This window comes from Aotus nancymaae, unplaced genomic scaffold (genome assembly GCF_030222135.1).
Source record: "Aotus nancymaae isolate 86718 unplaced genomic scaffold, 86718_ANA_hifiasm-v0.15.2.pri h1tg000003l, whole genome shotgun sequence".
Classification (NCBI taxonomy): domain Eukaryota; kingdom Metazoa; phylum Chordata; class Mammalia; order Primates; family Aotidae; genus Aotus; species Aotus nancymaae.
The window spans coordinates 71,267,740-71,339,828 of NW_026988414.1; the positions used below are offsets into that span (position 1 = coordinate 71,267,740).

Sequence of the window (72,089 nt, forward strand, 5' to 3'; positions counted from 1 at the left end):
GCATGTTGGCCAGGCTGGTCTTGAATTCCTGACCTCATGATCCACCCACCTTGGGCTCCCAAAGTGCTGGGATTACAGGCGTGAGCCACTGCGTCTGGCCATGACTCCATTTTTAAGTTGCATTCCAAAAACAGGCAACACTAATGGTGAAAAACAAAACTGCTTGTTCTGGGGCGTCAAGTGTGGGGTGGGGATGACATAAAGAACTACCTAGATTATTTTTGCTGCTCCTTGCAGATCAAGACTAACTCACAGGCGATGTGCTTGGGGTTGTCCATTTTGAATCTTTTTCTTTTTTTAGTTGGCTGTGTTGCTCAGGCAGGAGTGCAGTGGCATGATCTTGGCTCACTGCAACCTCCACCCCACGGGCTCAAGCAGTTTTCTGGTCTCAGCCTCCCTAGTAGCTGGGACTGTAGGTGCACACCACCACACCCGGCTGATTTTTGTATTTTTAGTAGAGACTGGGCCCGGCCCATTCTGAATCTTGATAGGTACTTGGGGTAGGTACATTTGTCAAAACTTACCTGGCCGGGTGTGGTGGCTCACGCTTGTAACCCCAGCACTTTGGGAGGCCAAGGTGGTCAGACCACCTGTGGTTAGGAGTTTGAGGCCAGCCTGGCCAGCAAAGTGAAACCCAGTCCCTACTAAAAAAAAAAAAAAAAAAAATTAGCTGGGCGTGGTGGCAGGCACTTGTAATCCCAGCTACTTGGGAGTCTGAGGCAGGAGAATGGCTTAAACCTGGTAGGTTCAAGTTACAATGAGCCAAGACTGAGCCATTGCACTCCAGCCTGGGTGACGGAGCAAGACTGTCTCAAAACAAAAAAAAACCTTGCCAAATGGCACACTTAAAATTTGTGCAGTTTCACTATATAAACATTTAAAAAATGTGTGGTTTCACTGTATAAATATTTTTACCTTAAAAAGACCAGAAAACAAAATGTTAAATTATTACAAGTCGCTTTTCAATGATTTAAAGTAGTTCTAAAGAGACCCAGGAAATTGTTCAGCTTAGTAATAAGTGACAATTATTTAACTCTTAAATATGTGCCCCATACTGTGCTAAATATTCCACATGGCAGTCTCCTTTAATCATCGACAGCCCTATGAAGGCAGATACCATCATTAACCCCATTTTACAGATGAGCAAAGTAAGGCTCAGTAAGGGCAACTCGTCCAACATCATATAATACTCACCGTCTCAAAACCTTGTGTAGAATTTGATTTCTTCTCAAGCCTGACAAAAGAGAATACAATGCAAACTGGTACTGATAAGGATGACTGATTTTGGGCTGTACTCTTACCTCTTGCTAGTGCTTTGTGCGGTGCTTTTCTTTTCCCCATATTTTAAATCGATTTCAAATGAAAGCCAGAGGGAGCGCACCAATGGTTTTTAGGAAGACTCACTTTTCACCAGGCATCCTTTTTAGGCCAGTGGATTTTCAAACGTTTCTTCACATAAAATCCTATGTAAAATACCTTTGAAAAATACCAAAGCAAAGCGTTGAGAAACCTGAAACCCCAGCCTGTTTAGCTTATCCTATACCCTTCCAACTCACCTATGCATAATGTGTCCTACGTGATAAACACCCGTCACACTCTCGCTTCTATTGCTTAGATACTTCACAGAAAAGATGGGACATTCTGCTGGGGGACGTACGTATGTTCAAATCTATATACACTCATTTGGACATACGGTCATTGGTATTTTACAAAAAACGCTTACTTATACTTACCCTAGTAACGTATGATGTGTTTTTATACTTTCTGTGTTAACTACCAAATGGATTTAGCAGCTATTAGTTCAAGATCCATTATTTGAAAAACACTGCTCTAGGGTATGTGCTGACTATACTCCCTAACTAGTCTTTATTGGCATCACCGATAAAAAAAAAATGGAGAACCTGTTCAGAATATACACTCAGGGCTAGAGCTGAGTAGTCAACTTAGACCCTAAGAAAAGATCATGTAGAGAACACTTAAGGACTCCTAGTCCTCTTCTTAGGCTTAGAATATAAATGTTTCAGTTCTTCTTGAGAAAACAGAAATCTCATAAAGCCTTTCTAATAAAAATAGGCTAGAAGGTTGATGATTTTTAACTTATCTGGGAGACAGAGAAGGATGAGGTAGCAGCCAGAGATTTCCTTAATTTAAGCGTAGAATGCAGCTTTGAGTTACAAGCTGCATTCTAGGCTTAAATTTTCTTTGATAAGAGTAATGAAGCTTTCTTACCCAAAGCAGGGAAAGGGAGGTCATAAAAGAAGAGCCTGAGGTAGCTTTGAGATTCCAGAAGCTGCTGTGAGCCTGGGGGGAATGAAGACCTCTGAACTAGGCAGGCCTGCCACCAACTGCCATCTGCATATTGTCCTTTGAACAAGCTGAAAAGGCTCACCATGCTCTCAAACTGCTATGCTCCAATTCAGCTTTAACTGGGCTACTTCACACTAGTACTTTGTGTCACTTTCAACCCCAGAGGACAGGCCTAGAGCTCAGGTGCAGTGTGACGGACTGCAAGCACCCCAAGAGCAAAGTAACACACACATCACGATGAAGATTAGAATGGTTATCATACCTGGTTCCAGAGTGGTGACAGAGACAAAAAACCAGTTACAGACAGGATTCCTGAAATGTCAATTGTTTTAATATATTTAAAAGCACAGAGAAGTCTTGATTTATAAAAAAATAAATATATAACATGACAAGTTTGTTAATGATCCTGGAGCTCTTATTAGGTCAAACTCTTTAATGCTCAATGAAAACATAAAACATACATGATCTGTTATACACACACAGGAGCATATTCCAGTTGTAAAAAGCAAATTCCTTGAAGGTTCAGAATCAACAAAAATCAGTCTTTATTGCAGAAAGCACATCCAAAGCTAGGCAGTGATGTTCAGCCCAGGCCTTGTGAGCCTTTTACCAGCCAGCCTACCAGCTTCATCTCACGACGCCACCCAGGCTTCCAGACAACTGCAGAATGAACGAGTCCCTCAGAGGCTGCCCAGCCCCTGCTGCCATCACAAGGCACAGGAGGGACTGTTTTGTCCTTAGTGGCTCTGTCCTAAATTTTGAGAGCAGAAAACTGAGAATCAGGTATGCTCATTAAATACTGTCATTGTAACGCTGAATGGAAATCATGATCCTTGCCCATGAGCACTGAGCTGAGACAGAGGAACCTCATACGAAGCTTTCCTAGAGACCAGGGTGCTGGGTGAGTGGGCGTGCACTTCTCAAGTGGGCAAGGAGGGAGCGCTTTTCTCCAGCTGATATGCTCTCAAGGGTGAAGAAGTTTGGCTTACGATACCTGATGGCGCTGCATAAACTGGGGATTTAGGAACTCAGTTTTTAGCCTTGTGACACACAACATAAAAAACAAAAATCCAGTCTCATAGCTAAATTCTGATTAAAACCTGAAATGTTTTTATGGAGTCGCCAACAGGCTGGAATGTATCTGATACAGTTTAATCTGCTTTTATTTCTTTGGCTGTCTTCCAGCTAGATTTACAAACAGTTCTGACACCTTCGATCCTATTTTCCACGCAACTTTCTCCCTGTAATTCTTAAGTTGGCTAGTTCTCCTTCCTCAGAAAAATTACCCTAACAATCTTCCTAATAGTGAGGGTGTACTTCTGAATAGAAGAGTCCTTCAGCTGAAATGGCATCTCCAAGGCCTACAGTTCGAATGGGGTCTTTACACACCAATACTGGTGTGAAGTAGAAGGATATTCCCTCTCTGTGCCATTCTACTACTGGCTTGTTTGGGTTTAATACAATTCTGGAGCCTCCCTCCGAATGGGAAGTCATGAACTCTTGGGGTGCCCTCAGAGATACTCGGCTGGTGTCTATGGTTTCTGTGGCACAGGCCTGTGTCCCAGCCACGCGAGCTCCTGCAGCTACGGCTGCCAGCTGGTTGGCCCAGTGTCCATCCACAGTTGCCAGGATGTGGTAGACCAGCGTGTGGAAATGGATCCTGGTAAGGTCCGAGGCTCTGCTTTTAATCTTCCCATGTTCCTTCAAGATCCAGAAGAGGATGTCACTGACCATGCCCACATCAGGAACACCGTTCCAAGAAGAGAGAGAGGAGTGAGGTCCAGATGCTGACTGGGTGAGAAATAACAGCTCCTGTTCATTCAGCCCAAGGGAAGTCACCGCAGGAAAGACCTGCTAACAAAAACAATGACAGGTCTCTTTCTGATGGAGATAACCTGGCTCCTAAGATGTCTTATGACATAGCCAGTGACTAAATGACAGAGAACACAGGCAGGTAGCCTTCTTCCTTGCCACAGGACTCCCTGGCCCTGAAGTCACTGTTTTAGCTATGACACCTCTGTCTCCACCTTCATTATCATTTGGGAGAAAGTGGAAAGTTACAGTAACACTGTTTCAGACACAGTCTCCCGTGATACGCCACTCTAAGGTAACAGGCAGAGGTGTCCACGTTTTGTGTTTCTTTCCGTGATCCCTAGCTGTTGCCTGTGCACACATAGGAGATACTCCTGCCACTGACGGGGCATGGCTTTCAGTTCCTGAATGTCAGCAGCATTACCAGTAAAACGGAGACCTCGAGCAACATACTGGTCAGGGTCGCGATGATTTTTTTGTACAAAACACCAAGAAGCAAAAAGAATACCGTTTCACGTTAGAGCTAAGGTTTTTAAGCAGGTGTGGGTTAGGAGGAATTGAGCAGTAACGCTGCATGGAAAAGATTACCACACAGGAGCCCCTGTTTTCTACCTGATGGGGAACCACTACATCTACCTCCCTTTCTTACTTAGCACTTCCCTCCTTAGAACCAGAGAACCACACATGCAAGAGGAGTCCTTGTACATATGTGCACATGTATAACATGGTTTTAAACATTTAATGCCCTACACCTTTGTTGGTGCAATAGCAGCTTTCATTTCCTGCATGTTGTTCTTAGGCACTGAGCTCAAGGCTTTATTTAATCCAATTCTAACTGTAACCTAGGAAGGAGGGACTGCCTCCATTGTACAGACTAAGGCTCAGAAGGGTTAAGTAGATAGTTACAGGGAAAATGAAATAGAAATGGCTCATTTTTTTTTAAGGTGAGAAGAAAAACGCAAACAAAAGCTATACTGAAAAACACCAAGAGTGAGCCCAACGTAAACTAACGGACTTCGGGTGCTGACAATGTGCCTGTGTAGGCTCACTAGCTATAACAAATGCACCGCTCTGGTGGAGGCTGCTGGTAGGGGGAGAGGCTGTGTGTGTGAGCGGACTGGGGACATATGGGAACTCTCTTGCATTCTGCTCTATTTTCCTGTGGACCTAGTATTACCGTAAAAAAAAAAAAGTCTATTAAAAAAACCCCAAACTACAGTCGGCCCTCCATATACGTGGGGGGTTCAACCAACCTCAGATGGAAAACAGTATTCAAGGATGTGGAACCTGAAGATAGGGAGGGCCAACTTGCCTTATCCACAGGGCCAATTGCAGGACTTAAACATCTGCAGATTTTGGTATCTGGGAGGGGTTCTGGAACACCCCCCCTCCCACCACCCCGATGACAAGGGATGACTGTATACTGAAATGCCATTTTTTCACCTGTCAGATATAAATGCAAATTTTAAATAACATTCTGGTAGCAAGGATATGAGGGAACAAGCATTTGTAATTATTGCCAGTGGGAAGTAAACTGGTATAATTCTCATGGACGGCAATCTGGCAATCTCAAAATTACGAATCCTTTCTTAGGATCCAATCCAGTTGTTCTACTTCTGAGAATTTCTCATACACATGGATTGCTCCCAGGCAAAATAAACTCATTTATAAAGTTGTTCACTGCAGCACTGTATTGAACAGCAAAGGGCAGTGAATAACCAGGATGTCCATCAAGAAGGTCCAGGCCAAGTAAACGGAGGTACAGCCACACATTCATTTTAACCACGTGGCTGTGAAAGGACGGAGGATACTCTCCATGTTAGTGATGCAGGAAGATCTCTAAGATATATTTAGTGAAAAAAAGAACGAGTACAGAATAGTATATTCAGTAGGCCATGCTCTCTTTTTGGGTGAAAGGGGATGAAAAAAATCAGAATATATTTCTTATTTTATTACACTTGTACAAAAGAACTCTGGAAAGAAACAGATGAAGGGTACAAGTAGGGAAGGGGAAGAAGTAGGAAGGAGATTTCACTGCATATCTTTTCATAGTTTTTGTGTGGTTTTTTTAACCAAATGAATATATTACCAATTAAGAAGGTTAACTAACAGTAGATTGCCAGGTGTTCATGAAGCCCGTGAGTGCAAGGCTGGCATGCCAACAGGTCTCCAGAGCTTGTGTTCTGAAGCCTCACCTGCTCAGATTTATTCTAATCGCTGCTGCTGCCCAGAAGCAGGCGGCGAATACCCAGAAGCCTGAGAAAGGAGTAAGGATCCCCCAAAGTTTCCTTTCTTTGAGCTTCCTGAAATTCAACTGAAAGCTGCTGAGCTGGGCTTTCAGTTTTCTCCATTCACTTTCAACCTTCCCATTCCAGAGGAGAAACATGATTGACAGATCTGTCAGTTACACTGCCATCATTCTAACCTGGTAGGAGATACTGTTTCAGAACAGTCCTAAATCCTTATTTGGATTTCCATGGACTTGGGTCTGAGTGACACAAACCTGCATGTCAGTGAGCCAGTCCCTGAGCCCAAACACAGTGCACAAAAAAGCTTCTCTGCAAGGCTTTGAGGGGACTGGGGTCAAACGATGGTCCCATGTGGTTACCTGATGCACAATGCTGCTCATGAGCTCCCTATTGGTCATACTGGCCAGCTCTAGGTGAACTGGAATACCAGTGGGGATATCAGAAATGGAGGTTACAACCTGCAAAGAGAAGAAGATAAGCACTGCCATTAGAAATAGAAGGAAGTCAGGAAAGAGGCAAGAAAAGATCAGATCCTGAGGCAGTTCCTCTTAGTAATGGCTTTCTTTGCATGCTCACGAGAGCTGCAAGCAATGTGGGTCCCCCACCCCCTGCGGACAAGGGACACTTTTCCCACCACGGAAGACTAGGCTGTGCAGAGCCATCAGGGATACAGATTTAGAGATGACAAAGAAATGTCCCTGTATATTCATGTGGCCAGTCTATTCCTGGGACCTAACAGAGCTGTTCACTTTGACTGCTGTACGAATCTGTAGGAGTCACAGCATAGCTGATGTGAAGTGAAATGATACAGATATAACACAAAGAACACAAACTACAAACCCTGCAGCTTGCAGCCATGGTTGGTTTAGCATAGGATGCAGAGGCTCAGGCATGAAGATGTTCTGACCTGTCCTACTCAAGCTGCTGCCCACGTCTGAAGGGATACAGTGAGGTGCCTCACTGTGGCAGGAGGGAAGCTCCACAGCCAGCTGCCAAGATATGTCCCTGGGAGGCCAGGACCTAAGGCAAGGCAGCAGACGCCAAGAGAGGCTGGAACCTGAAGAAAACCACCAGCTGAGATCTGTGAAATTCTGTAATGGTGCCATTACCTCCAAGAGTCTCTTCCTCTGGAACTCCTTGCTTTGTCCCTCCATCATGTGCAATCCAGAGAGAACCACCAGGTCTGGCTGAAACTCCTCCAGGCTAGACACAAACACCTCCAGTATATTCATGGCCCCGTTGGAGAGGTCGTGAGAGAAGATGAATCGGTTCGCATGGGGAGCTTTTAACTGGCCCCACTCCTCCCCTGGAAAAACCCAGTCAACACAATGGAAAGAAAAGGAAGAGGCTTTAGGTCTCCTAGCTGTGGGGGCACTTTCAGGGCCCTCACAGGAGCCTTGGCTCCAAGCAGGCTGGTTTCTGGCTGAGGAGACCCGGCAACAATGGTCTAAGGTCAGCATGGCACTGGAAGAAACAAACCAAATACCTACACCCAAACCCAACCAGGAAACACAAAGTATGGGTGCTATATGCCTCTTTTAAGGTAGTTCGCTCCCCGAGTTCCAGGAGAGCCCTACCGTCCACTGAGCTCTCAAACACAGGAGAGACAGTACACAACGGCAGCATGACTTCCAAACACCAGCGCACAGTGCGCAGCACGCACGCCCAGCTGATGGCACACGCTGTCATTGTAAGCACATTCTTCCTCACAGCAGTGCCCTGAGCATCTTTTATTTAGTTGGAACTTAAGCAGGCTGAATTCCTTCCCAACAGCCAAACTCACTGCATCTCCTCTTCCCTGCTGCCCACCAGTGGCGTCTGGGCACCTGATCCAAAGGGTCAGATTATCTGGCTGCTCCAGTTGCTTCTCTGTGAGTTGCTTTGGAGGAATGACTGGTTAAGACCAAGTTCAAGTGCTAGCTCTTCCCTAAATGTGAAGCCTTCCCTAACTCTACCACCCCTAAGCAGACTTGATTACCTCCTTTCCGGGGCCACCACTGTATCCTAATACAAGACTGAGCACATAATTTTGCAATTACTTTTTTTTTTTTTGAGAAGGAGTTTTCACTCTGTTGCCCAGGCTGGAGTGCAATGGCGCAAGTAGCTGGGATTACAGGTGCCCACCTCCACACCTATGTAATTTTTGTATTTTTAGTAGAGATGGGCTTTCACAATATTGGCCAGGCTGGTCTCAAACTCCTGACCTCGGGTGATCTGCCTGCCTCGGCCTCCCAAAGTGCCGGAATTACAGGCGTGAGCCACTGCACCTGGCCTGCATATACTTTTTCAGGTGTCAATCTCCGGCAGTAAACTGTGAGCTGAGGACAGGGCCTGTGTCATCTTCTATCATATTCCTTCGGCGTCATGCTGCGCCAGGCATACAGCCATGGGAATGAATTAACAAAAGAACAATAAGAGAACAGACTGATGACCTAAATGCCCATGACAAAAATTATGGGTATGAACTTCAAATCCAACATCTGCAAGTCAAGAAAGACTCTGTACAATGGAAAAAATACATTACACTGATATTCTCCAGAGAGGAAGACATGGACTCAACCCTTGAACAGTGACACTGCTAGGAAACACGACCTAACTTAACCCAGGAGAAGGGACAGAGGCAAACACAAACAGGCTTCCACAAGGCAAGGACGAGAAGGACTGTGCAGAGCTGCTTGCTGTTTACAAAGGACACAGGGCGGAGGGGTGGCCCGAGAAGCAAATGGGTGGAATTCTGCCTGGAATGGTAGTTAGCGCCCCTCTTTCCTCACAAGGTGTTGTATTCATTTCTGCAAGCAATCTCTTTTCTCAATGTATCATTCTGCCCTTAGCCAGTAAGTCAGCAAAACCTCTGTATAGAGACTCACTGGATTCCCAGCCCAAGCCTGAAAATGGGCTTCTCTGGGGAGGCCTGGTAAGAGAGAATGTGATTAAAAAAAAAAAAAAAAAGTGGACAAATCCTTTTGGAATTTCCCCATTGAGGTTACAGAGAAGCTGGGGATGGATTTCTGTTGAGAGTTGAACCCAGGGCTGCTGCCAGACTAGGCTCCCTCCTGGGGCCTAGGAAAATGTCACCTCACATAAAGTTTAACGGAAGTCTGCTGCTTTGTACCCAGAAAAATAAGGCATGGGAAAGAAAAACTGAAGTGTGGAGCTTATAAACCCAAGGATGGAGACACTCTCTTTGTGAGGTGAACTGTGTGGTCTCCTTAACTACACACAAGGCACAGGTGTCCAATACAACGCCAAAGTCTTGATGAAGACATAAGACTCTCTACTCTGTTGTCCCCAGGGAAAATGACAGAAACCAGGAATCACAAAGGTCCCCAGTTCATGCTGTGGGTGCCAAAAGAAGTGAGAGGAATCTGGAACTCATGGCAGCAGCTCCTCAGAGCTCATCTTTAGCTATTCCAGACCCTTCCAGTCCACAGGCAGGTCATTCTTTTCATCCAAGCTGTTCACAGAGTTTCCGCACACCAATCTACCTGTTAATCCTTACCGCAATGAAGGATTAATTCTTTAAAAACAATCACTCTTATTTCTCATTAGGGAAAAACTAAAGCTGAGAAATTCAAGACCTGTGTAGCATTAAGTATGAATTGCCTACATCAACAGTGTGTCCCTAATTTTCAGACCCTAACCTTCTTTAATTCCCAACTGATTCTAGTAAGCACCTGAAAGAGAGCCAGAACATGTTCTTTCTACCTGGAGAAAGGCATAATTCTTAAGAAACAACATAGTTCATGCCTTACGTTAGTTAGTTACTCTAGTAGAGAAGATTGTCTTAATTGACTTGAAAGTAGTTCACTGAAGAGTATCAATTAGTCTGTTTAGATGCTTGAGTCTTTAAAGTGAATTAATAATGTGTTGAATCAGAAACTCAAGAGTCTGAGTTCTGAGCAGAGGGAAAAATACAGCAGCATATACACAGAATCAAAGTATGTCCAAGTATTTAAGATTCTCTCAGAAACCAGATGCCTAATCCATGTAACACATAAAATCTGCTGGGAAGGGGCATCAGATGCCGTGGATGTGGATTCAGCAACATTAGAACATCTGATGGGAAACAATATAGTACTGTTAAATACAAAACACTTCCACTCACACCCCCAAGGAAAAATAAAATGCTGCAGAGAAACTTGCCAGAAACTTGGAATTAACCCCAAGCAGCTTGGACCAGCCAGTCAGAAAGGCCTAGAGCAGAATCCAGCACAGAGTTGAATGGATGCTACCTGCCTTTCTCTTCTTAGTAATAAAAGAAAACTTCATATATGTGTGTTTAGCACATTTTCATTTTTATTTGAGATGCTTGCTTTCCTACAGCCTGATTTCTCTTGGTTCAGAGCACTTCTGTTTGTAGACCTGGGAATTTTCTTCCATGTTGTAATACTCTATCAGTCTCCCTTGAGAGAATGGCCAGTAACAGTTCAGTAGGACCAATAGGTCAGGAAACCTTCAGTATGGCAAAAGCAGGATCCTACTAATTGACAAAGATAAATTTCTGGCATGGTCACACCCCAATCTGACAATACACAGTCGCCTGACTGGTCTTGCCACCATTACTTACTCATTTCCTTACCTGATTGATATTCTAAAATGAGGTGGAATTCATCCACTTCCTGCAGTGACTCTGGTGGAACAAAGACATTGTCATCAAGAAGCTCATGTAGCTTTGGACCAACTGGACCGCAAAGAAGAACCTGGAGACGAGCAACACAAAGTCTATTAGGAGACCTGTTCCTTTCCCCACAGAATCTCAACAGCACCCCGGGACGGTACATTCAGGCTGATTCTAATCATTTCAACAAACTATTGGAATCCAAATCTAATTCTGAAAGCTGTAGGTTTGGAGGTGTGCAGAAGGCATGTCACCAGGGCTAAGGCCTCTGGAGGGTATGGCCATAATGTACCCAGAACTGAGAAGCTAACAAAAGAGCTGTGTCATAGCCATCAGGCACCTATGCAGCTGCTGCATCTCATCTCCTCTGCTGCAGACTGCACGTTTGTGTCACCTCTCCAAATTCAGATGAAGCCCAAACCCCATGTGGCTTATCTGGAGATGGGGCTTTTAGAAGGTAATATTAAATGAGGTCATAAGGGTGAGGTCCTAATCAGATAGGACTGGTGGCCTCATAAGAAAAGAGAAATATCAATCTCTCTCCCCACACTGCATGCACCAAGGATGAGACATGTGGAAACACAGTGATAAGGTGGCCATCTGCAAGCCAGGAAGAGACCTCTCACCAGAAGCCATATCTTGCTAGAACCTTGATCTGGGGCTTTCCAGTCTCCACTGAGAGAAAATAAACTTTTGTGGCTTGAGCTATTTTGCTACCATGGCAGCCCAAGCAGACCCTATCCCCGCTTGCTTTCTTCACTCACACCTTGTGCAGGCAAACAGACATGGGATGTTGTCTGCCCAAAGCTGCCAGATGAAAACAAGTGTTCCAATATGAGATTTTTTTTTTTTTTTTTTGACAGAGTCTCGCTCTGTCTCCCAGGCTGGGATGCAGTGATGCGATCTTGGCTTGCTGCAACCTCTGCCTCCTGGGTTCAAGCAATTCTCTGCCTCAGCCTCCGAGTAGCTGGGATTACAGGTGTCCACCACCATGCTCGGCTAATTTTTGTATTTTTAGTAGAGATGGGGTTTCACCATCTTGGCCAGGCTGGTCTCGAACTCCTGACCTCGTGATCCACCTGCCTCGGCCTCCCAAAGTGCTGGGATTACAGGCATGAGCCACCGTGCCTGGCTGGGTGCCTGTAATCCCAGCCACTCAGGAGGCTGAGTGAGAGAACTGCTTGAACCCAGTAGGCGGAGGTTGCAGTGAGACAAGATTGTAGCACTGCATACTCCAACCTGGGTGACAGAATGAGACTCCATCTCAAAAAAAAAAAAAAAAAAAAAAAAAAAAAGAGCATCCCAACTGAGAGAGTTCAGGGGAAGGTGCTCTGCAACTTTTCCAAAACCTTTTTCTTCAACTCCAACTGGGGACTCCCTCTGGCCAGTCTTTCTAGAAGCCATTTCACATCTGTTCCTGTTCCTCAACGCCAATGAACTACTGTTTTTGCCACACCATTCAAGGCCAGGCTAGCAGACTCAAAACCACTCAACAATGAGGACTGCACTGAGATTTAAAGGAAAGTCCCCAGAGACTATCAGTACTTCTTCAAGGTTTTGTTTTGTTTCATTTTTCATTTTTTTGAGACAGAGTTTTGCTCTGTTGCCCAGGCTGGAGTGAGGTGGTGCAATCATAGCTCACCACAGCCTTGACCTCCCAGGCTCAAGCAATCCTCCTGCCTCAGCCTCTAGAGTAGCTGGGACTACAGGCAAGAGCCACCCCGCTTCCGGCTAATTTTTTATTTTCATTTTTAATAGAGACAAGGCCTCACTATGTTGCCTGGGCTGGTCTTGAACTCCTGAGCTCAAGAGATCCTCCCGACTCAGCCTCCCAAAGTGCTAGGATTACAGACATGAGTCAACAGACTTGGCCCGTTTCAGATTTAATATGTCCCACTCCGAAGCTTCAAAAGGCATTAACTTGCTAATTAACTGCTTGTTTATAGACTGCTTTGTACAGAGGTACTTTTGTGTTATCTAAGAAATCCCAGTTTCTGGATAAAAATATACTCTTCTCCCTTTTCTGCCTTAACACATGCCCATTACTTGCCAATTCTGAAAAAATCTTGCCCAACCACTTTACTCCCTTTCTCTAATTCTTGGCTAGTGCTTCACTTCCAAGATGACACAATAAGGGCCATGGGCCATATATACCCTCTTGCCTGAAACAACAAAAAAGACAAAATATATGAAAACAACGGTTTTCAAAAGATTGTGTGGATATTAGACAATAAAGGATGATCCCTAAGAAACAGGAATAAACTGGCCAGGCACGGTGGCTCATGCCTGTAATCCCAGCACTTTGAGAGGCTGAGATGGGCAGATCACTTGAGGTCAGGAGTTTGAGACCAGCCTGGCCAACATGGTGAAACCCCGTCTCTACCAAAAATACAAAAACTTTAGCTGGGCGTGGTGGTGCACACATGTAATCCCACCCACTCAGGAGGCTGAAGCAGGAGAATCGCTTGAACCTGGGAGACGGCGAGCGAAGATTGTGCCACTGCACTCTAGCCTGGGCGACAGAGTGAGATTTTGTCTCAAAAAAAAAAAAAAAAAAAAAAAAGGAATAAATTTAGTAAGCCCTACAAATGCCTCAGCATATTACCGTAAGAGAATTTCCAGATACACAAAACCTGAAGGTATTCATCACCAGCAGACCTGCGCCACAAGCAATGTTAAAAAGAAGTCCTTCTGGCAGAAGGGAGAATGACACAAGATAGAAATATGTTTTTGGTTTTTTCTGGGGATGGATCTTCGCTCTGTCGCTCAGGCTGGAGTGCAGTGGAGTGATCTCGTGTCACTACAACCTCCACCTCCTGGGTTCAAGCGACTCTCCTACCTCAGTCTGTGATTACAGATACACACCACCACGCCTGGCTGATTTTTTTCATTTTTGTATTTTTAGTAGAGATGGGGTTTCACCATGTTGGGTGAAACAAGCTGACCACACCAGGCTGCTCTCAAACTCCTGACCTCAAGTGATCTGCCTGCCTCAGCCTTCCAAAGTGCTGGGATTTCAGGTGTGAGCCACCACGATCAGCCAGAAATATGGATCTAAACAAAGAAATGAAGAGTAGAAATGGTAATGCTAAATAAGTACATAAGATTATTTTTCTTATTATTTAAATCTCTTTAGGAGATAACTGAAGAAAAGTACTAACAAATGTAGTGTGAGATTTATAGCGCGCAGAAGTAAAATATATCACAATAACAGCATAAAGATTGCAGGGGAGAAAGAAGTACAGGTACACCTCATTTTATTGTGCTTCACTTTACTGTGCTCTGCAGACATTGCAGTTTTTACAAATTGACAGTGTGTGGCAACCCCTGTGTTGAGCAAGTCTATGGGCACCATTTTTTCAACATGTGCTCACTTCATGAGTTCTCACATTTCAAAGTTTTTCATTGATTAAATCTGTTATGGTGATCTGTGATCAATGATCTTTGATGCTACTACTGTAACTGTTTTGGGGCACCACAAATCATTCCCACATAAGATGGTGAACTTAATTGATAAATATTTTATGTGTTTTGACTGCTCCATCGAGGCTGTTCCCACCTTTCTCCCTCTCCTTGAGCCTCACTAATTCCCTGAGAGATAACAATATTGAAATTAGGCCAGTTAAATACCCTACAATGGCCTCTGTGTGTTCAGATGAATGGAAGAATTGCACATCTCTCACTTTAAATCAAAAGCTAGAAATGATTAAGCTTAGTGAGGAAGGCAAGCAGAAAGCTGAGAAAAGCCTCTTATGCTGTTAGCCAAGTAATGAATGCAAAGAAAAGTCCTTGAAGGAAATTAAAAGTGCTACTCGGGTGAACACATGAATGTAAGAGAGCAAAACAAAACCAAAAACGACAACAAAAAAAGAAAGCGAAACAGCCTTATTGCTGATATGGAGAAAGTCTGAAAGGTCTGGATAGAAGATCAAACAAGCTACAACATTCCCTTAAGCCAAAGCCTAATGCAGAGCAATGCCCTAACTCTCTCCAATTCAATGAAGGCTCAGAGAGATGAGATAGCTTCAAAAGAAAAGCTGGAAGCTCGCAGAGGTTTATGAGGTTTAAGGAAAGAAGCTGTCTCCACAACATCAAAGTGCTAGGGGAGGCAGCAAGTTATCCAAAAGATCTAGCTAAGATCACTGATGAACATGGCTAAACAACAGATTATCGATGTAAACAAAACAGCCTTCTTTTGGAAGGTAATGCCAGATAAGTGCATAAGATTACAGTAAGAATATTCCATCGAGGACTTTCAGAGTTGGAGAGCAGAAGTCAATGCCTACCTTCAAAGTTTCAAAGAACAAGCTGACTCTTGTTAGGGGCCAACCTAGCTGGTGACTAAGTTAAAGCCAATGTTCACTGACCATTCTGAAAAATCCTAGGACCCTTAAGTGTTACGCTAAATATACTCTGCCTGTGTTCTATATATAAATGGAACAACGAAGCCTGAATGACAGCATACCTGTTTACAGCATGGTTTAATAGGTATTTTAAGCCCGCTCTTGAGACCTACTGCTCAGGAAAAAAAAAGATTTGTTTAAAAATATGACTGCTTGCCATAAAAAAGGGTAAGTTTGTGTCCTTTGCAGGGGCATGGGTGAAGCTGGAAACCATCATTTTCAGCAAACTAACACAGGAACAGAAAAACAAACACCGCACGTTCACTCATAAGTGGGAGTTGAACAATGAGAACACATGGAGACAGGGAGGGAAACATCACACACCAGGGCCTGTGGGCGGGGGAGCGGGGAGACTAGGGGAGGGACAGCATTAGGAGAAATACCTAATATAGATGACGAGTTGATGAGTGCAGCAAACCACCATGGCATGTACTGTATACCTATGTAACAAACCTGCACGTTCTCTACATATATCTCAGAACTTAACAGTATAATAATAAGAAAGAAAAAAAAAGCAGAAAAAAAGGGTGGTGTCTATTAATGAAAGTAAAACTGGGAGCCTTAGGAACCACCTATAGACTCATAATATATTCGTAGGTCATATTATCTGTTAGCAAATAATATCATAGGTTAAGGCACTAAGTAAACAATCATCTTATATTAAAAAAAAAATCACTGCACACTGACAGTTTACCTAGTCACCCAAGAGCTCTGATGGAAATGTATAGGGAGAAGGATGATGTTTTCATGCCGGCTAACACAACATCCATTCTGCAACCCATAAATTAAGGAGGAATTCTGACTTTTTTTTTTTTTTTTTTTTGAGACAGGGTCTGGCTCTGTTGCCCAGGCTGGAGTATAGTGGCTTGATCTCAGTCCACTGCAATCTCCGCCTCTTGGGTTCAAGTGATTCTCGTGCCTCTCGAGTAATTGAGATCACAGGTGTGGACAACCATGCCTGGATAATTTTTGTATTTTTAGTAGAGATGGGGTTTCACCATGTTGGGCTGGTCCCAAACTCCCAGCCTCAAGTGATCCACCCACCTCAGCCTCCCAAAGTGCTGGGATTACAGGCATGAGCCACTGCACCTGGCCGGAATTTTGACTTTCAAGTCTTATAATTTAAGAAATACATTTCATAAGGCTATAGCTGCCACAGATAATAATTCCTCTGATGGATTTGGGCAAAGTAAACCAAAAACCTCTGGAAAGAATTCACCATTCTAAATGCCATTAAGAACATTTATGATTTATAGGAGGAATTCAGCATATCAACATTAACAGCAATTTCAAAGAAGTTATTCTAACCCTTTTGGATGCCTTTGAGAAATTCAAGACTTCAGTAAAGAAAGTAACTGCAGATGTGGTGAAAATAGCAAGAGAACTAGAATGAGAAGTGGGGCCTGAAGATGTGACTGAATTACTATAATTTTCATGATAAAAATTTGAACAGATAAAGAGTTGCTTCTGATGGATGAGCAAAGAAACTGGTTTTTTGAGATGGAATCTACTACTGGTAAAGATGCTACGAATACTGTTAAAATGACAACAAAAGATTTAGAATATTACATATACTTAGTTGATAATGGCAAATAGCACAAGGGTTTGAGATGAGTGACTCTGTATTTTTTTTTAATGGGAGCTGACTCCAACTTTAAAAAATTTTAAAATTTGGATCCAAGATGGCCGGTTAGGAGGAACTCGGGATCACAGCTCCGAGAGAAGGCGCAGAGGGTGAGTGGACGCCGCATTTCCAGACGGATTCTTACTGCCCACAGACCAGGAGAGTCACAGGAGGAGGAGCCCCACGGGTCGCCAGCACCGCTGGTTTGAGCAGTGCGACCGCTCGGCCTACACCCTGGGGTGGGGGGCAGCGGCTCCTTCTGCAGAGCGAGAAAGACTGAGTCCCCTCTGAGCCAGCAAGGGGAGCTGAAGCAGGGAGTCAAGCCAGGAGACTCCCGGGCAAGGGCGCGCCACGAATCTCAGAGCCGCTGCTTCGGCTGACGCAGCGGCTCACAGGGCAGTGGATTTTTACTGCCCACAGACCAGGAGATTCACAGGTGGAGGAGCTCCACGGGTTGCCAGCGCCGCTGGTTGGACTGGCGTGGCCGCTCGGTCTGCACCTGGGGCAGGGAGCAGCGGCTCCTTGTGCAGAGTGAGCGAGACTGGGTCCCCTCTGAGCCAGCAAGGGGAGCTGAGGCAGGGAGTCAAGCCAAGAGATTCCTGGGCAAAGAGGGTGCCACTGGAAACACGGCTGAACTCGGGAAGGTCCAGCACTGTGGGGTAGGGGCGTCCCCCACCGGGAAACACCCTGCAGTTCCCAGGGCAATTTGCCATAACCAAGACAACCCGCCACTACAGAGATTACGTCACTACAGGGGCGGGCCAGCATAGCAGAAGCAGTTCTAACTACACCCATATAAACAGGACTGCAGGGAAGTTCACACGGAAGCTGGGCGGAGCCCACAGCAGCTCAGCGAAGCTTCTGCAGGCTGAGTGTGACTAGGCTGCCACCTTGTGGGCAGGGAAAACGGTAGCAAGACAGTGGAAAATCATAAAGCCCTAACTCCCTGGGACAGAACACCTGGAGGGAAGAAAAGGGGGTTTATGAGTTCAGCTACTGCAGACTTAAAATTACCAAAATTAGAAAGACAGCAACTACAAAGTCGATAGGTGGATAAATCCACAAAGATGGGAAGACACCAGCACAAAAAGGATGAAAACACCCAAAACCAGAACACCTCTCCTCCTACAAGGGAGCACAACTCCTCACCAGCAAGGGAACAAGACTGGATGGAGAATGAGTGTGATGAAATGACAGAATCAGCTTTCAGAAAGTGGATAATAAGAAACTTCCGTGAGCTAAAAGAACATGTTCTAACCCAATACAAAGAAACTAAGAACCTTGAAAAAAGACTTGACGAAATGTTAACGAGAATGGACAACTTAGAGAGGAATATGAGTGAATTAATGGAGCTGAAAAACACAACACGAGAACTTCATGAAGCATGCACAAGTTTCAACAGCCGAATTGACCAAGCAGAAGAAAGGATATCAGAGGTCCAAGATCAACTCAATGAAATAAAACGAGAAGGCAAGATTAGAGAAAACAGGGTAAAAAGGAATGAACAGAGTCAACAAGAAATATGGGACTATGTGAAAAGACCTAATCTACGTTTGATAGGTGTACCTGAATGTGACGAAGAGAATGCATCCAAGCTGGAAAATACTCTTCAGGATATTATCCAGGAAAACTTCCCCAACCTAGCAAGGCAGGCCAATATTCAAGTCCAGGAAATTCAGAGAACACCACAAAGATATTCCTCTAGAAGAGCAACCCCAAGGCACATAATCATCAGATTCACCAGGGTTGAAATGAAGGAGAAAATACTAAGGGCAGCCAGAGAGAAAGGTCGGGTTACCCATAAAGGGAAGCCCAACAGACTCACAGCAGATCTCTCAGCAGAAACCCTACAGGCCAGAAGAGAGCGGGGGCCGATATTCAACATCCTTAAAGAAAAGAACTTTCAACCCAGAATTTCATATCCAGCCAAACTAAGCTTCATAAGTGAAGGAAAAATAAAATCCTTTGTGAACAAGCAAGTACTCAGAGATTTCATCACCACCAGACCAGCTTTACAAGAGCTCCTGAAGGAGGCACTACACATAGAAAAGAACAACCAGTACCAGCCACTCCAAAAACGCACGAAATGGTGAAGAGCATCAACACAATGAAGAATCTGCATCAACCAATGGGCAAAACAGCCAGCTAGCATCAAAATGACAGGATCAAATTCACACATAACAATATTAACCCTAAATGTAAATGGACTAAGTGCCCCAATCAAAAGACACAGACTGGCAAATTGGATAAAAAGCCAAAACCCATCAGTGTGCTGTATCCAGGAAATCCACCTCACATGCAAGGATACACAAAGGATCAAAATAAAGGGATGGAGGAAGATTTACCAAGCAAATGGAGAGCAAAAAAAAGCAGGAGTTGCAATTCTCATCTCTGATAAAATAGACTTTAAAGCAACAAAGATCAAAAGAGACAAAGAAGGACATTACATAATGGTAAAGGGATCAATGCAACAAGAAGAGCTAACGATCCTAAATATATATGCACCTAATACAGGAGCACCCAGATACATAAGGCAAGTTCTTAAAGACTTACAAAGAGACCTAGACTCCCACACAATAATAGTGGGAGACTTTAACACCCCATTGTCAATATTAGACAGCTCAACGAGACAGAAAATTAACAAGGATATCCAGGATTTGAACTCAGACCTGGAACAAGCAAACCTAATAGACATTTACAAAACTCTGCACCCCAAATCCACAGAATATACATTCTTCTCAGCACCACATCACACCTACTCTAAAATTGACCACATAATTGGAAGTAAATCGCTCCTCAGCAAATGCAAAAGAATGGAAACCATAACAAACAGTCTCTCAGACCACAGTGCAATCAAGTTAGAACTCAGAATTCAGAAGCCAACCCAGAATCGCACAGCCTCATGGAAAATGAACAACTTTCTCCTGAATGTTGACTGGATAAACACTGAAATGAAGGCAGAAATAAAGATGTTCTTTGAAACCAACGAGAACGAAGACACCACATACCAGAATCTCTGGGACACATTTAAAGCAGTCTCTAGAGGAAAATATATAGCAATAAGTGCCCACATGAGAAGAAAGGAGAGATCTAAAATTGACACCCTATCATCAAAATTGAAAGAGTTAGAGGAGCAAGATCAAAAAAACTCAAAACCTAGCAGAAGACAAGAAATAACTAAGATCAAAGCAGAATTGAAGGAGATAGAGACATGAAAAACCCTACAAAAAAAATCAATAAATCCAGGAGCTGGTTTTTTGAAAAGATCAACAAAATAGACAGACCACTAGCCAGACTAATAAAAAAGAAAAGAGAGAATAACCAAATAGATGCAATAAAAAATGATAAAGGGGATATCACCACAGATGCCACAGAAATTCAAACCATCATCAGAGATTATTACAAACAACTCTATGCACATAAACTAGAAAACCTGGAAGAAATGGATAAATTCCTGGACAGCTGCCTCCTCCCAAGCCTAAACCAGGAAGAAGTCGAAACCCTGAATAGACCAATAACAAGGTCTGAAGTTGAGGCAGCAATTAAGAGCCTACCACCCAAAAAAAAGCCCAGGTCCAGATGGGTTCACAGTCGAATTCTACCAGACATACAAAGAGGAACTGGTACCATTCCTACTGAAACTCTTCCAAATAATCCAAAAAGAGGGAATCCTTCCCAAATCATTTATGAGACCAACATCATCCTAATACCAAAACCCGGCAGAGACTCAACAAGAAAAGAAAACTTCAGGCCAATAACCATGATGAACATAGATGCAAAAATCTTCAATAAAATATTGGCAAGCCGATTGCAACAGCACATCAAAAAGCTTATCCACCATGATCAAGTAGGATTCATCCCGGGGATGCAAGGCTGGTTCAATATATACAGGTCTATAAATGTAATTCACCACATAAACAGAACCAAAGACAAAAACCACATGATTATCTCAATTGATGCAGAGAAGGCCTTTGACAAAATTCAACAGCCCTTTATGCTAAAAACTCTCAATAAACTAGGTATCGACGGAACATATCTCAAAACAATAAAAGCTATTTATGACAAACTGACAGCCAATATCATACTGAATGGGCAAAAACTGGAAGCATTCCCTTTGAAATCGGGCACTAGACAAGGATGCCCTCTCTCACCACTCCTATTCAATATAGTACTGGAAGTTCTAGCCAGAGGAATCAGGCAAGAAAAAGAAATAAAGGGTATTCAATTAGGAAAGGAGGAAGTCAAATTGTCTCTATTTGCAGACGACATGATTGTATATCTAGAAGACCCCATCATCTCAGCCCAAAATCTCCTGAAACTGATAAGCAACTTCAGCAAAGTCTCAGAATACAAAATCAATGTGCAAAAATCACAAGCATTCCTATACACCAATAACAGACTTAAAGAGAGCCAAATCAAGAACGAACTGCCATTCACAATTGCTACAAAGAGAATAAAATACCTAGGAATACAACTAACAAGGAACGTAAAGGACCTCTTCAAGGAGAACTACAAACCACTGCTCAACAAAATAAGAGAGGACACAAACAGATGGAGAAACATTCCATGTTCATGGTTAGGAAGAATTAATATTGTGAAAATGGCCATACTGCCCAAAGTAATTTACAGATTCAACGCTATCCCCATCAAGCTACCAATGACCTTCTTCACAGAACTGGAAAAAACCACCTTAAACTTCATATGGAACCAAAAGAGAGCCCGCATAGCCAAGTCAATTCTAAGCAAAAAGAACAAAGCAGGAGGCATCAAACTACTGGACATCAAACTCTACTACAAGGCTACAGTAATCAAAACAGCATGGTACTGGTACCAAAACAGAGATATAGACCAATGGAACAGAACAGAGGTGTCGGAGGCGACACAACATATCTCCAACCACCCGATCTTTGACAAACCTGATAAAAACAAGCAATGGGGAAAGGATTCCCTGTTCAATAAGTGGTGTTGGGAAAACTGGCTAGCCATATGCAGAAAGCAGAAACTCGACCCCTTCCTGACACCTTACACTAAAATTGACTCCAGATGGATTAAAGACTTAAACATAAGACGTAACACCATAAAAACCCTAGAAGGAAACCTAGGCAAAACCATTCAGGACATAGGCGTAGGCAAGGACTTGATGACCAAAACACCAAAAGCACTGGCAACAAAAGCCAAAATAGACAAATGGGACCTAATCAAACTCCACAGCTTCTGCACGGCAAAAGAAACAATCAACAGAGTGAATCGGCAACCAACAGAATGGGAAAAAATTTTTGCAGCCTACCCGTCTGACAAAGGGCTAATATCCAGAATTTACAATGAGCTAAAACAGATATACAAGAAAAAAACAAATAAGCCCATTCAAAAATGGGCAAAGGATATGAACAGATACTTTACAAAAGAAGACATACATGAGGCCAACAAACATATGAAAAAATGCTCATCATCACTGGTCATTAGAGAAATGCAAATCAAAACTACATTGAGATACCATCTCACGCCAGTTAGAATGGCGATCATTAAAAAATCTGGAGACAACAGATGCTGGAGAGGATGTGGAGAAATAGGAACACTTTTACACTGTTGGTGGGAGTGTAAATTAGTTCAACCATTGTGGAAAACAGTGTGGCGATTCCTCAACGACCTAGAAATAGAAATTCCATTTGACCCAGCAATCCCATTACTGGGCATATATCCAAAGGATTATAAATCGTTCTACTATAAGAACACATGCACACAAATGTTCATTGCAGCACAGTTTACAATAGCAAAGACCTAGAACCAACCCAAATGCCCATCGATGATAGACTGGACAGGAAAAATGTGGCACACATACACCATGGAATATTATGCAGCCATTAAAAACGAGGAGTTTGCGTCCTTTGTAGGGACATGGATGAACCTGGAAACCATCATTCTCAGCAAACTGACACAAGAACACAAAATCAAACACCACATGTTCTCACTCATAGGCAGGTGTTGAACAAGGAGAACACATGGACACAGGGACGGGAGCACTATACACGGGGGTCTGTTGGGGGGGAGTCGGGGGGACAGCGGGGGAGTGGGGAGTTGGGGAGGGATAGCATGGGGAGAAATGCCAGATATAGGTGAAGGGGAGGAAGGCAGCAAATCACACTGCCACGTATGCACCTATGCAACAACCTTGTATGTTTTCACATGTACCCCAAAACCTAAAATGCAATAAAAAAAAATTTTTTTTTAAATTTTTCATTTTTAGAGATAGGAATTCACTCTATCACCTAAGCTGGAGTGCAGTGGTATCATAGCTCACAGTAGCCTCAAACTCCTAGGCTTAAGAGATCTTCCTGCCTCAGCTTCCCAAGTAGCTGAGACTATAAGGACAAGCTACCATGCCCAGCTAAATAAAAAAAAATTTCTTTTTTAAGAGATGGGGTCTTGCTATATTGGCCAGACTGGTCTCGAACTCCTGGCCTCAAGTGATCCTCCTGCCTCATTCTCCCAAAGTGCTGATTACAGGTGTGAGCCACTGTACCTGGCTTGATTCCAATTTTGAATGAAGTTCCACTATGGGTAAAATGCTATCAAACAGCATCACATGCTACAGAGAAATAGTTCGTGAAAGGAAGCGTTAACTGATGTGGCAAACTTCCTTGTTGTCGTATTTTTAGAAACTGCCACAGCCACCCCAACCTTCAGCCACCACCCTGATCAGCCATCAACATCAAGGCAAAACGCTCTGCCAGCAAAAAGATTACCACTGTCTGAGAGCTCAGATTGATTGTTAACATTTTTAGCAAGAAAGTACTCTAAAACTGTGTACACTGTTTTTTTAGACATAATAGGATTGCGCATACTTACTTGATTATAGTATAGTGTAAACGTAACTTTTATTGCATTGGGAAACAAAAAAAATTCATGTGATTCATTTCATTGCAGTATTTATTTTATTGCAGTGGTCCAGAACCAAACATGCAGTATCTCTGAGGTATGCCTGTACACAGTTATAAAGTTCTTACAGTATACATGGTGGTACATCAATTGAAAGTAGACTGTGAGCCGGGCGTGGTAGCTCACGCCTGTAATCCCAGCACTTTGGGAGGCCAGATCACAAGGTCAGGAGTTACAGACCAGCCTGGCCAATATAGTGAAATTCCATCTCTACTAAAAACACAAAAATTAACCAGGCATGGTGGCGTGTGCCTGTAATCCCAGCTACTCAGGAGGCTGAGGCAGGAGAATTGCTTGAATCTGGAAGACAGAGGTTGCAATGAGCCTAGATCACGCCACTGCACTCCAGCCTGGGTGACAGAGCAAGACACTGTCTCAAAGAATAAAAAAATAAAAAAAATTAAACTTTATCATAGGTATGTATGTAGAGGAAAAGGCATAGCATTTGTAGGGTTTGATACTATCTGCCATTTCAGACATCTACTGGGGGTCTTGGAATGCATGTTCTGTGGTTAAGAGGGGACGACTACTTTTTGGTGAAGAAATAAAAAAGACAGTTGTTAGATGTTTTGAGGAGGTCAGTTTTTACCCCAAAATGTTTGTTGTTCACTGGGACATGACAATTTGACTGTGCACCTGTGACGTACTCTAATTGCTTTTTAAATTTCAGACTACTGGGTTACAGCCCTGGTGGCAAATACTAGATTATGTTTTGATGAGCCAGACCTGGGCATTAAATCCTTTTTCGGACTCTGTCTTCATTTAGCAATGAGTTTTCTTCTTTTATTTTCAGTTTTATCTTTTATTTTACAATAAATGAGTAATGCCTGTAATGCCTATAATCCCATCTCCTTGGGAGGCCGAGACAGAAGAATCGCTTGAACCCAGGAAGTGGAGGTTGCAGTGAGCTGAGATTGTGCCACTGCACTGTAGGCTGGGTGACAGAGTGAGACTCCGTTTCAAAAAAAGAAAGAAAGACTGTGATAAGCTAAAGATGTACAGTACAAACCCTAATACAAGCACTAAACAAGAAAAAAAAAGAATTATAGCTAATAAGTCAGAGAAGGTAAAATGAAATTATAGAAAATAATCCAAAAAAGTACAGAAAAAGAGGAAAAAAGATAGAGATGGGATAAATAGCAAACAAATAGCAAGATGTCAGATTTAAACCTAACCTGATATATCAATAATTACATTAGATGTAAACGGTCCAGACAGTCCAATTAAAAGGCAGAGATTATAAAAGTGGATTAGAAACCCAACTACATGCTGTCTATAAAAAATACACTTTAGGCCCAGCACAATGGCTCATGCCTGTAACCCCAGCACTTTGGGAGGCTGGGGCAGGCAGATTACAAGGTCAAGAGATCGAGACCATCCTGGCCGACATGGTGAAACCCCGTCTCTACTAAAAATACAAAAATTAGTTGGGCATGGTGGCGCATGCCTGTAATCCCAGCTACTCAGGAGGCCAAGGCAGGAGAATTGCTTGAACCTGGGAGGCGGAGGTTGCAGTGAGCTGAGATTGTGCCACTGCACCCCAGCCTGGAGACAAGAGCGAGACTTGTCTCGCTCAAAAAAATAATAATTAAAAAATAAAAGATCCAAGATGGCCGATTAGACACAACTCCAGCGCACAACACCCAGCGAGAGAGACGCAGAAATCTAGAGATCTCCTAGCTCCAACCGAGGTACCAGGTACATTTCAACAGGTCTGGTCTGATGGTGAGCAAAACCCACTCAGGGCAGACCGAGGTGGGGAGGGGTGCTGCTTCACCCAGAAAGTGCATCTGACTGGCGAGTCAGAGGCTCCCCCTCTGGCACTCCGATCCAGATACAGTGCTTCCCCCAAAGCCTCAGCAATACACAGAACAGGGCACGTTTGCCAGTCAAGCACTGGGGAATTACAAGCGTGGAGTTGAATAAGAGCCGGCGGACCGAGCTATCGCCCCCTCCCACCTCCAGGAGAGAGAGACAGCTGTAAGCGGGAGTAGCTGGGCAGGCCCTTACCCCATGATGGGAGAGAAAGGAAGCTGAAAGGAGGAGACAGCCAGGTGTGGCTGGGTGGGTCCCTACCCTCCCCTACAAACCCCGGAGGGCTGAAGCTCTGACTCCAGTGGGTTGTGCAGCCAGTGCCACAGTCTGAGATGAACCCTGAATGATCCAGCCCAGTGGAGGAAGGGCACAACCCACCACTAGAGGGGTGGGACTGGGCTACACATTTTAAGAAAAAAACACAGCCGGGCACGGTGGCTCACGCCTGTAATCCCAGCACTTTGGGAGGCCGAGGCGGGTGGATCACGAGGTCAAGAGATTGAGACCATCCTGGTCAACATGGTGAAACCTTGTCTCTACTAAAAATACAAAAAATTAGCTGGGCATGGTGGCACATGCCTGTAATCCCAGCTACTCAGGAGGCTGAGGCAGGAGAATTGCCTGAACCCAGGAGGCAGAGGTTGCGGTGAGCAGAGATCGCGCCATTGCACTCCAGCCTGGGTAACAAGAGCGAAACTCCGTCTCAAAAAAAAAAGAAAAAACACAGGAAGCCTACGTAGCAACGGGACTGCGTTCTTGACATCCCGGCAGCCCCTACAGGTCAGTGGAAGAGGCGGGCCTAATCTCCCAGTATAAATAAAAAAGACACAGGAAGCTTCCCTAGTAACCTGAAGGAGTCCCTAGAAACCCAGTAGCGCCTCCACAGGCAGACAAGCGACCTCATCAAGCAGCTCTCTGACACCACAGCCAGGTAAATCTACAAAGATGAGAAAAAACCAGCACAAAAAAGATGAAACCAAAGACCAGAACACCTCTTCTCCTTCAAGAGATCACAACTCCTCAACAACACAGGATCACAACTTGACCGAGAAGGAGTGCGACGAATTGACAGAAACAGGCTTCAGAAGGTGGATAATAACAAACTTTTCTGAGCTAAAGGAACACGTTCTAACTCAATGCAAAGAAACCAAAAACCTTGAGAAAAGGTTAGACGAAATGCTAACTAGAATAATCAGCTTAGAGAACATAAACAACTTGATGGAGTTGAAAAAACACAGCACGAGAACTACACGAAGCAAACACGAGTTTTAATAGCCGAATTGAGGCCGGGCACGGTGGCTCACGCCTGTAATCCCAGCACTTTGGGAGGCTGAGGCAGGCGGATCACGAGGTCAAGAGATCGAGACCATCCTGGCCAACATGGTGAAACCCCGTCTCTACTAAAAATACAAAAAATAGCCGGGCATGGTGGCACGTGCCTGTGGTCCCAGCTACTCGGGAGGCTGAGGTGGAAGAATCGCTTGAATCCAGGAGGTGGAGGTTGCAGTGAGCCGAGATTGCGCCATTGCACTCCAGCCTGGCAACAGAGCAAGACTACGTCTCAAAAAAAAAAAAAAAATAGCTGAATTGATCAAGCAGAAGAAAGGATATCAGAGATTGAAGATCAACTCAATGAAATAAAAGAAGAAGGCAAGATGAGAAAAAAAGAGTAAAAAGAAATGAACAAAGCCTCCAAGAAATATGGAATTATGTGAAAAGACCTAACCTATACCTCCAAGAAATACAGGATTATGTGAAAAGACCTAACCTATGCTTGATCGGTGTACCTGAATATGATGGGGAGAATGAATCCAAGCTGGAAAAGACGCTCCAGGATATTATCCAGGAGAAATTCCCAAGCCTAGCAAGGCAGTCCAAAATTCAAATTCAAGAAATACAGAGAACTCCACAAAGATATTCCTCAAGAAGAGCAACCCCAAGGCACATAATTGTCAGATTCACCAGGGTTGAAATAAAGGGAAAAAATGCTAAGGGCAGCCAGAGAGAAAGGTCAGGTCACCCACAGAGGGAAGTCAATCAGACTCACAGCAGATCTCTTGGCAGAAACCTTAAAGCCAGAAGAGAGTGGGGGCCAATATTCAACATCCTTAAAGAAAAGAACTTTCAACCCAGAATCTCATATCCAGCCAAACTAAGCTTCATAAGTGAAGGAGAAATAAAATCCTTTACAGACAAGCAATTACTGAGAGATTCTGTCACCACCAGACCTGCCCTACAGGAGCTCCTGAAAGAAACTTATGAAAAGGAACAAGTACTAGTCACTGCAAAAGCAAACTAGTGGGGGGCAAAGACCAAAAATGCAATGAAGAAAATGAGTCAACGAATGGGAAAGAAAACCAGCCAGTAACAAAATGGCAGGATCAAATTCACACGTAACAATATTAACATTGAATGTAAACGGCCTAAATGCCCCAAAAGACACAGACTAGCAAACTGGATAAAAAGTGAAGACCCACTGGTGTGCTGTATTCAGGAAACCCATCTCACATACAAAGACACACATAGACTCAAAATAAAGGGATGGAAGAAGATTTACCAAGCAAATAGAGAACAAAAAAAAGCAGGGGTTGCAATCCTAGTCTCTGATAAAATGGACTTCAAACCAACAAAGATCAAAAGAGACAAAGAAGGACACTACATAATGGTAAAAAGATCAATCCGACAGGAAGAGCTAACTGTCCTAAATATATACACTCCCAACACAGGAGCACCCAGATATATAAAGCAAGTTCTTAACGACCTAAAACGAGATTTAGACTCCCACACAATAATAGTGGGAGACTTCAACACTCCACTGTCAATATTAGACAGATCAATGAGAAAGAAAGTTAACAAGGATATCCAAGACTTGAATGCAGAGCTGGACCAGGTGGACCTAACAGACATATACAGAACGCTCCACCCCAAATCCACAGAATATACATTTTTCTCAGCACCACATTGCACTTACTCTAAAATTGACCACATCATTGGAAGCAAATCACTCCTCAGCAAATGCAAAAGAACAGAAATCATAACAAACAGTCTATCAGACCACAGCGCAATGAGACTAGAACTCAGGATCAAGAAACACACTCAAACCGCACAACCACTTGGAAACTGAACAACTTGCTTCTGAGTGTCGACTGGATAAACAATGAAATGAAGGCAGAAATAAAGATGTTCTTCAAAACCAACCAGAATGAAGACACAACTTACCAGAATCTCTGGGACACCTTTAAAGCAGTGTCGAGAGGGAAATTTATAGAAATAAATGCCACCAGAGAAGAGAGGAAAGATCTAAAATCAACACCCTATCGTCAAAATTGAAAGAGCTAGAGAAGCAAGAGCAAAAAATCTCAAAAGCTAGCAGAAGACAAGAAATAACTAAGATCAGAGCAGAACTGGAGGAGACAGAGACACAAAAAACCCTTCAAAAAAAAAAAAAAAAATCAATAAATCCAGGAGCTGGTTTTCAAAAAGATCAACAAAATAGACAGACCACTAGCCAGATTAATAAAAAACATAAGGGAGAAGAATCAAATAGATGCAATAAAAAACGATAAAGGGGATATCACCACTGATCCCATAGAAATACAAACTACCATCAGAGATTACTACAAACAGCTCTACTCACATAAACCAGTAAACCAGGAAGAAATGGATAAATTCCTAGACACTTGTACTCTACCAAGACTAAACCAGGAGGAAGTTAAAACCCTGAATAGACCAATAACAAGGGCTGAAGTAGAGGCAGCAATCAATAGCCTACCAACCGAAAAAAGTCCAGGTCCAGATGGGTTCACAGCCGAATTCTACCAGATGTACAAAGAGGAGCTAGTTCCATTCCTTCTGAAACTGTATCAAACAATACAAAAGGAGGGAATCCTCCCTAACTCACTTTATGAGACCAACATCATCCTGATACCAAAACCAGGCAGAGACTCAACTAAAAAAGAAAACTTCAGGCCAATAACCATGATGAACATCGACGCAAAAATCTTCAATAAAATACTGGCAAAAAGACTGCAACAGCACATCAAGAAGCTTATCCATCATGACCAAGAAGGCTTCATCGTGGCGATGCAAGGCTGGTTCAACATACACAATCCATTAATGTAATCCATCACATAAATGGAACCAAAGCCAAAAACCACATGATTATCTCAATAGATGCAGAGAAGGCCTTTGACAAAATTCAACAGCCATTCATGCTAAAAACTCTCAATAAACTAGGTATTGACGGAACATATCATAAAATGATAAAAGCTATATATGACAAACCTACAGCCAATATCATACTGAACAGGCAAAAGCTGGAAGAATTCCCTTTGAAATCAGGCACTAGACAAGGATGCCCTGTCTCACCACACCTATTCAACATGGTATTGGAAGTTCCAGTCAGAGCAATCAGAAAAGAAAAAGAAATAAAGGATATTCAATTAGGAAAGGAGGAAGTCAAACTGTCTCTATTTGCAGATGACATGATTGTATATCTAGAAGACCCCATCATCTCAGCCCAAAATCTCAAACTGATAAGAAACTTCAGCAAAGTCTCAGGATACAAAATCAATGTGCGGAAATCACGAGCATTCCTATATACCAATAACAGACAAACAGAGAGCAAATCAAGAGCGAACTCCCATTCACAATTGCTACACAAGGAGAATAAAATACCTAGGAATACAACTAACAAAGGATGTAAAGGACCTCTGCAAGGAGAACCTACAAACCACTGCTCAATGAAATAAGAGAGGACACAAACAGATGGAAAAACATTCCATGCTCATGGTTAGGAAGAATCAATATCGTGAAAATGGCCATACTGCCCAAAGTAATCTACAGATTCAACGCTATCCCCATCAAGCTACCAATGATCTTCTTCACAAAACTGGAAAAAAACACTTTAAACTTCATATGGAATCACAAAAGACCCCGCGTAGCCAAGACAATCCTAAGCAAAAAGAACAAAGCCGAAGGCATCACACTGCCGGACTTCAAACTATACTACAAAGCTACAGTAATCAAAACAGCATGGTACTGGTATCAAAACAGAGACATAGACCAATGGAACAGAAGAGAGACCCCAGAAGAAACACCACACATCTACAACCATCTGATCTTTGACAAACCTGGCAAAAACAAGCAATGGGGAAAGGACTCCATGTTTAATAAATGTTGTTGGGAAAACTGCCTAGCAATGTGCAGAAAGCAGAAATTGGACCCCTACCTGTCACCTTACACTAAAATTAACTCCAGATGAATAAAAGATTTAAACATAAAACCTAACATCATAAAAATACTAGAAGAAAACGTAGGCAAAACCATCCAGGACATAGGCATAGGCAAGGACTTCATGACTAAAACACCAAAAGCAATGGCAATAAAGCCAAGATAGACAAATGAGATCTAATTAAACTCCAGAGCTTCTGTACAGCAAAAGAAACCATCATTAGAGTGAATTGGCAACCAAAAGAATGGGAAAAAATTTTTGCAATCTACCTGTCTGACAAAGGGCTAATATCCAGAATCTACAAAGAACTAAAACAGATATACAAGAAGAAAACAACCCCATGAAAAAGTGGGTGAAGGATCTGAACAGACACTTTTCAAAAGAAGACATATATGAGGCCAAGAAACATGAAAAAAATGCTCATCATCACTGGTCATTAGAGAAATGTAAATCAAAAACACACTGAGATATCTCATGCCAGTTAGAATGGTGATCATTAAAAAATCTGGAGACAACAGATGCTAGAGAGGATGTGGAGAAATAGGAACACTGTTACACAGTTGGTGGAGTGTAAATTAGTTCAACCATTGTGGAAGACAGTGTGGCAATTTCTCAAGGATCTAGATATAGAAATTCCATTTGACCCAGCAATCCCATTACTGGGTATATACCCAAAGAACTATAAATCCTTCTACTATAGACACATGCACACGTATGTTCATTGTGGCCCTGTGTACAATAGCAAAGACCTGGAACCAACCCAAATGCCCATCAATGACAGACTGGACAAAGAAAATGTGGTACATATACACCGTGGAATACTATGCAACCATAAAAAATGATGAGTTTGTGTCCTTCGTAGGGACTTTGATGAATCTGGAAACCATTATTCTCAGCAAACTGACACAAGAACAGAAAGCCAAACACTGAATGTTCTCACTCATAGGTGAGTGTTGAGCAACGAGAACATGTGGACTCTGGGAGAGGAGCATCACACACTGGGGGTAGTTGGTGGGGGTAGAGGAGAGACAGCAGGGGGTGGGGGGGTGGGGAGGGATAACATGGGGAGAAATGCCAGATATAGTATGCACCTAAAGTAAAGTAAATTTTAAAAAGTAAAGATAAAATAAAAAAATACACTTTAAGTAAAAAGATGCAAATAGATTAAAAGCACAAGGATGGAAAAAGATATACCATGCCTATACTAATCAAATAAAAGCTGGAAAGGCTATGTCAATCAAAATAGATTTCAGGGCAAAGAATATTATGAAATGATTTTAATTATTCCTAGTAATGATAAAGAAATTTTCATGAAAGAGATATAACAATCCTAAACTTTTATGTACCTAATAACATAGTTTCAAAATACATAAAGCAAAAACTTACAGAACTACAAGGGAAATAGACAAGTGTCCACAATTATAATTGGAGATGTCAACATCCCTCTTAATAATATTAATAGATCAGACACACAAAAATCAGTAAGAATACAGAAGACTTGAACAACACTATCAGCCAACTTTACCTAATTGACATTTATAGAACACTTCACCCAACAACAGAAAGGCTCATGTATATTCCTGAAGCTTTCAAGTATACACAGAACCTCACCAAGATAGACCATATTCTGGGGCATAAAAATATCTCAAAAACTTAGTAGAATTCATGTCATAGAAAGCATATTTTCTGACCATAGTGGAACTGAAATAGAAATCAGTAACATAGTATCACATTGGCCATGAAATAAAGAGAGAAAAGTAAAAAAAAAAAAAAAAAAATTTGAAATCAGTAACAGAAAGACATCTGGAAAATCCCCAAATATTTAGAAACTAAATAACATACCTCTAAATAGTCCATGAATAGCTATTAAATGGCACATCTCAATAAAACAAAGGGAAATGAGTAAGCATTCTGAACTGAATGAAAATAAAAATAATGTATCAAAATCTTTGGGATGTAGCTAAAGCAGTTCTTAAGAGGAAATTTATAGCACTAAATCCCTATATGAGAAAACAGGAAGATCTCAAATCAATGACTGTAGCTTCTTACCTTAAGAAATTAGAAAAAGAAGAGCAAGTTAAATCTGAAGCAAGCAAAATTCAATGAAATAGAAAACTAGAGAAAAATCAATTAACCAAAAGCTCATTACTTATTAAAAAGAGCAACAAAATTTATAAACCTCTAGCCAAACTGATCAGGAAAAAAAAAGATACAAATGACCAATATCAGGAATGAGAAGGAAAACATCATTACAGATTGTAGAGATCTTAAAGGAATCATAGAATACCATAATTAACTTTATGCCAATAAATCCAACAACTTAGCAGAAACGGACAAATTCCTAGAAAGATATAAACTACTAAATCTCATTTTAAAAAAAAGGAATCTGGTTTTTTGAATTTTCAGAAAAAAAGAAAAAAGGAAAATCTGGATTTCCCTATATCTATTAAAGATATCAAAGTTATTTAAAACCTTCCTACATAGAAAACCCTGGGCCTAGAAGGTTTCACTAGAAGGCTTAAATTCTATAAACATTTAAGGAAGGCACAGTACCAATTCGACACAAACTCTGTTTTAAAAATTAAAGAGAGGGCCAGGAGTGGTGGATGAATCCCAGCACTTTGGGAGGCTGAGGCAGGGGGATCACTTGAGGTCAGGAGTTCAAGATCAGCTTGGCCAACACAGTGAAACCCCTTCTCTACTAAAAAAATACAAACATTAGCTGGGCATGGTGGCGAATGCCTGTAGTCCCAGCTATTTGGAAGGCTGAGGCACAAGAATCACTTAAACCTGAGAGATGGACACTGCAGTGAACTGAGATCATGCCACTGCATTCCAGTCTGGGCAGAGCAAGACTCTGTCTCAAAAAAAAAAAAAAAAAAAATTGAGGAGAAGCCCACTGCAGTGGCTCACACCTGTAATCCCAGCACTTTGGGGAGGCTGAGGCAGACGGATTGCTTGAGCTCAAGAATTGAGACCAGCTTGGCCAACATGGTGAAACCCCAACTCTGCCAAAAATACAAAATAATTAGCTGGCTGTGGTGACATGTGTCTGTAGTCCTAGATACTCAGGACCTTGGCTGAGGTGGGAGGATGGCTTGAGCCCAGGAGGCAGAGGTTGCAGTGAGCCGAGATCATGCCACTGCACTCCAGCCTGGGTGACAAAGCCAGAACCTGTCTCAAAAAAAAAAAAAAAAAATTGAAGAAGAGGAAACACTTTCCAACTCATTCTATAAGGCCAGCATTGCCCTGACAGCAAAACCACAGACATTACAAGAAAAGAAAAATAAAGACCAATATTCTTCATGGACATTGATGTAAAAATTTTAAACAAAATTTTAGTATATTGAATATATGAAAACGATAATGAATATATCAGAACAAAGTAAGCTTTGTCCAGGAAAGGCAAGGTTGGTTTAATATGTGAAAGTTAATATAATTACCATACATCAAACTAAAAAACAAAAACCACACAATAACCTCAGTAAATGCAGAATTTAACAAAAGCAGCATTTGACAAAATAAAATAGCTATTCCTAATTCTTGGCTAAATTCCACAAGTATATTTTTTAAAGGCACGGTTCCTCTCCTGAAATTTGGCTTTTATTCTATCATTCCATTAAAACTGCCTTTACTATATTCACCAGCATCTATTTCTGAGATACAATATAGCATGGCTATTAGGAGAATGGACTCTGGAGCTTGACTACTTGGGTTCAATTCCCAGCTCTACCCATTACTAGGCATGTGATTTTCACCAGTTTTAACTTCTCCATGCCTCATTTTTCCTATCTGCAAAATGGGGATAATAAAAGGACTTCCCTTATAGGGCCCTGTGAAGATTTAAATAAGTTCATATATCTATAAAGCACCTAACTTAAAACACTGCCTGATATGTGGTTAAAAAAAAAAAAAAAACTGGGCCGGGCGCGGTGGCTCACGCCTATAATCCCAGCACTTTGGGAGGCCGAGGAGGGTGGATCACGAGGTCAAGAGATCGAGACCATTCTGGTCAACATGGTGAAACCCCGTCTCTACTAAAAATACAAAAAATTAGCTGGGCACGGTGGCGCATGTCTGTAATCCCAGCTACTCAGGAGGCTGAGGCAGGAGAATTGCCTGAACCCAGGAGGCGGAGGTTGCAGTGAGCGGAGATCGCGCCATTGCACTCTAGCCTGGGTAACAAGAGTGAAACTCCGTCTCAAAAAAAAAAAAAATGTAGAAGGAAGTGCTAGCTAAGATTACCACCTCTGGAAAATGCCTAGTTCTTAATCTCTGTAGTTCTCAGATGATCTCTCAGGCCACACTGAGAAGCATTTCAGCAAGTTAAACTGAGTCTCTTTGAGAGTGCATACTGAGTGGTGAAGCAAAGGCAGAGCCTGACACTTGAATCCTGGCTCCATCATTTATTAGCCAGGTGACCCTGGGCACCTCACTTAGCCTCTCTAGACCTCTTTATCTTTATCTTTGAAATCATAAGATTGTTGGGATGATTGAGTAATAGAATACTTTTCTTTCCTCAATCTCCTACCAAGGCTGGACTTGTTTTATTAAAATGCCTTCCAATCAGACTGGTACCAAGACCAGCTTCTCCAGAGACCAAGAGCAAATGCTGGTCCTAGGGGAGGTCAATACTGAAAGGTCAATCTTGTACTCAGCCATGACTTCCAGGGCATTGTCTTCCCAGAGGCCAGAATTATTTCTCAGGATCAGGAGGCTGGCCTCTTAGAAACCCATGAAAACTCCTGGGATTCTGATGGGAATAGCCTGGCCTCTCTCTAAAGGGCTTATGATCAATCTCCTTTTATTCTACCCATTAGCTGGTAATATTTCCCAAGGTCAGCCCTGGAATTTATAATCTTCTCTATTTGGGAGTTAATTACTATTTATAAACATAATGATTGCAAAAAGTCTATATTTTCTTATTCTTTCTTAAAAGTCTATTTTCTACTCTAATATTTCATGAGAACTTAATTCCTATTAAAATATGAATGTTCACATTTTAATATCCTCTCAAAATTGAAAGCACATCTACCACCAGGTAAATAGCATGGCTCCATATGAATTTTTCCCTGAAATTGCTGATGACCTATCCATATTACTGAGTTCATCTCTGGGTTTTGGTTCCACCACTTGGACCCACATTTCTATTTTTATACTGGTCCCGCAAAACCAGAAGACTGTTCATAGTCCATTCCCTACTGTTAGCAGTCACAACCATTCTGCACTGACCAAGATTTACTCAGGAATCATCTTCATTAAATCTCTTCTTTGTTCCCCACGTATGGTCTAGTCAAGCCACCGTGGTAGGTTTTAGATATATACCTGTCTCCTTTCTGGCTGCTCTAATCCAAACCTTAATCATTTTACAGCACAACAGTGATAACTTTCTTGCTGGCCTCCCCACTCAGGCCTATTGTACTCACAGCAGGAAAAACTTTTTATTCAGGTGTTATTGTGAACATGGCAATAATTTTAATTCTACTTACACCAAACAATTTAAGTCTTGAAGACACTCCCCTACAGACTGTCATCTAATGGCTTTTATTTTTTGGCACTCTGGATCCAGGCTCACCAACATGGCCAACTCTGTTTACTCTCACTGCTTGTATAACCATCAGTCTCAAGGCCCACATGCTCCTATTACATGATATGGTACCTAAGAACATGGGTTATTGGGTCAGACTGCCTGGGTTAAATTCCTCGTTCCATTACATCAGTTGTGAACCTCTCTCTTAATCAAGTTTCCTCAGGCAGAAAGGAAGAACAACGGCAGTACCAACTAGCCTGACAGGGTTGTTGCAAGGATTAGATAATCTATGCAAAGCACTAAAGACAATGTCAGGCACATAGTAAACACTCAGGAAGTATCAGTTACTACTGACCTCCTATTATTACTGCTTCCTAACAAAAGACCCAGGGTCTGGTACATAGCAGGTACATAGCAAGTTGAATCAAAGAACAGAAAACCATTCTTGCTCCTAAAATTATTCAAACACTAGTGAAAGGCACAGGTTTTTAATCTGAAATTTTGACCTACCTTTAAATCTGAGTTGGCTGCAAATTTCTGTCCAATTAAAGCTGCATTTCCTCCTACATAGTGCTGTAAGAGAGTTCAAGGCTTTTAGACAGTATTTTAATACAACCACATCACCCAAGTTTAATAATTATTTATTTTAAAAATTTACAGTCCATTTTTCCAAAAACATTTTGAGATGATTTTACATCAAAGGATACAAATTAAGTTAATGAAACACAGAAAGTGAGTTATAAGCTGAAGAAAATAAATACAACAACCATGAAAATTAGTCTGATTGCTTTAACTATAGATCAAATTCAGCTCTGAGCTTACAAGCAGCCAGAACAGACATAGGAAACATGAAGTGTGGACAGGGCTTGGCTTATCTTCTACATTGTAGTCTTCTAAAACGAAGAAAAATGTCACTATCCTGTGAAGAATCATTCACTAGATACTATAATGAACTAAAATCTAACTCGAGTGAGGCACATACGGGCTTTATCTAACCCATGCGTTCCTTACCACCTGCATCTCCTGCCCTTCCCTTCCACATCCTGCTGCTTACAGCTCTCCAAGTCAGCCTTCCTCTATCTCTCTGCCTTTGGCACATGCTGTTTCCTTCCATTAGGACACCCTCCCCTTCTCATATACTAGACAAACCCCTGATCACTTTCCAACAATCAGCTGCAGTGTCACCTCTTATGTAATGCCTTCTCTGTTACCCTTTCCCCACTGACAACTGAGTCTTCACACTGCCCTCACCAGGTAAGATTACAGATCTCTTCCTACCCCTTATAACTTGAACAAACCTCTAACATGGCTCTTGTCCCCTTGGGCTACTATCGTCTGGACACAAGACTAGCTCTTTCAGGGCAGGGACTGTTTTCTTAAGTGTTCAGTAGATGTTTGTTGCTAAATTTTGAGAAATGAAGAAACACACTGATGTGTTGGGAAATATAAAGGTTTTCCTGGGAGTAAATTCTAAAGATAATGGGCCCTAATATAGGACAGTATTTTCCCTTAAACACCACATCTCTCAGCTGAGGACCTGGAGAACAGATTCAGGGCTGGTGTTCCACGTTGCTGACTAAGGATGGATCCATGTGCCAGAAATCTGACACACAGGAGATAAGGTTACTGTTCTATTACAAAAGCTGAAAAGCCTCATCAATGGTGTTGCCTGGGTTGAATGCTACTATCCCACCTTCCTAGTCCTCAGCCCATGCAGAGGCATAGACTAAACCAGAGGTGTCCAATCTTTTGGCTGCCCTGGGCCACACTGGAAGAACTATATTGGATCACCCATAAGACACAACAATAACGATAGCTAATGAGCTATTAAAAAAAAGGAGGGAGGGATATAAATCTCATAATGTTTTAAGAAAGTTTATGAACTTGTGTGGGCCACATTCAAAGCTGTCCTGGGTTGCAGTTTGGACAAGCTTATAGTAAATAATTCTAGATGGCAGACATCACTCTCATCCCAATTTTGTGCTGACTAACCTCTGAATTCAGGTGGGACAGTAACAGCTTTCAGGAGACAAGTTTAAAACTTTTTGTGATATGCAGGCTGAAATCTGGCCTTTTAACAAGTCAGCCTTAATTAATGTTTTATTTAACCATGATAGCTAGAATTTACTAAAAAAAAATCTTGGGAAAATAAGATATCTACAAAGCGGATTTCAGAATTTTCATATAATGGTTATTAACTGTTGTTTATCAGTCAACCTGCCTTAAACTATAAAGAAGTACAAAAAGGCACTCCCTTAGTGAAAGGGGGTTTTACAATGTTAAGAAATAACTTGGACCATCACAAAGCTAAAGTTGCTGTAAAAGTTTTTTTCATCAAGAAACAAAGGCAGAATCAAGACAGAAGAGAAATTAAATAGTTTAAATTTAATTGTGGTTTAAATTCTATAATTATAAAGACTTTTGAGCAGTGGACTCATCTTCATATTAGAACCATGGAGATTCTCTCATAAGAGACAAGAATCTCACTACTGAGCTCAGCTGTCAAAATGGTAACTAAAATCTTGACTTGTTATCTCCTTTAGAAACTCAGCTAATGCCTATGCCCATTTCTAATGTTCAAATAGGCACCTTCAAGGACAAAAAACTTTTTATTTTTTAAATTTTTTGAGACAGGGTCACACTGTGGCCCAGACTGGAGTGCAGTGGCATGATCATGGTTCACTGCAGCCTTGACCTCCTGGCCTCAGGTAAGCCTCCCTCAGGCACATGTCACCATGCCCAGCTCATTGTTTCTATTTTTTGTAGAGACAGGGTTTCACCATGTTGCCCAGGCTGGTCTCAAATTCCTGGGCTCAAGCAATCTACTTGCCTCAGCCTCCCGAAGTGCTGGGATTACAGGCCTAAGTCACTGTGCCCAGCCTAAAATCTTAAGTCATCAAAATAAAAGCAGTCACAAAGGTTTGCCTGTGAAAGGTGCCAATTAAAAATGGCATTAAGAGCTTCCCTGGCTAGAACTACCAACCTAGATGGGGTGCCCAGCCAATGGCAGGTTTAAATGAGGAGGAAGAATGGGGTGGGGTGCAAGACATGGGAGATAAACAACCAAAACTCAGCCTCAAGGGGCATGGGGGTACAAGGAGCAGGCATACCGGGGTGAGGTAGGAAGAGCCATGGTTGGGTCTCCAGCCCCAGCACTGCCTCTTATTCCATGTGAGCATCCAGGAAGTGCCTGGACCATGCAGGGCTTTGTATAAAATCACCAGGTGAGCTTGGAAACTACTGAGGTTCTCTCTAACTAACAGGTTCTACCCTGCAGACCAGTAGTTCTCAAAATGAGGTTCTCAGACCTAGAAGATCAACCAGAAAACTCACGGAAAAGGTAAATTCCAGGGTCCCATCCCACATCTACTCAATCAGAACTCTGGGAGTAGGCCCAGAAATCTGTGTTTCAACAGCCTCTCCAAATGATTCTGATACATGCTCGAATCTGACAACCACCAACTAGACCAGCAGTTTCAATCAGGGGTGATTTTGCTCCTCTCCTTTTCAAACTGGAATGAAAAGTTGCTTGCTTGCTTCTAGGAACCACAGGAAAAAGGCATCTTTTCCCACCCTTAATTTACTATTGCTGAACCAAACAGACCTGGGCTCCTGGGAATTCTGACGCAACCTGAGCAATGTCATGAAAAGTTTCCTTATCACTGAAGAAGCGCTCAGCAGCTGCTCCCTTCCCCATGAAGTGAATGAAGGCTTCTTCCAGATCATTCCTTGAATGTAGAACGCTGTGATCTTTCCCATTCCCAGGACTAAGGCCAAGTGCCTGCAAGAGCTTCACCCCTGAGAGCACCACATCAACACATGCATTGACTCTGGAAAGAGGAAAAAAACTGTGTGAAAGAAAACAGCAGAAACACTGAGTAGCTATTTTGCATTTAACAAAAAAATGTTTCTCAGAACCGTATTCAACCAAAAAACAGGGGAAGTAGATCTGAAACCTGAATTGGAACTAGCACATGGCAGGAGGAAAATTACTTTAACTGGATGTATGTATTAGGATCAGAACACAGGATACTTCAATAGTCTGGCAAACTTTCACACTAGTTACAAAGTGAAAAGACAGGTGCTTACCATTTCAGAACAAAGCTACTGTAACAAAAATGTAACATTTCTGAGAAAACGCTGGCAGAGCCAAACTGGATTCATGCTGGCTGTGTGACTTGGGCAAATCACTAATTTTGCTGTGCCTCGTTTCCTCATACACAAAATGGCAATAATATGAGCACTTAACTCATAGAGCTATGGTTAAAAATTAAATAAGCGAACGTACACTTAGGAACAGTGATTGGTACAGAGCGATCAAAATACATGCTTCCGTCAAAGGCTAGGTATTAGACATTTTCCCTCCAAAGACAAATGAGGATGGTGGTAACACAGGATGAATTCCTAAACGCCGGAGTTCTCTCAGCTGAAACTCTGTCTCTTTGAGTTTAGTGGTGATTTACAGACTTAGGCACACTTGCAGCATTCTAACAACTCACCCCTTGGTCGGACTGACCCAGGAACGTTAAAGAGCTGCCACTTCTGGTTGTCTCGATGGAAATGATGAAGTATACAGGTTGAATCCCTTATCTGAAGTGCTTGAGATCAGAAGTATTTCTGATTTTGGATTTTGGAATATTTACATATACAAAATGAGGTATCTTGGGAACGGAACTCAAGTCCAAACACAAAATTCATTTACATTTCATATACACCTTATACATATAGCCTGAAGGTAACTTTATGTTTTAAATCATTTTGTGCATGAAATAAAATTTGTATTAAGTACTTCCGTGTGAGTGGAATTTTCACAAAGAAGTACTTAATATATAGTAGTGGCATCATGTCAGTGCCCCCAGAGTTCTAGATTTCAGAGCATTTTGGATTTTGGATGCTCAACTAGTCCTAAGGTTGTCTAGCATGGCCTCTCCTATGTGTGCATGGAGAAGATCTGGTTTATATTTTCAGGGGCTCTTTGCTAAAAGTCATCCCTCTTTTAAAGAGAAGGTTCAAATAATTAGGGTAGCTAGATGAAGTCTTCCTGCCCCTCCTCCTGTCACGGTCATCTTTATTTCTGCCTCTGCCTATTGGGATGTCATTCTGGCCAGTGAGGCTGGATTACCATACAGGCAGCTCCCAGCCGGCCAACTGAGATGGCCCCTAGTGACACGGGTGACTGGGCTTCAAATTTAATTCTGAGCAACTCTGAAACCAGAAGGTAAACTCATTAATAAAAATGTCCCAATAGATGAGATTTTGGTGTAAAATACATAGTTACATTTCCCATCTAGTTTCCTTCAAAAATGAAGAGGAATCAGACTGGGATGAAGAAGAGGAACAAACGGACTGTATCCTCATTATAAGGGTCCTTTTTATTAATTTTTCCCCTAGGGATTCATGTTTTGAAAGAAGTTTTGCCTACCAAACAGCATTTAAATACTCAGTTTCTTGTTCAGGACATACATAATGACTCTGGTCAACTGGAGAAGCATAACCTAAGAGTTACTATGCCTTTCAGTGCATAAAACATCTAGCTACTCTAATTATTTGGCCCTTCTCTTTAAAAGAGGGATGACTTACAGTAAAGAAAGACTGAAAATATAAGCCAGAACTTCTCTGACATACACAGGAGAGGCCATGCTGGACATGCACGTGGCAGGTGTTTAAAGATAAGTTTAAAATACCTTTCGTTTCACAGCCTTACAGGTTAAGAAACCAAACACAACTTACAAACTGGTCTCAATTCTACCTCAGATAGGGTGCCCCTTTATTTCTAATGAATGCAACATTAGATTGGTAGGCAGAATCAGGAATAGAAGTATCTCTAGCTCTCAATCCCAGTAGGCTCCTAAGTTTCAGACAGTGAGGGCTTAGATAAGGAGGGATACCATTCCTCCAGACAGACCAGTCTAAAAAAAATTGTATCCAAATGGATTTGGGTCCCGAGTCTCAAGAGTAAAAGTTCAAAAACAGAGGGAAACCTGTCTTTGAAAATAACTACTTCAAAAACTATAAACACCTCACCCTCCATATCTAGTCCTGCTGAGATTTTAAACACTCTGACTCCTTAAAGATGAGAATGGGGAAAGCTGTTTCCAAAAGTTATAAAAGAACAAAAAGAAAAGGAACAAAGTTCAGCATATTTTGTAACACAAGATAGCACTCAATCAGTTCCATAATTCCGAACTAATTTTGAGTTAAAAAATATCACTATCACGAAACATTTTCCATCCTTCACCTAATCACATAAGGAATATTAAGGGAAAATAACCAGTTTTTCAGACTGGTTCATGGTTTACTTAATGACTTCTTATAATTTAAAAAAAAAAAAAACAGGCAGAGCATGTTGGCTCATGCTTGTAACCCCAGCACTTTGAGAGGACAAAGAGTCCCTTGAGCCTAGGAGTTCCAGACTAGCCTGAGCAATATAGGAAGACCCCCATCTCTACAAAAAATACAAAAATTAGCCAGGTGTGGTGGTGCACACCTGTAGCCCCAGCTACTCAGGAAGCTGAGGCAGGAGGATTGCTTGAGCCTGGGAGGCAGAGGTTGCAGTGAGCCAAGATGGCACCACTGCTCTTCAGCCTGGGTGAGAGAGCAAGACCCTTTCTCAAAAAACACTGAACATCTACTACGTGTCAGATGCCAAACAAGTATTTCACATGTGCTTTCTATGTGATAATATTTAACCAGAGCAAGAACCTTTCTCTGCACTTACCTCAACTCAATAGCACCCCAAAATGTAAAAAGTGTATTACCTAAGGTGCTGTATTATCAAGGGGAAATAAAGGGACACATAAAGAATCAGAAGACTTTTCGGCCAGAACCACCATCTTCCAGTAATTTGCCAAAATGACAAACACAAAGGAAAAGAGGAGAGGCACCCGATGTATGTTCTCTAGACCTTTTAGAAAACATGGAACTGTCCTTTGGCCATGTATATGCGAATCTATAAGAAATGTGATATTGAAGAATCAAGGGAATGCGTACTGTTTAAAAAGGAATACCCCACAAGGGTTGTTACCATGGCAAAACTGGAAGAGTCTACAATGTTACCCAGCATGCTGTTGGCATTGTTGTAAATAAACAAGGGCAAGATTCTTGCCAAGAGAATTAATGTGCGTATTGAGCACATCAAGCACACTAAGAGCCAAGATTGCTTCCTGAAACGTGTGAAGGAAAATGATCAGAAAAAGGAAGCCAAAGAGAAAGGTACTTGGGTTCAGCTGAAGCGCCAGCCTGCTCCACCCAGAGCAGCACACTTTGTGAGAACCAATGGGAAGGAGCCTGAGCTGCTGGAACCTCTTCCCTATGAATTCATGGCATAATAGGTGTTAAAAAAAAATAAAAGACCTCTGGACTGTAAAAAAAAAAAAAAAAAAAAAAAAAACAGAAGACAAAATTATGCTCATCTGACATGCAAACAGAATCTCACACTTCATAATCTCCAGTATTTACAAAGATATGTGTATGTGTGTGTGTGTGTGTGTGAACTTGTACAAGAGTCTGGTTACTAGCTATAATCTCTCTCTACCTAAGGAAACGGGCTTAGAAGTACCACTTGAAATTTGAGCTTAATAAATGGGGAAATTTTCACTAAAATGATGGTTATTAGATACTGAAATGGTACACGAAGAAAGATTGTGTGTATTTTATAAGGAGAAAGTTAGACTACTGTAGGGATCTGTCATGCTTAGAGTCCATGGATTTTTTAATTATCTGGGCTTTAATCCTACACAAAGGAGGAAAGACCAAATAAATATTTTTTATTTGCTTTTAAAAAATGAATTCCTTTTGTTTATGCAATAAATCTTTATTGAATGATTAATGATTCAAATATTGAGTCTGAATACATGAACCAGACCAAGCACTGTGGCTCAAGCCTGTAATCCCAACACTTTGGGAGGCTGAGGCAGTGGAGATTGCTTGAGGTCAGGAGTTTGAGATCAGCCTGGGCAATATAGCAAGACGCCCTTCAACTCATCCTCCACCTCATCCCCCACCCCACACACACACAAAAATAATCTCACACTTCAGTAAAAAGTGTGTAAGGGATGACAGTGTGATTTTGGAGAAAACACAGACGAAACAATTGGAAGATAGGTCAAGACAATAGATGCTGGATGCCAAAAGGAGTTGGGGGGGCGCTGGCAAAGAGGGCATAGTTCTCCCTTCTAGACTGTAACTGTCTCTAAGGCAAGGACGATGTTTCCTATCTCCTCCCTTCTTTTTCATCACCTGTAAATGTTTTCTAAGATTTTCTCTAGCTTTACAGTATGTGCATCAGCTGTTTTAAGAGCGAATCATAATCGTTAAAACAGAACTGTAAAGCAGAGGTAAAGGCTGGGCAACTGTCCCTGGGCTGAACCTTAGCTCCTGCATCTAGGCAGAGAAAGGTGGCTGGTCTTTAAGAAGCACCCCATGCTAGGCAGGCATTTTCAGATACATCACACCTATTTGCAAAATGCTGTAAGATCGCTCATTAGTCATCACTGCTTTCAGCTGACAAAAGTGAGGCTGTGGATTAACTAACATTCCAAAGGCCACAGACAGGCGGAGCTGAAATCAAACCCAGATTTATCTGATACTGAAGCCCACATAGGAAGTATGTACAAAGTTGTACACAAAGGGACTACTTTGTGTTTGGACACAATAAGAATGATGTAGGTAGAATGGAGAATTCATACAGGGGAGAAGACCAAGATATGTTTCAAGGGTCAGAGTGAAGCCAGTTCCAGGGGCAATGAATATATTAACATGAGGGTTTCACCATTTTTTTTTTTTTTTTGAGGAGTTTTGCTCTTGTTGCCCAGGCTGGGGTGCAATGGCGCAGTCTTGGCTCACCGCAAACTCTGCCCCCCAGGTTCAAGTGATTCTCCTGCCTCAGCCTCTCGAGTAGCTGGGATTACAGAAATATACCACCGTGCCCGGCTAATTTTCTATTTTTAGTAGAGACAGGGTTTCTCCATGTTGGTCAGGCTGGTGTCAAACTCCCAGTCTCAGGTGATCCACCCGCCTCAGCCTTCCAAAGTCCTGGGATTACAAGCACGAGCCATCATGCCCGGCAGGTTTCATCGTTTTAAAACCAATGAACAATAGGCACCAGCGTCTGATTTAGAAGCAGGAGAAGTTTCCTAGAAGCTCCTTAAAATTCCTCCTATCCTTTACTTTTATGACCCCTTTCTGCCAGCCCCTTAAATACTGGTGCCTCCCAGAATTCCACACTTACCATTTTTACCTTCTCCTCCTCTTCTCTTTCTGGGTGATCCTATCCTGTCTCTGGCTTCAACCTAAGTGCCAGTGTCTGCAAAATTTGCAACTCTAGCTTATATTAAGCCCCTCCCACTGCTTACTTTTACACCCATTAAGTTAATGTAGCTTAATACTTAAAGCAAGACACTGAAAATGTCTAGACGGGTGAGCATCACCCCATAAACAGATAGGTTTGGTCCTAGCCTTTCTATTAGCTCTCAGTGAAATTACACGTTCTCAATATATTCCTAAAAACCAGCTTCTCATCATTTTCAGTAGCTGACAGAGAAGCTTCATTAGAAACCCCACAACAATGTATGTACATTTCTCTTCCTCTGAAATCCAATCTGTCTTCTTCCACAAACTTGACTCTTCTTACATCTCTCTTAATGGCAACAACACGGCATGAACATAGAACCAGAAATGGGAAAGACGAGGCTTCAACTGCCCCTCTGGCACTTGATGCTACAAAATCTTGGGCAAATCAATGTGTGAAGACTCGGTGACAATATATTTTATCTGCCTCCCTCATAAAGTTATATTAGTCCGTTTTCATAATGCTATAAACAATTGCCCAAGACTGGGTAATTTAAAAACCGTTTTCATAATGCTATAAAGAATTGCCCAAGACAGGGTAATTTAAAAAGGAAAGAAGTTTAACTGACTCACAGTTCAGCATGGCTGGAGAGGCCTCAGGAAACTTACAGTCATGATGGAAGGTGAAGGAGAAGCAAAGTACCTTCCTAAGGTGTCAGGAAGGGGACGCCAAGCAAACAGCAGGGAAGAGCCCCTTATAAAAACCAACAGATCTCGTGAGAATTCACTCACTATCAAAAGAACAGCACGGAGGTACCGCCCCCATGATTCAATTACCCCCACATGGTCTCTCCCTTGATTAGATTATCGGGATTACAATTCAAGATGAGATTTGGGTGGCGACACAAAGCCTAACCATATTAGTCGCTATAAGATATTTAATACTGGGCTGGATGAGGTGGCTCACACCTGTAATTCCAGCACTTTCAGAGGCCAAGATGGGAGGCCAAGGCCTGAGCTCAGTAGTTCGAAACCAGCCTGAGCAACTTGGCAAATCCTGTCCCTACCAAAAATATAAAAATTAGTTGGTTGAGGTGGTACATGCTGTAGTTCAAGCTACTCGGGACACTGAGCGTGACAGGTCAAGGCTGCAGTGAGCTTGACCATGCCAATGCACATTCCACCCTGGGTAACAGAGTGAGATGCTGTCTCAAAAAACAAAAACTAAACAATATATCCAATATTAAAAACCTGTCGTTTTTGACTGCCTTTCTTTACTCCACCACATCCAACCTATTATTCAGGTTATCTTCAAATCTCACCTCTTCTACATCATTACCAAGTCTGGTTCAGGGTCCTTTCTCCCTTTACACAAACCCTACAATGGCCTCTTAAACCAGTGTTAGGGTCTCAAGGTATTTCTCCATCTGAATCACATTAAATTGCATTTTGGGTGTGTCTCTAGGGAAGTCAAACTACAACCTCAAAATGAGATTCTGATACAAGTACTGCACCTGCTCCCACCCATCCCTCCTATATTCCCATCTTTGGGCTACAAATCCTCTTTTGGTAATAGATGATGAGAAGCAGTGAAACAGGTTAGAACCACTGCTCAAAATCCACCCTTCACATTCCCACCAATTCTCAACAAAGAACTTGCCATCAGTTAACTGCTTATAAACCTTTATGGCTTCCCCATCACCTAACCTGACATGGGCCCTTCACAATCAGGTCCAACCCTTCATTCTCAGCATCATCTCTTTACAACCCTCTACCATGATTCTTGCTCCAAAACAGGCTGACTTGTTCCCAAACCGTGTACTTCTTCACATTTGATTCTCTTGCCTAAGTGGACCTGTTCCCACTTTTGCTTGGAGAAATTTCCTTTTTTCTTTAGGGTCTGTCCCACGAAAGTCACTATAGAATATATTTTCCAAGATGGTCGCAATAAGATGTCCCATTCCACATGTTCTTTTCACAATGTGACACTGATGCTCCTCCCATCAAGGTTTGTTCTATGTCTCCTCCCTTATAACCAGGTGGACCTGTGACTCTGGTAGAAGAGTTCCTAAGTCGTAAAAGGCAATTAAGGCTTGTGCCTGGTCCTGTGGGTCGTTCCCCTGGCCTGCCCCCATTCATATGTTGAAACCTTAATTCCCAATGTGACTATATTTGGACATGGGGCCTTTAAGGAAGTAATGAAGGTTAAATAAGGTCATATGAGTTAGCCCTATTCCATAAGGACCTGGTGTCCACATAATAGGAGTAAGAGACACCAGGAGTGTGCATGCTCAGACTAACAGTGAAAAGCCAGCTGCCTGCAAGCTAGGAAGAGAGGCCACATCAGAAACCAATCCTGCCAGCACCTTGATCTTGAATTATCAGCCTCCAGATCCACGAGAAAATAAATTTCTGTTGTTTAATCCACCTAATTTGTGGTATTCTGTTCTAGCAGCCCAAGTAGACTGATTCAATAACATGTGTTTCCAACAAGTGAGGCAGGGACCTTGCTTCACCCATCTCTGTACCTTGAGAACCTAGCACAGATCTGACACTAACCGTGTAGTTGGTGAATATCTGCTGAATGCGCATAATGCAGGAAGGACAATTTAATCCCAGCACTTTGGGAGTCCCAGGTGGGAGGTTCACTTGAGCTTAGGAGTTCGAAACCAGCCTGGGCAGTAAGGCCTTGACGCTACTAAAAAAAAATAAAAAATAAAAAAAAATTGGCTGGGCATGGTGGTGCTTGCCTGTTGTCCTAGCTATTCCAGAGGCTGAGACAGAAGGATCTCTTGAGCCCTGGAGGTTGAGGCTGCAGTAAGCAGTGATTGCGCCATGGCACTCTAGCCTAGGCGACAAGAAAGAGAGAGAAAGAGAGAGAGAGAGAGAGAGAGAGAGAGAGAGAGAGAGAGAGAGAGAGAGAGAAGGGGGGAGGGGAGGGAGGGAGGAAGGAAAGACCCTGTGTCCAATGATAAAAAATTTAAAAAAAGAAAAAAAATTATAGCTACTATTGAATGCTTTTTAAAGCAGGCATCATGCTAGATAGATTACATGAATTGTGTCGTTAAATCTTCTGGACAAGTTTGCTTTACTTTACCCCTCCTGGCCCCAATACTCCAGAGAAAGTAGTAGGCTACATGGTACAGGGCCTGCTTCTGTGTGGTGGTTATACATAACTCCGAGGTTACAGCAAGAAAGGCAAATCGAACTTAGGGACTAAAGTTAGTGTTTATAACACAAACACTATAAAGGGAATAATTACATCCCCGAGGAAGAGTACAAAGAAAGGAGGCACTGTGATTTGAAGAACCTTAAATATGCAATGTCACTGAAGTCGGGAAGGAAAGTGTTTCACGGAGAAGGGCGTGTTCAATGCGTGGAAGCCTGCAGAGAGTAGATAATGAAGACTCAAAAAGGCAAATCAGAGCGGAGTTGCAGTATTCTGGCGCTGTTTCTAGACTACACGGCGTTACGAAAGAAAGTGGGTAAAGGCAGAGATCACTCATTTTCAAGTTCAGAAGTAAGAGGAAGAAGAGTGGGTAAGGTGCAATCTTTGATTGCAAAACAGCAGTCACCAGAGGAGAAGGGGCTAAAAGTTGAAACGAGGAAGAAGGCTCGGAGAAAGGTGTCAGGCAAACCGGGATTAGCAAGCAGCTATTAGGGCTGGTCCTACCGGGATGAGAGAAAGGCGCAGAGGCCAGCCGAGTGGAAAGAGCAGCGGTGACGAACCGGTTCAACTCAGACGTCCGACGCTTCTCGCCAAGGGGCCAGCGCGGACAGCAGCGCCTCCCGGGGACCTCTGGGGAGCCCAGTTTCTGCGCGGGCTCCGCCCGACCTCCAAGGCAAACCTCGGAGGTTCAGAGACCCAGGCCCCTCCGGCACTCACCCCACTGCCACGCGGCGCCAGCGCCGTACTGGCCGCACGATAAGCGCGTCCCAGGCGGCCGCCAACCGGCCCTCGGGGGAGACGGGTCCCGGGGGCGCAGACGCGGGTCCCAGACACAGCGAGCTCCAGAAAGAGCGCAGCGCCGAGCCTGGCAGCTCTGGCTCCAGCAGGAAGACGCAGCCCACGGCCAGCGCCAGGAAACCCGCGTACGCAGAGCCGCGCCACAGCGCCATGGGGACCAAGGCGCCGCACCTGCGCGAGCCGACTCCTTTCTTAGTCCGCGCCTCTTCCGGGCTCGGCGCCCGCCGATGTCGACACAAGCTCTACGTCACACGGGCGCGACACGAGCCGCCTGAAGGGGCGGGGCAACAGGCGGCGTCACGACGCAGTGGGTGCGGATGCTCCGCCTCAGTCCTAGTCTTGGCATTGCGGGGTTGCGGTCCCGGAGGAGATGGGACAACTGCAGTTGTCCCAGTCCGGGCGCTGCACCCCAGCTTTCCCGGAACTCCAACCGTATCCTCAAATAGAGGGATGGGAATACATTTGCTTTCCCAGTAAAACAAAACAGACAGATTATGAAGAAGCGGACAAACCTCGCGTTAATATTCAAACCAGTCGATGTCCCCATTGGCACGGATCACAGCCCCTTTTTTTAATCCGACCCTCCGCCCCGTGCCCATCCTCCCTCGTTTACTAGACTCGTCTTCCTCCCGGCCCGGTGTTTGGCGCTTCTGAGAGGGATAGGCTTACAGGCCTTGACCTCCAGCCGAGACCCTCAGCCACTAAAGGAATTCGTGGAGACTGAGGAGAGCCAGCAGAGATCGGCAGAGATCGACAGCGATCGTTCTCTTCTGGATAACCAGATTCCACATTCAAACCTTAAAATAACCCATTTGGGGGCGCTGTTCCCTTTAACAAACTCAGGAAAATGTACACAATCTTGTGCACAACTTGAGACTTACGGATCTGGGTTAAGAAAAGCTGGTTTCTTTTGTTACCCCTTGGTGACATCACTTAAACCCAGCCCTGTCGTTGGTACGACCTTTCTGTGCATGAGGCTAGGCTGAGAGATAATGACGCTAGGCTTGGTACCAGCTCATTCTCAGCAACCACCATGCCCAGCCTGCTGGTCTTGTTCCCTGGCTTGTTTCCATTTTTCCAGTTCTGTTGGCTTCTGACCTTGGCTTTGTGTCTAGTTTTCCACTGTGACCCTGACCTTTGGACTTGGCAGTGAAACTTTATTTCCCTAACTTTGATCTTGGGCATTAGTCTTGATTCTCCCCAGCCCCACCTCATCAGCACTCCCCATCCTGGTCATCTACCTTCCCGCAGTTCATCCTACCTGGCCTACCTGACCATACCATCATCCCTTTCGACAAAGATGTTTGTCAGGTTTCCATATGCAAGCCTGGAGCCTGAAAGTCTGAAGTCCTGCTTCCCCAGACAAGCCCCTCACCCAACCCTGCCACCTTAACTGTTCTTATGATAATGTAAATACCTCTCACCCAACCCTGCCATCTTAACTGTTCTTATGATAATGTAAATCCTCTCACCCAACCCTGCCATTGTAACTGAACTTGTGGTCATGTATACTCCTTGCCCCTACCCGCCACCGCTGTAACTGAACTTACTCTGCAACACTCCTTCCCTGCAAAAAACTACCCAAACCTATAAAACCAACTCCTATCCCCCTGCCCCTTGCTAATGCCCTTTTCGGCCTTAGCCCACCTGCACCCAGGTAAATAAACAGCCATGTTGCTCACATAAAGCCTGTTTGAAAGGTCTCTTCATTCAAAGCGTGCGTTTTTCAACAATGTTCACACAGGAAGAGATTTGGGCTACCTTGGAAAAGAAGCCAAGGAGCCAGTGAGATCTGTGTGAAGCCATGAAAGCCATCTTCCCTAGAGTTGCCTGTCACTTCTCTCTCCTCGGGGAGACATGTCAGTCAGTTCCCAGAAAAACTGCTCCTTCTTACAACCCTCAGGTCAGGTTTCCCTGCCACCCAGAGGAGACTGAGCCAGCACCTGACTCCAAAACAGCGAGTCTGCCCAGGGACCATTTCCCTCTATTGAGAATTTTAACCAAGTGTCTGGTGTCTGAAATTATTTGATATTGGCTGCGGACCCACAAAGTCACACAAGGCTGGAGGGCAGAACCAGTTCAATGTGTTTCCAAGGTGAAGTTTTGGGGAGCACAGGAAGCTGAACTGTGGAAAGGCCATGCAGCAGACGAATCTAGAAGACTAGGAGAGTGCTCTGCATTAAAGTGTCGTGGACGGAAACCTGCCTGGGGCTTTTTCGCTCCCACCAGAGGCTGCTAAACTTTCAGCACTTTGCACCTAGTTTTTCTGCTGTTTTCTAAGTTCACCAGAACTTTTGATTTAGGCACAGGGACAAAACAATAGCAGTTGAACAAAGTGGATGTTTCTCATGTAAAAGTCCAAATGGGGTGTCGGCATGTTGCGGGCTGTGGCAGCAAGCTTGGCACCCTCTGGTTCCTATGGGGGCTACTCTGGGCCTCTTGCTGGTTGGTCACTCAGTGTGGGTTTGCATTGTGGGTGGTGAAGGGGCCAAAGAAACGAGAGAGCTGATCTCAATTCTAACTGAGAACCGAAGAGTCAGGAGCCACAGGAGGTGAAGAACAGAACACCAAGGACAGTTACCAGGCCTAGTGGAGCCTGATGTGGCTTCTGTTCACATACATAGTCACAGGCCCCTTAATTCCTTCTCATCAGGGGCTCAGGGGCAGGCATTCACTGTTTGGTACCACAGTCCCTCTTGAAATATCTCCTTAATGAAAAGCTGTCATTTCAGATTCTGATCATCTATCTGTTCAGAGAGTCTGGAATCCTTTGCAAGCCAATTGTTTCTCTAGAAGTTAGGTTTCTGGGGACAATTAAAACAGCCCCGAGTGGGCAGCTGTGGCTCCACTGCCTAGGCTGAACAAAGAGGGAAGGGCAGGGCTGGGCTGGGCAGGCCTCGAGATACCTCCTCCCCCACCCAAATTGCTTCCAGACATGGCCTTTGCTATTGGTTCTCTCTCCTTGGACCTTGAAATGAGAGAAGAAAAGCAATTTGGTTCCAGAAAATTCAGAGGCAAATGGAGGCCCCAGGTGTCCCACCCAAGATCCTGACCTGGAAGGCCAGAGAGCAGATTCCATATTAATACAAAGAATTAGCAGAGTCCTGTCAGCTTTCAAATTAGCTGAAGGTTTTGGCTTTAACATAAATACCCATCAGCACCACCCCCGTGATCTGAAAGGTCTTAAGGGGCACATTTGTTCCCACATTGGAGCAGAAACTGAAGTGAGACCAAACGGTCCTTGTGAAAGCTGGGCTAACCCACTTTCCCTGCAGCTCCAGGCCTCTGGGGTTTCAGCCAAGCTGTTCTTTGAAGGCCACGCTGTGTCAAAGCCTTTGTTGATGCCAGGGGCACAGCCCACCACAGGCCATACCCAAAGGCCAGAGTCAGAGCACAACTTTGAAGGTTACAGAACACTCCAGAGAGACAAAAGAGCCGGAATAAAGGATCCCAGCACCCAAAAAGAGAAGGCTTTGTGTCTGTAACCATAGCCCTCGGCAATCAGACATCCTCCTTCTTAATGTGAGGTTAAGAGGGGACTAGAAGTGCTCAGAGGATGGACTGCCTCTGATCAGTGCAGGGGAGAGGCAGGGGTGTTGAGGGACAGGAGCCAGATGAGAGGAACATCCACAGCAAAGCAGTGAGAAGAACATGAGAACTTCTTGATAGTAATAGAACTTCCTAGACAGACTGGGAACCGGGATTGTAGCTTGAGGGGATATGACAATGTGGTGGCTCTGAATTTTCACTTTGGAATGAACTGCTTTGGACCAGAAAGAAGCGCTGAGCCTAGGAAGGCAGGAGGCACAGGGCTGTGTGGGCTTTTGTCTGGCAGGGACCTATGAGCTTCACAGGGCAAATGAATCAGGGGGCAGGATAAAGCATATGCCTCTACCCCCACAGTGCTCTCTTAGCCATCTCAGGCTTCCCAGAGCCCTTCACACTCACAGGCCTGCCTGCGTGGGTTCTCTTCTGCAGGCTGCGTAAACCAGTCCTGTGGTAGACCTTGTAGCATCTGCTGCGGTGATCTAGTTTGGGTTTTAGTAATATTTGCAATGGTTTGGAAGGAAATGGGAAGTTTGCCTTCTAACTACTTTTTCTTTTTGATTCAAGAACCCTAGCAGTTCTATAACCACCTAGCTTAAAACCAAAATAAAGGACAAATAAATAAAAGGAAGTAAAAACATCTAACGGGCATGGCCTGGCAGCATTGCCAGAGAGAGTCCTCAGGGGCCCAGGCTTGTTCTGTCTTTTGCTCTTCCATTCCTAGGGCGGACAGCACGGAAGAGGCGGTACATCTTAACAAAACCAAGGTTTTGGAAGAAGGGAGAGATGGTAAATGGTTGTTGCAAGCAATCAACAGCTTATACTTCAATGGAAAGCGGATCGGATTTGATTCCTGGTCGCAAATCTTCACTTCTGTCATCCACTATCTCTGTGCCTTCAGGTAAGTCATTTAACTTTTCTGTTCTTCAGTCTTATGTACAAAATAATTCTTACTTTGCAGAATGGTTGTGGGAGGTAGAGTTATCTTAAGACAGTCTAGCACAGTGTCTGCTACATGTTGGAACTCAAAACACTCCCTGCTGTCACTATGGTCGGTTCTGGGAGCTATATTTAATTTTCTTCTTAGCCTTGCTGGTCTGTCACTCTCTCACTAAAAGGAAGACAGCTATTTCTGCATAGGTCACTATGCAGCAGCAGCCTTTTCTATTTTTTGTCTGCTCAGCATCTATATAATATCCACTGAATGAAAATACTAAAATTTATCTATTGTACTATGAACAGACCATTTGGGGTTTTCCCAGTTTTTTACTATTACATACAACGTTGCTATGGACATGTTGTGGTACATGTGTATAGCCATTTCTTCAGGGTAGAAACTAAGTAACATTTCTGGGCCATGTGATATACCTGTCTTTAACTTTACTGCATAATGTCCGACATCTTTCCAAAGTGGTATATCAGTTTATCTTCCCGCTGGCAGCATATGAGAATTTCAAAGCTCTGCTACACTCCAGCAGATTCTTAAAGCTTTGTCATTTTGTAGGCATGTAGTGGCATCTTACTGTGGTTTTGACAAGTTTCTATTTGTTGGTTAGTTACAAGTGTCTTGCCTCCCTCCCAGGCATTTGTATATTCATTCTCTTTATAATATCTTTAGTGAATAGAGGTCTATGAAAAATTATTCTTATGTATGTGTTTTTGTAAAGGATAGGCTCTATGTTGCCCAGGATGGTTTTGAATTCCTGGCCTCCAGATAGCCTTCCACTTTTGCCTCCCAAAGTGCCAGGATTACGGGTGTGAGCTACCATGCCCAGACTTTGTTGGAATGCCTTTGTTCCCCAGATATTGGGGAATGCAAATTGCTGACCCACAAATGTTCTTAGTTTTTAATGTAGTTAATGTTTTGTTCTTTTTTATTGCTACTTTCCCCTTATCATTGGTGCTTTTTGTTACTTACTTAAAAAATCTTCCAGATCATGAAGGTATTTCCCTGTACAACCTTCTAAGAGCTGTAGGCTTTCACATTTCATGTTTAGGTATTAAATCCACCTTGGAACTGATTTTTGTGTGTTGTGAGAAGAATGCTTATAGATACCCAATTGATCCAGTGCCTTTTACCGGTCATTTCTCAATGACTCTGTGTGCCCATCGCTGTCCAATACCATGTGTTGATGTATGTATGGATCTGTACTGGGGCTCTTCAATTTGTTCCATTGGTCTATTTGTTTATCAGCGTCTCACTGTCTTGATATCTGTTAATGTAAATTCTTTTGCCTTACTTTTCAAGAGCGTCTTGGCTATCGTTGGCCTTTTAAAATTCCCATATACATTTTTGAATCAACTTGTCCCCCTCCCTCCCAAAAAAAAAGCCAGTTAGGATTTTTATCATTCTGGACTATGGTAGATCCTTTCATTTATTTAGATCTACCTAAATGTCTCCCAATAGCATATTAGACTTTTTGTGGAAGGTTTGTATGTCTTAGTAAGTTTTATTGCTAGGCACTTGATATTTTTAGTACCCTTATTGAAGTAAAATTGATATGCATTATGTGCATAATATTTAAAGTTTACAAATTAATAAGTTTAACATATGTATACACCCTGAAACTGTTACAGGAAAGCGGTCCTGATCCAGACCCCAAGAGAGGGTTCTTGGATCTTGTGCAAGAAAGAATTCAGGACGAGTCCTCAGTGCAAAGCAAAAGCAAGTTTATTAAGAAAGTAAGGGCTGGGCACGGTGGCTCACACCTGTAATCCCAGAACTTTTGGGGGCGGAGGTAGGCGGATCACTAAGTCAGGAGTTTGAGACCAGTCTGGCCAATGTGGTGAAACCCCGTCTCTACTAAAAATACAGAAATTAGCCAGGCGTTGTGGCAGGTGCCTGTAATCCTACCTACTTGGGAGGCTGAGGCAGGAGAATCGCTTGAACCCGGAAGGCAGAGGTTGCAGTGAGCCAAGACCATGCTATTGCACTCCAGGGTGGGTGACAGAGCAAGACTCTCTCAAAAAACAACAACAACAACAACAACAACAACAACAACAACAACAACAAAAAAAAATATATATATATATATATAAAGAAAGTAAAGTAGTGAAAGGACAGTTGCTCCATAGACAGAGAAGGACATTCCTGAAAGTAAGAGGAGGAACGCATCCACCATAGATACAATGCTTGTATATATGGAGAGATGTGCTCTGCTACAAGTGCTTGGGATAAATGATTAATTTTCTTAATTATGATATTTGGCAAGAATCAGAATTATTATCTTTAAAGCAAAATTAGGAATACCTTTGTCCCCCAGATATCGGGATATCTGGACACTCCCAAGTCTGGGGTCTGTTTAGTAAACAGTATTAATTTGTTCCATTAACTGTAAACATCTAGAGGCTAGGAATGCCTAATTTTCTGGGAATTCAGTCCAACTGGTCTCAGCCTCATTTTCCTAGCTGTCACTCAAAATGGAGTCGCTCTGGTTCAAATGCCTCTGACAAAACCATCCTCACAATCAAGATAATACAGTAAATGTATCCATTACCCCCAAATGTTTCCTCATGGCCCGTTGTAACCCTTCCGTCTTACTCCTTCCTGCCCAGACATCCTCCCACTCCCTGTACCTAGGCAATCTGCTTTCCGTCACTATAGTTCAGTTTACACTTTGCAGAATTTTATGTAAATGGAATCACACAGTACATATTCTTTTTGATGTGGCTTTTTTCATACAGCATAATTATTTTGAGATGTATCTAGGTTGTAGTGAATATCAGTTGTTAATTGCTCTTTAAAAAATTTTTAATTTCAAAACAGTTATATATTCACAGGAAGTAGTAGGGTCTGTGTACCTTTCACCCAGTTTCTCCCAATGGATATATCTTTTTTTTTTTTTTTTTTTGAGATGGAGTTTCGCTCTTGTTACCCGGGCTGGAGTGCAATGGCGCGATCTCGGCTCACCGCAACCTCCGCCTCCTGGGTTCAGGCAATTCTCTTGCCTCCGCCTCCTGAGTAGCTGGGATTACAGGCACGCACCACCATGCCCAGCTAATTTTTGTATTTTTAGTAGAGACAGGGTTTCACCATGTTGACCAGGATGTTCTCGATCTCTTGACCTCGTGATCCACCCGCCTTGGCCTCCCAAAGTGCTGGGATTACAGGCGTGAGCCACCGCGCCTGGCTCTTTTGCCCATTTTTATTAGATTTTTTTCTCTGAATTAAAAAATATTCTAGATGCAAATCTTTTATTAGATATGTTATTTGCAAACATTTTCTTGTTTGTCTTTTCATTCTCTTACCTGTCATATTGGATTAGAGGCCACCCTAATGACCTAATTTAACCTTAGTTACATTTTTAAAGTGCTATCTTCAAATACTGTACAATCACATTCTGAGGTACTAGGTAGGGGTTAGGACTTCAATATATGAATTTTGAAGGGAATACAGTTCAGCCTATAACACTCCCCAACAATTGCTCTGGACACACTGAAATTTTTTTTCTGTTCTTGATTCATTCTTGCTCATGGTGTGTTACAAATATCATAATTCTCCTTTTGTCTGTGACCATTGTCTCTCAGTCTCTCATCAAGGAGTGATGTCTGTTTCTCCACTTCTTGAATCTGGACTGGCCTTGCCAATAGAATGTGGCAGAAGTGACATTGTTCCAGTTCCGAGTCAAAGCCTGAGGAGGCCTTGCATGCTTCCACTCTCTCTTGCAACCCTGCACGGCCACATGAACAAGCCTGGGATAGCCTGCTAGATGATGAACGATATATGGCCCACTTGCTTCCATCACTCCAGCTGATAGCCAGCTAACCCTAAGAAGCAAAGCCACCTAGCCGGTTAGTAGCTGACCACTGACACAAGAGTAAGATCATCTGAGACCAGAAGAACAGCCCAGCTGAGCTCAGCCCAAATTGCTGACCCACAAAATAATAACAAATAAATGGTTGTCATTTTTATGTCACTGAATTTTAAAGTGGTTTATGATGGAACAAAAGCTATCTGATATCCTTCCTAAGGGTCTTTGCTCTAGCTCTGACTTTCATCTGGAATGCTCTGTGACTTGATCTTTGCACGCCTGGCTGCTTTATATCATTTATATCTCTGCTCAAATACAATCTCCTCAAAAAGGGCTACCCTTACCAATCAATATAATGAGCCTGTAGGTCTCTATCGCTTAGCCCTACTTATTTATTTAGTTTTAGAGATAAGGTCTCACTCTGTTACCTAGGCTGGAGTGTAGTGGCATGATCATAGCTCACTGCAGCCTCCAACTCCAAATGCTTGGGCTCAAGCAATTCTTCCTCCTCAGCCTCCTGAGTAGCTGGGACTACAGGTTCATGCCATCATGGCTGGCTGTTTTAGTTTTTATTTTATTTTATTTTTTAGAGAAGGAGGTCTCACTAGGTTGCCCAGACTAGTCTTGAACCCCTGGCCTCAAGCAATCTCCTACCTCAGCCTCCTGAGTAGCTGGGATTACAGGTGTGAGCCATCATGCCCAGCTCCCTATTGTATTTTCTGTCTAAAACTTACCAATCACTGATATTTTCATGTTTATTATTTATTTGTTGTGACCTTACCCTGTTAGAATATGAATTCCATGAGAACATGGACCTTGTCTGTCTTAGTGACTAGGCTAATGCCTGGCACTCAATAAATAATTGTTGAATAATAACATAATGAATCCTCCAGCAACCACATTATATGGCTGTCGTTCTTTCCATTTTACAAATGGGAAACTGAGCTGGAGAGATTAAATGACTTGCTCCAAACTGCACTGTTAATGGTAGTGGTGGTGGGGATGTAGGGTGCTAAGATTTGAATCTCAGATTTCCAAAGACATACCATACTTTTTTTTTAAAAAAAATTCTGAGACAGGAAGCAGGTTAGACTGAAGCTGGTTGTGTCTGTCCCCTTTTATGGCGATAGCCCTTCTTTATACCACAGACCCAGACCACAGTGCCTGGGCTCGGGGCAGCTAACATCCCAAGTGGTCAGCCCTTGGGGTCACTGGTTCTCAGCAGCAGTGGCAGGGCCTGCAGGTTTCTCGTGGATGTTTCTCCCCTACCTCCCAGAAAGAGCAGACAAATCATTTTCCCCACCTTGTCCCCATTCATGCTTATGTTTTTTTAAAAAAAGTGAATTAATACTTTTAATAATTTATTTCTAAGTCTTTCTTTAAAGGGGCATTACAGTTTATTGTGAACAGATCTCTGCAAGCAAGTCAGCCTGATATTTAAACTATAATACATGTTTTTCTTAGTTTTGACACTATTTACTGTTTAGTACAACAGAGAATAACTTTTAAAATGACAAATGGATAGTGCTTCACTGGGAACATCATCCAACAAATAGATTTTCTTTTCTTACCCCAAATCTACATATCTTTAGTCGAAGTTATATTAAGAAGTTAATTTCCCAAAAGCAACACGAATAAACAGTCATGATGAGAGTTAGCTGGGTTTTCCTGAGAAACAAAATTAAAAACAGACTGTACTGCTTACTTTTCAGCAAATTCTACTTTGCCAAGTTTCAGAAGGAAAAGCCTAACATGTAGTTTCCATGTTGTCTCTTGCCTGGGAGAATCTGGGGACCTGCTCCTTCCTGACAGCCTGCTTTGTCACCACCAAATCCATCAGCACGATGGCTTCACTCTCTACCACAAGCAGCCTAACACCTGGGTCGGAGTAGGTAAATTCTACAAACCTGGGCTGGAGTAGGTAAATTCTGCTGCCTCATCAATGGTGCTGTGGATTTCAGGGCTCCATCTGTGTGCTTCAGTCAGTTTGAATGAAGCTAGTTACTTATTTACTGCAATGAAGCTAGAAACTTACTTACTGCAAGTTTCCCAGCTCTCTGCAACAAAAATCTGTCATATCAGTTTATTCCTCTCCCCATTACAACTTGAATAGATACCGAGTAGCAATTTTTCTTCCAGAGCTCCTGATGTGTGTCCAATTTATGATCCACCAGTTTGGTCATGTTGCAAACTCTGTTATAATCAGCATTCTGGAAAATTTACCATCACCGTCATATTATTCAGAAGCAGCATCTCTCGGTGACCATGATTTCTGTGGCTATTCTGGGATAAGGGGAAAGGAAATGCCCCCAGAAATTCCCTTCCTTACTTCCTTGATCCAACCCTTTCAGCCTCTCGTTTCCTTCTGTAGTATATAAGTGAATATTGAAGCTTTTCTGCCTAAGAAAAAAAAAATACTGGCTGGGCATAGTGGCTCATGATTGTAATCCCAGCACTTTTAATCCCTTCCACCTTTCTAATTCCAAAATGGGAGGATTGCTTAAGCTCAGGAGCTGGAGACCAAACTGGGCAACATGGCAAAAGCTTGTTTCTACAAAAATACCAAAATTAGCTGTCCCGGTTACTTAGGAGGCTGAGGTGGGAGGATCACTTGAGCCTGGGAGGTCAAGGCTGCAGGGAGCTTGATCACGCCACTGCACTTGATCAGCCTGTGTGACAGAGTGAGATCTTGTCAAAACAAAACAACAAAGCAAAAAACACAAAGCAATATATATTCATTGTGTAACAGGATTATAGGCATGCACTACCACGCCCGGCTAATTTTTGTATTTTTAGTAGAGACGGGGTGTTACCTTGTTGGCCAGGCTGGTCTCAAACTCCTGACCTCATGTGATCCACCCGCCTGGGCCTCCCAAAGTGCTGGGATTACAGGCGTGAGCCACTGCGCCCTGCCCAAATACTTATTTTATAATTACCCTTAATCTTGATATTCAAGTTTTTGATGTATATCTTTGGAGAGTTTTTTAAAAACGTGTGCACACACATGCGTCTTCACAGAAATGGACCTTATTAGTATATATGCTGCACTGTAACCTGCTTGTTTGCTTAAATAGAATGGTGTCTTTAACAAATGGAAAATTTTTACCCAGAATGATTTTTCATGGCTGCATAGAATACCATTTATTTAACCAAGCGGTAGACAGACTATTCACAAGTTTTGCTATTATGAACAAGTAGGGATAAGCACTCACACAACAAAATCTGTTCAGTTTCCAAATCGTCTCCTTGTATAGACCCCGCAAGTGAAACTGTCAGGTCCCAGGGCGCTCCCCTGTGTTTGTCAGATCTCCCTTCTGTAAAGTTGATGAGTAACCCCAACCCAGACTCAGTCCTGTCCACACTGCTCTCGGAAGGCCAAACCAGGCGCCTCTGTGGCCCAGAGAGAACCAGAAGAGGGGATGCGTGGGGTGCACCGCAAGCCATTGAGTCTGTGGACCCACCTAGGCGGAGAGAGACGAGCACCCGTGAGGGTGGGCCTCGGCATCCCAGACACTCCTCTTCGCGCCGTGGATGCATCAGGTTCCGTCCCTGAACCTCGGCTTCCCTATCTGCGGAATGGGGATGGGATCTCGTGGTGATGGGGATGCGTGGACGCGGCGCCCTCGGGGGTGCACAGAACGAAGGCTGGCCTGCAGGAGCGACCCTCGGGGGCTGTTGGGGACCGAAGACGGGACAGCGTGGCCCGCAGGCTTGGCGCAGCCCCCGCCGGCCAGCCTCTTCCCGGAGTGGCGCCTCCCCGGAGTGACAGTGAGGGGAGAGTGGCTCGGAGCCCGCAGAGGGCGCCGCGAAACCACCGCGAGAGCGGCCGCGGCGCGGGGCGGGGGCCGCAAGGGCTACCCCGGAGCGGGGCGCGCGCTGCGCTGCTCCCAGCCCGCGAGTCAAGTCCGGCGCCCGGGAGGTCCTTGAATTCCGGGGGATTCTTTCTCCGCAAAACCAAAAACGCCAACCACTTAACAGATCCGTGCTGGGAGGCCCTGGCTCAGTGGTTCCACCTGAACCCCTCGGCCCAGCTGCCGCTGTGCGCCTCCCAGGCTCCCAGTCTTGACGCTTTCAAACCTCAGCCCTGAGGTGACCGCCTCCGGGCAGCCTTCCCAGATTACTCCAGGACTCGGGGCGTGGCTCCCCAGAGGGTCTGGTTCCGCCCGCGTGCGGGCCTTTCCCACGCTGGGCGGTCTTTGAGGATGGAGCTTGGCCTCCCTACCTGGCCTCGAACCCCTCAGCGTCGCACCCCAGAGCCACTCTGACCCTTGGTCAATGCTTATAAGTGAGGGAGCCACCTCTTCTCCCTTCGTGGCACAGACGCGGGTCGGCAGAAAGGGGCCTTGCTCCATCCCCAACCTTAAGCTCCGCTGAGATGAAGGAACCCAGAGCAGCCTGTCCCAGTGCCGGGGAGGGGCGCTCTGGATCTGTGTGGGAGTTTGTGCAGCGTGTCAGCGGCGGCCTGTGGATGCCTGCAGGTGTTTGTGCATGTGTAAGCCTGTGTGTGTATATATTTGTGGGAAAGCATCTTCTAAATTAGGATGTATCTGTATGGGCTAAATGGTTAAGTCAAATTGAAAGTGATTTCAACACTTCTTACTTGATGGTGTAAGTACAATAGCCAAGGAATTCAGTCCACAGGCTCACATTTGAGGGTTGGGGATTGGTGCTGTATTTGTTACAACAGGCGTCTAACCTTGGGCAAATCTCTTCCTTGCGGTCTTTGTTGTCTCTGGTTTGTTTGTTTTTCTGGTTTGTTAAATGATCTTTTTTTTTTTCTTTGAGTCAAGGGTCTCACTTTGTCGCCCAGGCTGGAGTGCAGTGGCGCAATCGCCGCTCACTGCAGCCTCACCTATTGGGCTCAAGCGATCCTCCCACCTCAGCCTCCCGAGTAGCTGGGACCACAGGAAGGTGCCACTAAATGATGATGATTATTTATTTATTATTATTTTTTTGGAGATGGAATCTCGCTCTGTCCCCCAGGCTGGAGTGCAGTGGCGCTATCTCAGCTCTCTGCAACCTCTGCCTCCTGGGTTCAAACAATTCTCCTGCTTCAGCCTCTCAAGTAGCTGGGACTACAGGCACACACAGCCACGCTAGGCTAATTTTTTGTATTTTAGTAGAGACAGGGTTTCACTGTGTTGATCAGACTGGTCTCAAACTCCTGAGCTCAGGCAATCCGCCTGCCTCGGCCTCCCAAAGTGCTGGGATTACAGGTGTGAGCCACTGCGCCCGGCCTGAATGATTGTTTTTAAAGGGAGAAATCACCCCTGTCATACAAATATAAAATGAACAAATGTCAAAGATTTTATTTAACTCATTAATTAATGAAGGAACCGGTAATGTGTTAAAAACTGATTTAAAGGACAACACAAAGACCAGATACATACCCTGGCATCAGAAATAACGAAATAACTTTGTTAACTGATACAAAACTGGCTTCATCCACAGTGTGTGTTTGTGTTGGGGTGGGGGAAGGATCACTTGTATCTCCACCTGACAAACTTGTTTGCATTGCCATGGACAATAACAATTTGCATTATTTTCAGTTCTCTACAGTTTACAGATTGAAAGACAATGAAAAGTGGAGACTACCATAGAATGAGATAACCAGGAAGGGCACACCAGGCCTACATTCCATAGGGTACATTTTCTCCCCATTTCAAAAGTCTTTCACAATCTTTCCTGGTCACTTAGACAACAGGCTCGAGTTGCATAAAGATTTTTCCAACTTCTTAGTTGTGGAACTCTTTTTCTAAGTAAAATGTAGCAGCAAACCCTAATATCTATCTATCTATTTTATTTTTAAATTTTCTATTTTTTTTTTTTTTAGACAGAGTTTAGCTCTTGTTACCCAGGCTGGAGTGCAATGGCGTGATCTCGGCTCACCGCAACCTCCGCCGCCTGGGTTCAGGCAATTCTCCTGCCTCAGCCTCCTGAGTAGCTGGGATTACAGGCACGCGCCACCATGCCCAGCTAATTTTTCGTATTTTTAGTAGAGATGGGGTTTCACCATGTTGACCAGGATGGTCTCGATCTCTTGACCTCGTGATCCACCCGCCTCAGCCTCCCAAAGTGCTGGGATTACAGGTGTGAGCCACCGTGCCCGGCAAATTTTCTATTTTTTCAGACAAGCGCTCACTCTGTCACACAGGTTGGAGTGCAGTGGTGTAGTCTCAGCTCACTGCAGCCTTGCCCTCTCCAGACTCAGATAATCATCCCACCTTAGCCTCCCAGGTAGCTGAGAGTACAGGCATGTGGCACAACACCCAGAAATAATTTTTGTGTTTTTTGTGGAGATGGCATTTTGCCATGTTGCCTAGGCTGGCCTAGAACTCCTGAGTCCATGCTATCTGCCTGCCTTGGCCTCCCAAAGTGCTGAGATTATAGGCATAAGCCATTGTGGCTATCTTTCCATGTCAGAACATAGAGGTCCACCTCAGCATCTTAAATGACTAAGAGTATTTCATGGTATGGATGTCCCTTAACTGATTTGGCTAGACTTCTATTAATAGACATATTTTTAGTTGTTTTTAATTTTATGGTAATATAAATAAATGCTACAGTGAACTTCCTTAATCAGTATTGTGTGTGTGTGTGTGTATGTGTGTGTGTGTGTGTGTGTGTAAACTTTTTAGGAGTGGAATCATTAGGTTTAAGGATAGCTGCATTTAACATTTTGATATACCTTGCTAAGCTCTCTTCCCCAGAATTACAATCATTTACTTTTTCTGCTACATGGTATATCTTCACACCCCCGCCTACGATAGGTATCATCAAACTTCTAAATCTTAGCCAGTCTGATAGAGGGAAAATGACACCTCATAGTTTCAGTGTGCTTTTCTACAATTATCTCTAGCTGGTAAAATATTCCCTTTGGTAGGAAATTGCTTCATTATTTTCTGTGACTTCCCTTTTGCAGAAGAATTCAAGTGGCCTAGTTGGAAAACCCTTGATCCAGGAGGCAGGTTCTCTGCGAGTGTGCATTTGTCTGTGCTCTGTGTCAGTGTGTAGCTTGCGTGCCACCTCTATGTGTGTGATGTTTGTCTGACTGCCAGTGTGTTCATGTTAGTGAGTGTTTACCTCTCCCTGCCTTGAGGAACAGAGACCTACTCAGGAGAGCCCAGCTTACTGAGAAGTTTATTGTAGGATACAGAGATCTCTCCCAGTTGGGAAAAGAAGAGCAACTGGATTTTCTGTAACCAAGAACTGCATGTGGGAAAGGGATAGAGGACAGAGGTGGCCTTCTCTCTGCAGACCCATAAAATTGCCCATGGCCAGAAACCAGCCACCCTGGTCTGACTCTGCATGCCTTTCAGCTGAAGGAGCCACTGCTGTCTGCAACAGTGATTCAGTTTCCCAAGGAATCAACCTCTCTGTGTGACTGGGGAAAAGGAAACAGGAAAAGGAAGAGTTCTGTCGGCAGGGGCAGGTGCAAGGATTGTGAATCTCTGCTTTGTCACCTGCGCGTTATTTGGGAAGTGGCTGGGAGTTCAATTCATGCATCTGCTGGCAGTGAGTCTAAGGGAAAGAGCAGGAACACAGGAAGAGGAACAGATGGTTCCATCGTCAATGCTGCCACTTACTGGCTATGTGTCCAAGGGCAAGCCACTTGCAGTCTCTGAACCTTATTCCCTTATCTGTAAATCAAGGGAAACAATGCCCACATCATGAAGTCATTGTGGGGAGTAGATTAAACAATATATATCATGGATCTTAATAAGTGTCTCAGTCAACACAGACATTCCCTCTCCTAAGAGTGATGTTTTGAGAATCACACCTTTTCAAAATGAGGATCTCAAAGAACGTCCCCAAACATTAGAGGAGGAGAGGGTCTTTTTTCCTTTGGTGTTTTCATTTAACAGCAGCCTTGTGCCGAAGTACTACTGTGAGAATGGCACGGTCCAATCCTGCCTGCCTTCCTGTGCCCCTCACTGCTGTGCACTTTAATTTTCATCATGCTCATGCAATCTCCTGCACACATAGATACTTCATGCCTCCGTACCTTTGCTCGTGCAGCTCCTTCAGCCTGGAATGTCCTCTCCCACTCCACCGCATCTGGCAAATGCTCACTTAGACCTCAAAACATATCAGGACAAAAGACATAGCATTTAGTCTAACGCATCGGCTGTTTGCCTGGAAGAGAATCAAGGTGGACCTCTACCTCTAACCATACACAAAGATAAAATTCCAGGGGATTAAGCGCTTAAAAATGTAAAAAATAAGATGTTAACTATCTGTCAAGACAAGCCACAACGCGACACTAGCGCATACCCACCAGAATAGCTAAAATGAAAAAGTCAGATGATATGAAGTATTGGGGCGGATGTAGAGCAACTAGAAGTCTTTTCCATCACTGGTGAGAGTGTCATTGGCATGTACAACCACTCTGGATGGCTGGCAATATCCACAAAAGCTGAACATACACATTCTCCTCGACCCAGAAATTACGCCCTTATCCTTTGACCTAGTGATCCCACTCCTGGGAATCTATTCCAGAGAAATAGAAGGATCCACCCAAGAGCCCATGTATAAGGGTGGTTATTGCAGCATTGATTGCAGAGGTGCATTCACGGTGCGCATGCATGCACACATATGCTCACACACAGAAAACAAAGCCCGCGCTTCTCAGCAGGGAAATGGCATAAAATGGCGGTACTTTCCCTTGAGGCTCCCGGTCCAGAGTCCTGAGTATTTCCATACTCAACAGAAATGCAGACATAAATTCACCAAAGAATGTGGGCAAGAACGTTCATAGCAGCACTATTTGTAATAGTCCCAGATTGGAAGCAACCCAAATGTCTATCGAGAGCAAAACAGATCAAGTGTGGTATGTTACATACAGGACACGCATGCAATGAGAATGAATGAACTATGTGAATTAATCTCCCAAACATAATGTTGAATCAAAGAAGCTCGACACAAAAGAGGATACGTGGAAAATTCATTTCAATAATGTTCAAACACTAACCTATGATGTTAGAAGGCAGGATAGAGATTAATCTTTGAGGAGGTTTGTGACTGGCAAGGGGGCAAGGAGTGAAGGAATGTCTAGGGTGCTGGTAAAGTTCTGTTTCCTGATTTGGGTCCTGGTTACATGAGTGTGTTCACCTCGTGAAAATTTATTGATCCTTAAAATATGTGCACTATTTCATACATATATCTTAATACGAATTTTGGCAAGGAGGCATCATATAATCTAAGGGTTAGAATACCTTCTCAACCAAGGTTGGAAACGCAAAAGAGGAAAAAGATGGGCATTTTTGCATATATATATATATTAGTATTTTTGTGACAAAAGATACTGTAAGCAATGTGAAAAGACAAGCAGTAGGTTTGGAAAAAATGTCTGTAATGCAGATGATAGACAAAGGCTAAGAGGTATAGTATGCCAAAAGCTCTTCTAAACTGATGCAGTAAGACAAACAACCAAATAAAGAAATGGGCAAAATGATATGAGTCGGCAATTCAGAGAAGGAGAATATCCTACTGATGGAAAGACGCTCGAATTCATTAGAATTCAGTTGACTGCAAATTAAAGTAGTAACAAGATGCTCATTTACATTCTTCAGGCTGGCAAAGTTAAAAAGAGTTTCTATACCTATTGCATGTGAGATTGTGGGGAGCATGCTCTCATTCATTGCTGGTGGGGATGTAAATGATTACAGCCTTTTTGCAAATCAATCTGGAAAAATCCATTAGAATTAAAAATACATATATCCTTTGACCTAGTGATCCCACTCCTGGGAATCTATTCCAGAGAAATAGAAGGATCCACCCTAAGAGCCCATGTATAAGGGTGGTTATTGCAGCATTGATTGCAGAGGTGCTTTCACGGTGCGCATGCATGCACACATATGCTCACACACAGAAAACAAAGCCCGTGCTTCTCAGCAGGGAAATGGTATAAACGGCGGTACTTTCCCTTGAGGCTCCCGGTCCAGAGGCCGAGGTAAACTCTTGTCGGTTCACAGGAGGTCTTCACCTCTGGAGGGGGTGGTCTGGGAGTGGGGTGGGCAGAGTCATGGATGATCAGAAGTCCTCTTTCTCCTAGCCTGAGCTAGTATTGATTCCAGAGCAGGATTTGGAGAAGTGACTGTTTAGAGCTCGGACATCCCCATGCCCCTTCTTGGCGGGACTCAGCTCCTATCCCTCCAGAATCAAAGCTGTGACATCAACAAAGAATCACAGACGTGGCTCTTATCGACATCCACTGCGGGTCCCATTTAAAATGGCTTTTGTAAGCCAAAGGCAGGCAAACATCTCTGCTAATTGAAGAACAAAGAAGACATGGAATCAATTGCAAATAATTATTTCTAAAAATCATGCCTCTCTTCTGAAGTTTGTGTTTGTCACATCTCCATCTACCTAAAACGCTCTCTCTCTCTTAGTTGAATTAAAATGTAGAGTTAATTCCCTACCATCTGGTCAGTTGTTGGGCAGCCCTGCCCTAGCTTAGGAAGGTAGCCCTAAGCAGGCTTTTAATACTAAGTGAGAGCCCCTGTAGCATATGTATAAATATTACAAATTATAAACTAGGCCAGTAAACTATTAGATAAAAAGTTCCATCTTTCTATCCTGAAAAATATGCCACCTTACGATAGTATAGCACTGTGATTTTTATATGAATGAAAGTTGGTAAAATAGTAAAGATGATAGAATTAAAATATTTGTGCACCTATTTGGATATTCTGTTGATGGGCTGGTGATGTTTTGGTAGGTTATAAAATCAACATATACCTAATTCATATTATAAATCATTTAAATTATTATATATCTTTTCATTAAATTTGTTTTTCTTACCTTCCTTATTGCAAAATTACCTAATTATGTTGTTATAATCAAGATTTTTGCACAATTTGTGTTTTATTGATGATGATGCCAAATTAGACTACCTTTTTTGAGTAGTAATTCTTAGATAATTAAAAAAATTAATTTCAATTTGGAGAAAGTTGCAGTAATAAATGGAATTTTCATTAAAATCTTAAAACAATGTTTACATTTAGAAATGAACCGTGAATTTTACATATCCTGTTCAAACACTTTAGTGGAGTTGTGCTAGGTAAACTGTAATTATTGCAGAAAATACTAGAAAATATTTTAATTTTATAATAGAAATTTCTATTCATACTGCAATTTTTGCTATCTTTTGAGGTAACAGCTTATGCAGTAACATGAAGAATTAGCTTCATACATATTACATCTACACTCACACCTCTACTGATTTAAAGGTAAAATAGTGTTCCTATTGCAAACATGTTCCTCAGTCACCATGCAACTGTCAATACCACACTAATTCGTGAGACCTCCTGAACCACGAACTGGAGCACAAAGAGACACATGAAAACGGACGTGTGGCCCTACTGGGAAATGGTATTTCACTGTGCAAGAAACGATTGCATTCTTGCTATCAGAGATAAAGGATTTGACAAGCTAATTAATTTGTCTTTTTTCCTACCTAAGTGCTTCCACCACTCAAATCCTCCCTGTACTCTGAAGCAGTGTCTGTCTCCGATATTGACAGAAGCATAACCCAGAAACCTTCATGACATTCAGACATGGTTGCGTTCTGTTTTGAGGACACAGGGCAAAAGATGAGGAGCCACATTTCCCTGGGACCTGACCGGTGTTGTCACTGGAACTGATGTTTCTGTTGCCGGCTGGGCTACACCAGCACTGAGCACTCGATCCCATGTGCTCCATAACCAATATATTTTATGGATGTTTGCGATACCTGCGACCTTTTCAAGTAGGGCTTCTCCCTTTCTAATTTTTAGTTTTTAATTTCCCAACCCAATACAGATCAATTCTTTGATTCAATAGAAATAATTCACTAGAAAAATGAAATTTAAAAAAATCTATATGAGGCCAGGCTCAGTGGCTCACACCTGTAATCCCAGCATTTCGGGAGGCCAAAGCGGGTGGATCACTTGAGATCCTTGAGGTCAGGAGTTTGAGACCAGCCAGGACAACATGGTGAAACCCCGTCTCTACTAAAAATACAAAAATTAGCCGGGTGTGGTGGTGGGTGACTGTAATCCCAGCTACTCAGGAGGCTGAGGCAGGAGAAACTCTCGAACCCAGGAGACTCCAGGGGGCCAAGATCACGTCACTGCCCTCCAGCCAGGGCAACAGAGTGAGACTCTGTCCCCCTCAAAAAAAAAAAAAGAAAATCTATACAAGTTACAAGCCCCAAATTTTAAAGATTCAACAGATATAACTTTACTGTCAGTTTCTGTGTGTAACTCATCAACAACAAGTAACAGACCATGTGTGGGCTGGCACTAGTCCACCGACTGCACTTTGCGGAGCACTGCTTCACCGGAGTCAGAGATTCAGGGTAGGGACCCCTCTTGCCTCTAAGAGTGGTACCAGCAACCATGAGGCTGAATCCTGCCCCACACACAGCCTTTTTCATTCTCTGAGCACTTTTGCCTGTGTCATGTGGCTCTCATTTCAGGCCACATCCTCTGTTCTCTCACTGTCCCGATACAAGCTCCCCATGGCCTTGCCATTCCCACCAGCCTTGCAGTCTCTGCTTCTTCCTGAGTGGCCCCATACCAGTGTATGATGAGGGGCCTTGAATGCCATGCCTCGAGAGGAAGCTTTTGAGCCGGGGTCACTCTGAGAATGTGATGTGACCTTGCACCCAGCTGGGACCTCTTCTGGGCTTAGCTGTCAGCACCAGAGAGTCCACGTAGAGCTGATGCTTCCCTGCAGTGGGCGAACAGAAAGGAGGGGACAGCTCCTCAGAAGGTCCTGGGATTTTTTAGCAGAGATAGAAACTCCCACCCTCACTCTGCCAGGGGTCAGCAGCAGTTCCAGAGCTTACTGTGTGCTCCCAGGAAATTATACCTGTTTCTAAAATCATCCATGTATCTTTGTTGGTCACCTACTTTTTTTTTTCTGAGACGGAGTTTTTACTCTTGTTGCCCAGGCTGGAGTGCAATGGCATGATCTCGGCTCACTGCAATCTCTGCCTCTCTGGTTCAGGTGATTCTCCAGCCTCAGCCTCCTGAGTAGCTGGGATTACAGGCATGTGCCACCATGACTGGCTAATTTTGTATTTTTAGGAGAGATGAGATTTCTCCATGTTGGTCAGACTGGTCTCAAACTCCCAACCTCAGGTGATCCTCCTACCTTGGCCTCCCAAAGTGCTGGGATTACAGGCATGAGCCACCATGCCTGGCCATCACCACATTTTTTAATGACCCAATTCCATTTTCCTGCCCTTAACATCTCTCCTCATTGATATTTTTTCGAGTAGATGTAGCTTTACTCATTACCAACTACTGCCAATTCACTTAAGCTTTCACCTTTAATGTTTTGAAATAACAAAGGAATTCAGAAGTATAGGATGTAGAAATCTGCCTTCATCATTCCCACAGGCCTGTGCTCCTTAATTCCACTTCCATGAGTTAAGGACTTTTAGCAACTATTAACAGCGTGTCCTTCCCAGTTCTTGCCTACACATCTCAAAACACCTCTCTCTCTCTTCACTCAGCCTGAGGAGCAGGATGATGGGCAGCCCTGTGGAGAGGCCCAAGTAGAGAGGAATTGAAGCCTCTGGCCAGCCACCGTGGGAGTGTTTGGAAGCAGGTTCTCCAGCCCCAGCCAGGCCTTCAGATGAGAAAGCAGCCCTGGCTGGCATCTTGACTGCAACCTCATGAGAAACTGAGCTAGGACCACTCTGAGGCATTCGTTACCCTCAGAAACTATGAGATAGTAAATAATATAAATTTAAGTGGCTAACTTTTGGGGGTTCTGTGTCACATAGCAATGTAATACAACTTTCATTTCTCTCCAATGACTGCATCAGTTTTAGCCCTCCTGTAGCAAAGCCCCTCAAACGAGCTGTCTGTATTCAGTGTCTCCCTTTTCTCCCCGTGTTCTCCCAACCGATCCCATCCGTTCTAATACATTCACTGAGGTCTGCTCCCTGTGAGACTAGGATGTGATAGGACAATGCTAAGTTCTGTGTAGTTGAAATGTTCTCATGTTCCCTGTTGC

The 72,089-nt window shown here is 43.3% G+C and overlaps 1 protein-coding gene and 1 pseudogene across 4 annotated transcripts; one reads left to right on the top strand and one right to left on the bottom strand.

Annotated features, from left to right (window-relative positions):
* Window positions 1–2,616: 2,616 nt before the first annotated feature.
* On the bottom strand, window positions 2,617–49,934 carry ADPGK (ADP dependent glucokinase). Of its 4 annotated transcripts, none has more exons than XM_012451259.2 (7): window positions 49,702–49,934; window positions 40,132–40,357; window positions 37,038–37,100; window positions 10,948–11,068; window positions 7,478–7,674; window positions 6,728–6,826; window positions 2,617–4,158 (listed from the first exon to the last, which is right to left on the bottom strand). In XM_012451259.2, exons 1-7 carry the CDS (start codon window positions 49,932–49,934, stop codon window positions 3,607–3,609), a joined length of 1,491 nt encoding a protein of 496 aa, XP_012306682.2. In that variant the 3' UTR covers window positions 2,617–3,606. The 4 variants fall into 4 exon arrangements, with proteins under 4 accessions (XP_012306682.2, XP_012306681.2, XP_064238396.1 ...); XM_012451258.2 differs by having other exon boundaries at window positions 2,617–4,161; XM_064382326.1 differs by lacking the exon at window positions 49,702–49,934 and adding an exon at window positions 49,489–49,675 and having other exon boundaries at window positions 2,617–4,161.
* On the top strand, window positions 39,590–43,916 carry LOC135276962 (large ribosomal subunit protein eL21-like; annotated as a pseudogene).
* Window positions 49,935–72,089: the final 22,155 nt, after the last annotated feature.

Bases quoted from the DNA above. Each gene is read 5' to 3' on its own strand.
- ADPGK (XM_012451258.2), bottom strand. From the start codon at position 49,934: ATGGCGCTGTGGCGCGGCTCTGCGTACGCGGGTTTCCTGGCGCTGGCC. The intron at 7,675-10,947 runs GTAAGGAAATGA...GGGTTTTTCCAG, and splicing joins CATTTTAGAATATCAATCAG to GGGAGGAGTGGGGCCAGTTA. The intron at 6,827-7,477 runs GTAATGGCACCA...TTCTCTTTGCAG, and splicing joins AGAGGAAGAGACTCTTGGAG to GTTGTAACCTCCATTTCTGA.